Here is a 72,089-nt window from a genome sequence, read left to right as displayed (position 1 = left end):
TTCCTCAGATTCCTGTAAAGGACCTCAAAAGGATAGTACATACCTGTAAAACATGCCAGCCTTTCTTAAAAGTACCCCCGTTACAACCCCCGGGGGTAAATCCCAGAGGCCTTAAACCCAACGTCCTCTGGCAAACGGATGTTACCCATTTCCCGGCCTTTGGTAAGTTTAAATATATCTTTGTCTCTATAGATACCTACTCAGGAGCATGCTGGGCCACAGCACATACTGGAGAAAGAACTAAACATTCACAAGCACATTTTCTTCAATGCTTTGCTACCTTGGGTCTACCAGCACAAGTTAAAACCGATAACGGACCCTGTTTTGTGAGCAAAGCAATGTTAGAGTTTTTTGACAAATGGCATATTAATCATACTACAGGAATTCCCTATAATCCCCAAGGCCAAGCAATTATAGAAAGAAATCATCAATGTCTTAAAGAGCAATTATTAAAACAAAAAATGGGAATTAGCCCCCATGTACAGTTACAGATAGCTCTGTTTACCATTAACATCTTAAATTTTTCAAAAGGGGCAACTGAATCCAGATTTCAGAAGCACTGGGGACAACTAAACCCTAAGCCCCAAGTGAAAGTCAGGTGGAAGGACCCCCTGACACAACAATGGAGAGGACCTGACCCCCTAGTTACTATGGGCAGGGGATTTGGATGCGTTTTCCCCATAGGGGAGTCTGCTCCCATTTGGATCCCTGCCAGGAACCTTAAGTTTTTACCCATTTCCTCTATACAGGAGGATGCCCAAGAATAAGCTAACCAAAGACAAAAGCCAGAAAGACAATTATTAACCATCCCCAAGGGCAACCAGCCCTTGAGAAGCTCTTGTGTTCTCTAACAATTGCAGATGGTGACACTCCAGCTGTTGGCTGTTCTGACTCTCTGAATCCTGTGAACGGCCCTACGGAACCTGCATCAACCTCAACGGGTGACCTGGGCGGTGATCAATGCTGGCAATGCAGAAATCGTCAGGAGCACCACAAGAGAAGCTGTCCCTTCGAGCTGGTGGCCTGACCTTCATTTTGATCACCACCCTATGGACTGTTTAATATTTTTGTAGGAGTTAATTATTTTAATGTTACCTGCTTTAATTGTTCTTCTACTAATTGCTTGTATAGCAGCATTGAATCCATACTTATTGTTAAACAACCACCTTTTGTTATGCTTCCAGCTTAGATTTTGTCCAACCCCACAGGCAAATAGCTGGATTAGAACAATCCCCACCTCTGGACTCTGAAGTGGCAAAGACTGCTATCCCATCCTTCACTAAAGTTAAAGGACTAGTAGTGACACTTCCTGGCCTGGTAATGCTTTTGCTGATGGTTTTTTCTATGCCTTCCTTGCAATATGAGCTTAGCCAGCCAGTTATCAAGCTCCAAATGAATGAATTTCCCCCCACAGAGGAATCGCAGCCAGAGACGGGTAAGAGGGGGTGTCAGTCTGACCAACCTAAGACAGGGCCTTCAGCTTCGCTCTGAAGAAGTTCCCGATGACGGGTAAGGCAGACAAGGCGATCCACCCAACCTAAGACAGGCGGGTTCGCTTCTTTAAGCAAAGACGGGGGGAGATGATGTTGGGAGCAATTGGGAGCTGACAGTAAAGCTCAAAGGTCATCTTGACTCCTGTGCTAGCTTAAAGGCACATACAAGGAACTGGCATACTTAAAAGACACCAGGTGCCCAGGAATTAGTTGAACTGCTTCGGACATTTCTAACTGTGGTGGGACTGATGTTTATTACTGTGCTAGGTGGGTCTGCCATTAAAACAAAAATAAAAGGGGGAATCTGTGGAGCACATGGGCAGCAAAGATGGCGCTGGGAGGGGGTTGAGTGGGCAGAGCCTAATTTACTGGAGCGCACATGGCCAGCCAAGATGGCTCTGGGAGGGGTTGAGTGGGCAGACCCCAATTGATCTTCTGATCAGTGCCTAACCAGCCCGTGAGGGCTCAGGTGAATGATAGGGTGTGACCTTGACAGTGATTGGTTCCTCTTCCTCCCTTACCATACCACCCACCCTTGTTGTCTTTAAAAGGGGCTGCTCTCTGTTAATAAACGAGTTTTTCTACCTGCTGGATTTGGCTCCCCGCTGTGTCTGATTGTCTCCTGGGCTGAGGGAGGCTAGGGAACGGGCGAGCGCCGCACTTACCTTTCCTCGGACCCCGTCCGTCTTTCGTGGGACGGACGAAGACCCAACAGTAAAGTGATAGCCTTTAGAAAAAAAGCCAAGAGAGAGCATGAGGTCTCATTTAGTACAACACACACACACACACACATGCACACACACACTCTCTCTCTCTCTCTCTCTCTCTCTCTCTCTCTCACACACACACACACATACACCCCGATACTTGTATATGTATCACTTAGTGATTTTTGTCTTTAGTTCTCCTGAGGGAAGATAAATTCTGAAATGCAGGTAGACAGAATTTCATAAAACCACTCTCTCCTCAGGAACCACTAAGGAAGGTGTGACAGGCAAGAAAGTAGCCTCTCTTGCTTGTGTGTGTGTGTGTGCGCGTGCGCGCATGCATGTGTGTTCCAATCCTGAGGATTGGACTCAGGGCCTGGGCACTGGTCCCAGAGCTTCTTTTGTTCTTTTGTTCACTTGAACCACAGTGCCACTGCCACTTCTTGTATGTGGTACTGAGGAATTGAGCCCAGGGCTTCATGCATGCTAAGCAAGCACTCTACCACTAAGCCACATTCTCAGCACCCTTTCTCTTGCTTTTGATTAAAGCAGTTTTGTATTTGCTTATTGCATTCAATTTAACCCTAAACTTCTGTATATAAAGAGTGGTAAGATAACAATTGGGGAAGCAAACATTTCTGGTGTCAACTTGAGATGAAATGTTGGTACAGGAAAAAAAATAAAAACACAGCTCATAAAAACTTGAAACCCACTGTTCTGACTATGTTCCAAAATGTAACTGACTTGAAAAAAAGGAAGTGTTCCAGGGCATAGTTATATGATTGAGCAGGCCTTCCTAGATGGTTCTCTCCTGAGATCTCAATGTTGCATTTATTGGTGCTAGTTTGAGTTCAAAGTCCAAGAAGAGTTAGTCACTACATGTTTTTTAAAATTTTATCTCATTATAGTTTAAAATTTTATTTATTTATTAATTTAGTATCAGTACTGGGGTTTGAACTCAGGGCCTGGGCCCTGTCACCTAGCTTTGTCTTTTAAAGCTGGTGCCCTACCACTTGAACCACATCTATACTTCTACCTTTTGGCTGCTTAATTGGAGACAAAAAGTCTGATGGACTTTTCTCTCCAGGATGCGTTTGAACCTTGATTCTTAGATCTCATCTCCTGAGTAGCTATGATCATAGGTGTGAGCTACCAGTGTCCAGTATTGCTACGTTTGACATCTTGACTGAAGATAATAGAGTCTTGGATATTAGTTAGAAGACTTTTAAAAAATATTGCTTTATTGGAGTATAGTTGATATAATAAATTATATATGTAATAAATCATATATATTTAAGTGTATATTTTATAAACTTTGCATATTCATGTATTTATGTATCATCACCGGAATCAATAAAGCAGATACCTCTGTTACCCTTCGAATTTTCTTGTGCTCTTTTATAATGCCTTTTCCTACAACCCCCCCATAGCCTCCCTTTGTGTCTGGCTTACTTCGGTTAATATAATTTTTTAAAGTCTTTCCATTTCCTTAGGAATGGGGCAATATTATTCTTTTTGATGGATGCATAGAATTTCAGTGTGTGTGTGTGTGTGTGTGTGTGTGTGTGTGTGTGTGTGTGTGTGTGTGTGTGTATTACATTTTCTTGATCCATTCATCCATTGAGGGATATCTGGGTTGATTCCATATCTTAGCTATGGTAAACAATCCTGCAATGAACATGGTTGTGCTGGTGTCATTAGTGTAGTATGGTTTGGTCATTTGGGTAAATGCCCAAGAGTGGGATTGCTAAATAATAGAAAATTTCTACATTTAGTTTTTCAGGATCCTCCATATTGCTTTCAAGAGTGGTTGAACAAGTTTACATTCTCACAAGAGTATAGTGGCATTCCTTCTTGGCCTCATCCCCACCAACATCTGTTATTATTAGATTTCTTGAATATAGCCATTCTAACTGGGGTGAGGTGGAATCCCAATGTTGTTTAGATTTGCATTTCTTTTATGGCGAGAGATGTTGAACATTTCTTCATGTATCTATTGTCCATTCTTACTCTTTCTGAGAAGTCTCTCTTGAAGGCATTAGCCCATTTATTAATTGAGTTGTTGAGTTTTTAAGGGTTTATTTTGGGGGGGGGGTTAATTTTTGAGCTCTAAGTGTATTTTAGATATGAGGCTCTTGTCTGATGCATACCAAGTAAAGATCTTCTCCCATTCAGTGGGCTTTCTATTGCTCTTGCTAGCTATGTCCTTTGCCATGCAGAAGCTCTGCCGTTTAATGTGATCCCATTTATTCATTCTGATTTGTTGTGATTCTGTGTATTTACTTTGGAAGATTTGACCCATGCCTAGGAGTCCTAGTGTTTCCCTTATCTATTTCTGTTATATTTCCATGGTATTTGGCCTTACATTGAGGTCTTTGATCCATTTAGAATGGATTGTGGTACAGGGTGATATATAAGGATCTAGCTTCAATTTTCTGCATGTGTATACCCAATTCTGCCAGCTCCATTTGTTTAAGAGGCTGTCTTTTTTCCATCCTGTGGTTTTAATTCCCTTACCAAATATTAGGTGGCTATTGGTCTGTGGGTTCATTTCTGGGTCTTCTCAGGCCTATTTTTGTGTCAGTATCAAGCTATTTTTATTACTATGGCTTTGTAATAGAGTTTGAAGTTTGGTATTGATACCAAACCAGCCCCTTTCTTCCTGCTAAGGATTGTTTTTGCTATTTGGGGGTCTTCTATTGTTCCATATGAATTTTTAGATTGTTTCCTTTATATCATTGAAGAATGTTGTTGGGATTTGGCTAGGTATTACATTGAATTTGTAGATAGCTTTGGGCAGTATTACCATTTTTGCTATATTAATCCTTCCAATCCAGGAGCATAAAAGATTTTTCTGGGGGTAACAATGCTCGACAAGAAATGTACTCATTACTCTACTCATGTAACTATAACCCCTCTGTACAGCATCTTTAAAATAAAAATAAAAATAAGATTTTCTATTTCCTTAAATCTGCCATAGTTTCTTTTTTCAGATTTTTAAAGTTTTTAAAATAGAGATCCTTCCGATGTTTGGTTAATTTCTAGTTTTTTCCCCCTAAGGCTATTACAAATGGAGTTGCTTTCTTGATTTTTGTCTCTCTCTTCTCGTTGTTGGCATACAGAAAAGCTGCTGATTTTTGAGTTAATTTTATATTCTCCTACTTTGCCAAAATTTCAGATCAGCTCAAGTAACTGGGAGAGGATTCTATAGGGTTCTTTAAATACAGGATCATGTCATCTGCAAAGAGGAGAATTTTACTTTTTTTCCCAATTTGCATCCCTTGTATATTTTTTCTGATGTCTTATTGCTCTTGCTAAGAATTCCAGTGCTATACTGAAGAGGAATGGAGAGAATGGAAATCCAGGTCTCTTTCCTGATTTTAAAGGAAATGGTCTGAAATTTTCACCATTAAGTATAATGCTGGCTAGAGTTTTGTAATATACAGCCTTTAGTATATTGAGGAATATTCCATGGATTCTTAGCTTCTTCAGAGCTTTTTATCATAAAGGGCTGTTAGATCTTGTCAAATGCTTTTTCTGCACTAATTGAGATGATCATGTGGTCCTTGTCCTTGCTTCTGTTGATGTGTTCAATTATACTAATTAACTTGTACATATCGAACCAGCTTTGCATCCTTGTAATGAATCATATTTGATCATAGCCTATGATTTTGGGTTAGATGTATGGCCAGAATCTTATTGAGAAGTTTTACATCAATGTTCATCAAAGATATGGGTCTATAGTTTTCTGGTTATCTGTATTTGGGATGAGGGTTACGCTGGCTTCATAGAATGAGTTTGGCAGTGATCTTTCTCTTTCAATTTCATTGAAGAGTTTGAGGAGTATTAGAGTGAGTTCTCCTTTGAAGGAGTTATTGAATTTGGCTGTGAATCAATCTATCTGGTCCTGGGCTTTCCTTGGATGGGAAATATTTTATTGTCATTTCTGTTTCATTATTTATTATAGGTCTATTTGGTTAGCTTAAATCTTTTTAGTTTAGTTTGGGTATATCAATATTCTCTAAAAATTCTTCCATTTGGCATTGTGGTTTTAATTTGCATATTCCTTAATGACTAATGAGTATACAAATATCTTTTTTGGTCGAGTTTGTATGCCAATTTTGGTTTTTTGTTTTTGTCTCTTTCTTTCTTTTTGGCGCTAAACTGGCACTTGTGCTATGCCTCCAACCCCGCTTTTTACTAGTTATTTTGAAGACAGTCTTGTGGACTTTTCTGTTGGCTTTGATCTGTGATCCTTAGGATCTAGCCTCCTGAGTAGCTAGATTACAGATATGAGCCACTGGCAAATCTTTGAGCACTTTAAAACATTGTTTCCTTGAGTTTCGCAAGTATTTCGGATTCATGAACATGAAATATTTCTCTATTTATTCTGATGTTCTGTAATTTCTCTGGGCAGTGTTTTGCAGTTTTCAGTGTTATACATCTTTTGTGAGATTAATTTCTGTGTTTTGGCAGCTATATTGTTCTTTGAAAAATCATTTAATTTTCTGATTTCTTGCTAGTATATGGAATTTTCTGTATTGATTTTGTATTCTAAATTGTGTTAAGCTTGTTTATAGTTCCTCCCATCTTTTGCACAGTTTCTATTGTATTTCGTGCCTAGGTGATTGGTAATAAAGGCCATTTAAATTTCTGCCTTCTTAGTCTGGATTCCTTTTTCCTTTTACCTGGCCTAAGGTAGTTTTCTCTCATGTGTCAGTAGTCAGATGAACATCTTCTGAGAATTTCTAGAGCTTTCCTTTCTAGAAATTTCTAAAAATTTACCTTCTGAGGAGTTCTAGAGATCCAACTCTTTTCTTTCTGGAAATCTCCCCTAGTTTGTGACTTTTTCATACTTCCCAACCATAGGAGTCTGTTGGGCATTACTCTGTTTCTACTTTCCTGGGTCATACCTGAAGACTTTTCCCAAGCACAAAGCTTGGGTTGCCCCAGGACTCAAATGTGCTTTCCCTCTCAGGAATCACTGTCCTTGGTTCCCAAATGCTTTCAGCATTGCTTTAGATACTTGTGTGGTCCTCAAAAGACTCCACATAGAGCTTCCCTATGACCAAGCAATCCCACTTTTGGGCATTTACCCAAAAGATCACAAACAAGGCCATATTAAAGCTACCAGCACAACTATGTTTATTGCAGCATTATTTACCATAGCTAAGATATAGAACCAACCCAGATGCCCCTCAGTAGATGAATGGATCAAGAAAATGTGATATATATATATATATATATATATATATATAAAATATATAAAACGGAATTCTATGTCTCCATCAGAAAGAATGACACTAGCTTATTTGCTAGGAAGTGGACAGACTTGGAAAAAATTATATTAAGTAAGTAATCCAGGCTTAAAGAAACATAGGTCCCATGGTTTCCCTTATTTGCAATAACTAGTATATGTCTAGGACAAGTAGAAAAGGTCAAAAGCTATGTACATATGACCAGATAAGATGATGCTAAGCAAATGAACCCCAAGATAGCGACACAAGAGATTTTATCTTTGTTACTGTTCTTTTTAATGTACTTATAATGTACTGTGTGATTTTTTTGTTTCTTTTGTATGTTCTTTCCCCATGGTATAACCCCTGTTTTCACTGTATATGATTCTGGTGCCCTGTATGTACCCTGTATGTATCTTGTATCCATTTTTCTAATTTGGGGAGGAGAAGGGAAATAACAAAATCGAACACTGTGCCAATGAGATGTACAAGACACTATGTTGAAACAAACTTTACAACTTGGGGAGGGGAGAGAGGAGATGGGAAGGTGGGGAGGGAAGGGATGGTAGAGGAAAACATGGGGGGGTAACAATGCTCCATAAGAAATGTACTCATCACCTTACTCATGTAACTGTAACCCCTCTGTACAGTATCTTTACAATTAAAAAATATATATTAAAAAGATACTTGTGCGTTTTTTGGTTGTTTTAGGAGAAATAATAAAATAAATTACTTTTATTTTATCATTGCCACAATCTGTGTGTCCAAAGGTTTCTATACTGAGGGGAATTTCATTGTTATCTTTCCATACATTTACGAAATATTCCAATCCATCTCACCTCCTACGTCATGCTTCCTTTCCTGTTACCCCATTCCCAAAACAAATTCATCAGGATTCCTGCTCTATTTTTTTCATTTTTTGATGGTTTCCATTGTCTTTCAAAATTTATTAAAGTTATTTATCCTTCCCCCTTCCTTGTCTTCTGCTAAGTTAAAATATTCTTGAGAGGAAAGAAGGATCTGAACAGAGCAAAGGCAGTAGTTACACAACAAAGCATTGTGCCAGTACTGGGCCATGAATTCAGGGCCTTACACTCTTGCCTTGCATTTATGATCAAGGGTGATCAAGGCTGGTGCTCTATCATGGCTCTGGAGCCATGCCTTCACTTCCAGCTTTTTGCTAGTTAGTTAGTCTTAAAGATTTGTCTTCCTGAACTGGCTTGATCCTCGAGCCTCAGATCTCAGCCTCTTGAGTAGCTAGGATTACAGGCACCAGTGCTTGATTCAGCAATGTCATTTTTCTTGGTCTTCTGCCCTCAGGGAAGAGGTGGGTTGAGTAAATGAGTTCCAGGTCATTTGATGGAAATGACCTGGAGGCAGGTGGAAATATGGGTTTGGTATGCAGGAGGGAGATAATGGCTATGGCAATGGATTGCAGAGAAATCCTCTTGAAAAGGCTAGTGCTCAGCTAGAAATAAATGACATGCAAATCAATTAAATGCAAATATATTTATAATGAAAGCAATCATTTTACTTTAAAATAATCTACTGATTATACCATGGGGCTTTCTCACTGGACCATGTATCTATTTCTTCACCTCCCCATAAATTTTAGGTTAACACACATACACAAAAAAATACAAGATCTTTAACTTTAAAGCTAGTACCTTGTGATATGGCATATATACTATAATCTCTAACTCTACCTCAAGAATTATTACAGTTTTTCTGTTTTTCTCTCAGTTCTCCAAAACTTAATGTTTTTACACCAATATAATACATATCAAACATTTTCCAAAAACACTGAAAAAAGTGACAGTTAGTTATATTCTTTGATATCTCATGCAGCTCTTGAAATCACTGACATTTAAATGAATAAATGATACCATTATTAATGTAAGTCTTATAGTATTAGTCAAAACTAGACTCAAGTTGAAACTTTCAGTATTATAAATTTTTAGTTTCAGTATTATGTACTTCTCCAGTTAGTGGTTTGGAAATTGTGTCAAAAAGATGAGAAGACTTGGGGTAAGACTTATTCATCTAAAATAACAGTCCAATCATTTATGCAGAGATTAAATGCATTTAACTCAGATTATGCAAGAACGTGGATGAATATATTTCTATTAGTAGGAGAAAAATTCAGAGCGCAGAGTCATACGGGCTCATGCTACCTGGGATCATCTCACATCAATTCTAACCCTGGACGTATGAAAAATGAGCATTAAAAATTGTTTTATAAATATGTTAGGAACAATATCAAGAAAGAAAAAACCACTTGTGTCCCTATCTTGGGTTTCATTTCACTTAACATCATCTTATCTGGTCATATGTACATAACTTTTGACCTTTGCTGCTTGTCCTAGACATATACTAGTTATTGCAAATAAGGGAAACCATAAGACATGTTTCTTTGGGCCTGGCTTAATATAATTTTTCCAAGTCTTTCCATATCCTAACAAATGGGACAATGTCATTCTTTCTGATAGAGGCATAGAATTAATGTGTGTGTGTGTGTGTGTATAACACATTTTCTTGATTTTTGTTTCTTTGTATGTTCCTCCCCCATGGTGTAACCCCTGTTTTTACTGTATTTGGTGTCGGTGCCCTGCATCTTGTATATACACTTCTCTAGCTTGGGGAGGGGAAGGGAAAAAACAAAATGCTTAAATAGGGATACATATTGACCCATTGTAACAATGGTATCTACAAGATATGAACTTTACAATTTAAGTGGGGAGGGGGGAAGGAGGGGGAGTGTAGTTGTGGAGATGGGAGGGAAGAGATGGTAGGGGAAAAACAAAGGAGGGAGTAACAATGCTTGATAGGAAATGTACTCATTACCTTTCTCATGTAACTGTAATCCCTCTGTACAGTATTTTTACAATAAAAACATATTTAAAAATTGTTTTATATTTTCAGTGATGTAAAAAAATATAGGAGGAAGTGTGATAGTTAATGCTAAATAATATTTTTGCATTTCATTTTATTTGCAATCCAACTGACCTTCATCAGGCCAGTCCCTCCTGCAGTCACAATCGCCTTTGTGCTAATTGGGGGTGTAGTTACTGGAGCATAGACACTTCTATGTTGATCCTTTAGTTCAATGGTATGTTTGGAGCTTATTTTTAAAGGTTAATTATAAAACTTTAACTTTTCTTTCATAAGTAAGTTTATATCTACTGTACAAATATAATAAGCACACTGAAAATAAACCAGATTCACTCAGAGAGAAACTCCATGTGATTTATAAATAACATTGCACATGATGACTTGTAATTTAGAAGGATTTGAATTTCTTTTGCTTACTTTTATTCTTAGAGGGAGTGTCTCTTTAACACTTCAGATTATTAATACATAAGACATAAAATAATTAAATTCCTAGCAACATAATAAAGTTTAATTTTGTCTCCTAAATATTCATTTATAACTGGAAGCTGGACTCACTCCTGTAAACCTAGATACACAGAAGACAGATCTGAAGACCATGGTTCAAAGCCAGCCTGGGAAAGAAAGTCTGTGAGACTTTTATTATCAAATAATCAGCAAAAATCAGAAATGGAACTGTAGTTCAAGTGGTAGAGCACTAACCTTGAGAAAGAAAGCCCATGGACAGTGTCCAGGCCCTGAGGTCAGGCCCCAGGACTGGCACTTCATAGAAAATTCATTTATATATTGGTTAAGGAAATTATGAGTTTATCTGTCACAATTTTGTAGCATAGTAGTATTCCATAGTAGTATTTAATGAAATAATTGTACCTTCCTTTTTTGCTGAAGTTTAAAAAACTTAATTCACTTTGAATACAAGTCAATCTAAAATAAAATCATTTCTTGTCCTTCATGCCATCAGCACACACACACAAAAAGAACAAACATCTGACCCCTGGCTGTATAAAATGATCCTACTTTTATATTTTCTCAGACCTTGGGTCACAGTTGTAAACTTGGAATTATCTTTAAATACAGTTGATATAATTATCTCAGAGTAGTTCCAGGTATTAAATACATTGTTTTATATTAAATAAAAATAATATATTACCTGTATGACACATTTATTGAATAAATAAAAGATGTTAATCTCTGATCTTAGATACAGACATTTGCACAAAATAATATCCTATGAATTATATGTAATTCAGAAACAGAAATACCTTGCCTTTAAATAACTTTCAGAAATAGCTATTCCCTTTATTAATGTTTATTATATGATATGTGTTATATTCAAGGCCAACAAACAATAAGTATAAGTAAAATTTCATACATACATCACCAAAAAAGGAAAGATTCATCTGCATAGTCACATATGGCCCTATTTCCTTACTATGTAAATACTGAATGATGCTTCATATGCATTCATCCCCTAAGGTATCTTTATATTTTTAAAGGATGTCAAGCTAACCTGTAATAGAAAATAGCCCTATGAAGAGGAGGAGGAGGAAGAAGAAGTTGGAAGAAGAGGAGGGGGAAGAGAAGAGGAGGAAGAGGAAGAAGTTGGAAGAGGCGGAGGAAGAGGAGGAGGATGATGACAAGGACAAGAAGCAGCAGAACAGACCCAAGCATAACACTTTTCTTCCTTCTAACCCCATTCCCCACCCCTAAAAAATATTCTTTTAGAAGACTTTTTTTTTTGGGTCCGGTTGTGGACCTGGGCCTGGGCGCTGTCCCTCAGCATTTCAGCTCAAGGCTAGCACTCTACCACTTGAGCCACAGCACCACTTCCGGATTTTCTCTTTTTTCTTATGTGGTGCTGAGGAATTGAACCCAGGGCCTCAGGCATGCAAGGCAAGCACTCTACCACTGAGCTACCTTCCCAGCTACCTCTGATTTTTTTTTTTTATTGTGATTATAAGATTGTAAACTTGATGTATCAAGACTATTTCATACACTTGGTCTTTTGGACAAAAAAGAAATTTTGACAAAATGAGAATTAATTCAAATATATTTAATAAAAAGTATAACCATATGAGTCTGAAATTTAAAAATTAAAATAATATTGTGTGCTTTGTAGAATAGGTGTTCTCTGTAGATATTTTATTTTATTTTATTTATTTATTTATTTTGGGTCCGGTCGTGGGGCCTGAACTCTGGGCCTGAGCGCTGTTCCTCAGCTCTTCAGCTCAAGGCTAGTGCTCTACCATTTGAGCCACAGCACCACTTCCGGCTTTTTTCTTTTTGCTTATGTGGTGCTGAGGAATGGAACCCAGGGCATCAGGCATGCAAGGCAAGCGCTCTACCACTGAGCCACCTTCCCAGCCCTCTCTGTAGATATTTTAGAAAATATAACTAAACTACCGAAATTCATTATTCTTTCATCTCTCTTTCTCAGTCCTTTCTGGTGGTACATTTAAAAGCAAATCCTAGGAAATATATTTTTTCTATAAGAATTAGGACTTGTTTTTCTTGAAGTATTACAAAATTTACTTTTATTGTCCTTTAATAGTTGTACAGACGGGTTTAAATTCAACATGTTAGTTTATGAGTATAATGCATCTTTTTTCCCTCCTGGTCCGACTTGGGGCTTGAACTTAGGGCCTAGTTGCTGCCCTGAGCAATTTTTGCTCAAGGCTAGCACTTTACCACTTTGAGCCACAGTGCCACTTCCGGTTTTTGAGTGGTTAATTGGAAACAAGAGTCTCATGGGGAATTTTCAGCCCTGGTTGGCTTTTTTTTTTTATAACGATTTTTTATTATAAAAATACCGTACAGAGGGGTTACAGTTACATGAGTAAGGGGTTACAGTTACAGTTACTCATGTACTATACATGAGTACAGTTACATGAGTTACATGAGTAAGTTACATGAGGGGTTACAGTTACATGAGTACAGTTAATCGAGCATTGTTACCTCCTCCTTTGTTTACTTCCACCATCCCTTCCCTCCCACTCCCCAACTCCTTCCCCACCAACTTGTAAAGTTCCTGTTCATCATAGTGCCTTGTACGTCTCATTATTACAATGGGTCAACCTGTATCCTTGTTTCACCATTTTATTATTTCCCTTCCCTCTCCAAGTTAGAAAAATGTATATACAAGATGCAGGGCACAGATGTCAAATACAGTGAAAACATAGAAACATAAAAATCACATAGTACATTTTAACATTAAAAACAATAGCAAGAAAGAAAAAAAACCATTGTGTCCCTATCTTAAGGTTCACTTCACTTAACATCATCTTATATGGTACATATGTACATAGCTTTTGATCTTTTCTGCCTATACTAGTTACTGCAAATAAAGGACCTATGTGATTGCAAACCATGGGAACTATGTTTCTTTGAGCATGGCTTATTTCACTTAATATAATTACCCATTTCTTAACAAATGCGGCAATGTAATTCTTTTTTTTTATTGTGAAAATACTGTTCAAAGGGATTACAATTACATGGGCAAGATAATGAGTACATTTCTTATTAAGCATTGTAGCCTCCTCCTTTGTTTCCCCTTCCCATCCCTTCCCATCCTCCCCCCACCCTCCCACCCAATCCTCCCCGCTTACCTCCCTCCCATATTGTAAAGTTCGTTTTCGACATAATGACTTGTATATTTCATTGTTGCAATGGGTCCACCTGTATCCCTATTTAAACGATTTGTTTTTCCCCTTCCCCTCCACAAATTATACTGACATCAAATACAGTGAAAGCAGGGGTTATACTGTGGGGGAGGGACATACAAAGCAACAAAGAAATAGTCTTATAAATGTGTTAGAAACAATCGAATGAAAGAAAAAAAACAATTGAATACATATCTTAGGGCTCATTTTCCTAACATCACATTATCTGACCTTTTCTGCTGGACTCAGACATATACTAGATATTGCAAATAAGGGAAACCATGGGACCTATGTTTCTTTGGGCCTGGCTTACTTCACTTAATATAATTTTTTCCAAGCCTTTCCATTTCCTAACAAATGGGGCAATGTCATTCTTTCTGATGGAGGCATAGAATTCCATTGTGTATATATACCACATTTTCTTGATCCATTCATTTACTGAGGGGCATCTGGGTTGGTTCCATATCTTAGCTGTGGTAAATAATGCTGCAATAAACATAGTCGTGCTGGTAGTTTTAGTGTGGTCTTGTTTGTAAACATTTGGGTAAATGCCCAAAAGTGTGATTGCTGCGTCATAGGGGAGCTCTATGTGGAGTCTTTTGAGGAACCTCCATACTACTTTCCAAAGTGGTTGAACAAGTTTACACTCCCACCAACAATGCAGTTAAGGTTCCCTTTTGTCCACATCCCCTCCAGCATCTGTTGTTTTTAGAGTTCTCGATTTTAGCCATTCTAACTGAGGTGAGGTGGTATCTCAATGTTGTTTTGATTGGCATTTCTTTTATGGCTAAGGAGGCTGAGGGGGGCAATGTAATTCTTTCTGATGGAGGCATAGAATTCCATTGTATATATACACCACATTTTCTTGATCCATTCATCTACTGAGGGGCATCTGGTTTGGGTCCATATCTTAGCTATCGTAAATAATGATGCGATAAACATAGTTGTGCTGGTAGCTTTTACATACTTGTGCTGGTAGCTTTAGTATTGCCTTGTTTGTGATCCTTTGGGTAAATGCCCAAAATTGGGATTGCTTGGTCATAGGGGAGCTTTATGTGGAGTCTTTTGAGGAACCTCCATACTGCTTTCCAAAGTGGTTGAACAAGTTTACACTCCCACCAACAATGTGGTAAGGTTCCCTTTTGGCCACATCCCCTCCAGCATCTGTTGTTATTAGATTTCTTGATTATACCCATTCTAACTGGGATGAGGTAGAATCTCAATGTTGTTTTGATTTGCATTTCTTTTATGGCTTGAGAAGTTGAGCATTTCTTTATGTGTCTATTGGCCATTCTTATTTCCTCTCCAGAGAAGTTTCTCTTTAAGGCTTTAGCATCACGCAATTGTTTCTTTGAGGATTTGTTGTTGGAGGATATAGTTTTTTGAGTTCCAAGTATATTTTAGATATGAGACCCTTGTCCATTGTATGGCTAATAAAGATCTTCTCCTAATCCATAGGCTTTCTATTGATCTTGTTAGCTATGTCCTTTGTCATGTAGAAACTCTGCAGTTTCATGCAATTCCATTTATCCAACCTTTATTTAATTTGTTGAGTTTCTGTATCTTTATTAAGAAAATTTTGGCCTATGCCAAGGAACCCCAGAGTTTCTCTTACTCCTTATTGTAATGTTGTCAGGGTGTCTACTTTGACTTCGAGGTCTTTAATCCATTTGGTGTTGATTCTGGTGCAGGCTGATATATATGAGGATCTATCTTTAGTTTTCTACAGGTATCTAACCAATTTTTCTAGCACCATTTACTGAAGACTCTGTCTTTCTTCCATTCTATTTTTTTAGCTCCCTTATCAAAGATTAGGTGGCTATAGGTCTGTGGGTTCATTTCTGGGTCTTCAGTTCTATTCCATTGGTCCTCAGGTCTATTCTTGTGCCGGTACCCTGGCTGGCTTTGAACCACCATTCTCAGATCTCAGCCTCCTGAGTAACTAGGATTACAGGCGTGAGCCACTGGCACTTGGCAAAACCAGGACTTTTATTTATATTTATTTTTAAATAAGTTTTTTATTGTGAAAATACTGTAGAGAGGGGTTACAGTTACATGAGCAAGATAATGAGTACATTTCTTATCAAGCATTGTTGCCTCTTTCTTTGTTTTCCCCCTATTATCCCTTCCCTACCATCTCCACAACTATACCCTTCTCCCTGCTCCCAGCCTAAAATGGTCCCATGGTTTCCCTTATTTGCAATAACTAATATAAGTCTGAGACAAGCAGAAAAGGTCAGATAAGATGATGTTATATGAAATGAACCACAAGATAAGGACACAAGTGGTTTTTCCTTTCTTGCTATTATAGTCTGATCCTACTACACTGTATGCTCCCTATCAGTGTGCATCCTTAAAACCTGTGAAACTAGATTTGATTTAGATTTTGAAACATCTACTGTCCACCAATGGGCTAGTTGTCATTGTTATTGTGGGTGCACATTGTTTTGACAGTTATTAACAGGAAGATTAAAGAGGAGGGCAATTTGTTCTTAGGCAATCTCATTATCATTTCAAAAGATTCTCATAAACTGATTCAATGTGTTAATCACTTTCAGTATAATCGTAGCTCTCATGATCAGTTGAGGTCTCCCAAAGCTTCACCTCTGACCCCTGTGACAAAATACCTGAAATAGACAGATTAAAAGAGGAGACACTCATTTTGGCTTGTGGTTTCAGAGGTTTCAGTTTATGGTCAGCTGGCACCATCACTTTTAGGTCAGAGGCAAGGCAGAAACATCATGGTAGAAGGATTCCCTCCTCTTTGTGGCACTTTTCTCCATGGAAGAGGAAAGCTGATTACCTCATGGCAGCCAGGAAGCTGAGAGATAGAGACAGGAAGGGGTTGAGAAGGTACATCTTTCAAAATCACATCCACAGTGTTGCATTTCCTTCAAATAGGTTCTATTTCCAGTTTTCATCACCATCAGTAGTCTTATCCAACTATGAGTTCATCAAGGGATTAATCCTTTGATTAAGTCAGAAGTCTCATGATGAACAGGGCTTCCCTAAAGTTCTACCTCTAAAATTACATAGGACAATGGACAAGGGTCTCATATCTAAAATATACTTGGGGAGGCTGGGAAGGTGGCTCAGTGGTAGAGTGCTTGCCTTACATGCATGAGGCCCTGGGTTCGATTTCTCAGCACCACATAAGCAGAAAAAGCCGAAAGTGGGGCTGAGGCTCAAGTGGTAGAACACTAGCCTTTCAGCTGAGGAGCTGAGGGACAGCCCCCAGGCCCAGAGTTCAGGCCCCACGACCGACCAAAAAAAAAAAAAAAAAAAGAATAAAATATACTTGGAACTCAAAAACCTAAATCCCCCAACAACAAATCCTCAAAGAATCAACTGCCCTATAAACAAATGGGCTAAAGAGAAACTTCTCTGGAGAGGAAATAAGAGCGGCCAATAGATACATAAAGAAATGCTGGGAAGGTAGCTCAGTGGTAGAGTGCTTGCCTTGCATGCCTGAAGCCCTGAGTTCGATTCCTCAGCACCACATAAGAAAAAAGAAAAAAGCTGGAAGTGGTGCTGTGGCTCAAGTGGTAGAGCGCTAGCCTTGAGCTTAAGAGCTGGGGGATAGCACCCAGGCCCAGAGTTCAGGCCCCACGATCGGACCTAAAAAAAAAAACCAAAGAACAACAACAACAAAAAAACCCAAAGAAATGCTCAACTTCTCTAGCCATAAAAGAAATGCAAATCAAAACAACATTGAGATTCTACCTCAAACCAGTTAGAATGGGTATAATCAAGAAATCTATTAACAACAGATGATGGAGGGGATGTGGCCAAAAGGGATCCTACCACATTGTTGGTGGGAGTATAAACTTGTTCAATCACTCTGGAAAGCAGTATGGAGGTTCCTCAAAAAACTCCCCAAAAGATCACAAACAAGGCCATACTAAGGCTACCAGCACAGTTTATCGCAGCATTATTTACCATAGCTGAGATATGGAACCAACCCAGGTGCCCCTCAGTAGATGAATGAATCAAGAAAATGTGGTATATATACACAATGGAATTCTATGCCTCCATCAGAAAGAATGACATTGCCCCATTTGTTAGGAAATGGAAAGACTTGGGAAAAACTATATTAAATGAAGTATGCCAGGCCCAAAGAAACATAGATCCCATGGTTTTCCTTATTTGCAATAACTAGTACATGTGTAGGACAAGCAGAAAAGGTCAAAAGCTATGTACATATCACCATATAAGATGATGTTAAGCAAAATGAACCCCAAGATAGGGACACAAATATCTTTTTTCTGTCTTGCTGTTGTTCCTAACATATTTATAATGTATCATGTGATTATTTTTGTTGTTGCTTTGTATGTTCCTCCCCCATTGTATAACCCCTGTTTTTAACGTATTTGACATTGGTGCCTTGCATCTTGTATATACACTTATGTAATTTCGGGAGTGGAGGGGAAAAAACAAAATGCTTAAATAAGGATTCAGATTGACCCATAGTAACAATGAGATGTACAAAACACTATGTTGAAAACAAAGTTTACAACTTTGGTGGAGGGTGGAGGGCTAGTTGTGGAGGTGGGAGGGAAGGGATGGTAGGAGGAAAACAAAGGAGGAGGCAACAATGCTCAATAGGAAATGTACTCATTACCTTACTTATTTAACTGTAACCCCTCTGTACAGCATTTTTTCAATTAAAAAAACATACAATAAATAAATAAAATTGCATAGGAACCAAGCCTTTAATACATGAGCCTTTTAGGGGACATTCCTCAGCCAAACCACAACCGGTAGGTACAGAATTGTAGTCTCTCAGGGAGAAACTGGCAAATGTAGGAACAGATTCAGAGCAGTTGATTATGATCATGAGAAATGAGATTCTGATTCGTTCTAAGAAAAGAGAATGTACTTGGAGCAATCTCAAATATGCACTAAGCATTATCATCTCCTGGTAGTCTCTGTGTTCTAGATTTCCAGATCTACTTAGTATCCAAAAATCTCTGATGGGAGCGGTGCAGGAGAGAACATGCAGCGGAGCCTGTGTAGTATTTTACAGAACCAGAAAAAAAGGAGTACCTTTCCTTCTTTCTTTCTTTCTTTCTTTCTTTCTTTCTTTCTTTCTTTCTTTCTTTCTTTCTTTCTTTCTTTCTTTCTTTCTTTCTTTCTTTCTTTCTTTCTTTCTTTCTTTCTTTCTCTGTCTCTCTTTCTTTCTTTCCTTCCTTATTTCCTTCCTTCCTGACAAGTTCATTACCAAAGTTAGTTAAAGGACTAGATCCCAAGCACAACTTCCTTCAGTCAATTATTTTCCAATAAGCATTATATTCTTGTGCTTGGCCCTGGCTAATGCTAGATATAAGCCCTTGAATAAGACACATTTCTTGCCTTCTAAAAAAGAGTATAAGAAAAATAATTGGAACAAATGAGAATGTTGAAAGCAGAAAAGCAGAAAGAAAGGGGACAGTAACAGTCCTTGTAGGAAGCAATATTTCTCCTGGGTAGCAATGATTCTCATGTTCCTCTAAAATATTCAGTCTCTGCTTTTACTCTGTGGGATATTGGTTAAGTAATTTTATAAAAGGTGACACATATTCCTGTGTCACTTGCACATGCATTAAAAAAAAACCTCTTCCCTCTTTTACCTCATTTTCAGACCAATAGGTAAAATGATTTCTTATAACCAGTCATGGACTCATTCAACATAATGTCTTGGCCTCTGTCTACTTTTTGCTGTAGCCTATAAAATTACTACAGCTGGTCTGATTGGTTAAATGACTCAAGTTAGAAGAGGCATTTTTTAAAGTCAAGAGCCTCTTAAAGTAATAACCCATTGGAAATATGCTAAAGGAAGGTCCTCAGGAAGAAAGATCCCACTACATGTGCATTCAGTCACTGTGTGGAAGCAGGAATGACCCTAAACACAAGTCCTTGGTCTCCTCAGTGCAGTGGAAATGTTACCACCTTTGTGGAATGACTTCCATAAGTGAAAGCAAAGCATATTCCTAAATTGTTGGTCATTCTTGCTTATCTGCAATTGGAATTCAGATACCTATGGGGGGCAGGATCCTCTGTTTTATCTAGATGCCTTCTCTTACCTCAGTTTATGATGGTGCCCAGAAAGGGAAAACTATACCCTTGTGCCCAGCTACAAACTAGATAGGAAGGTTTATAGAAATAAAATGGAAAGCAAAGAAGGGACACAATGCTGTACACTTACTGTTTCACTTTGAAATCACTGCAATTATACAGAGCTTGTAGGACACCTGTGAAGGTTGTTATATATTATCCTGAGGATCTAGAACTCTGTGGTTTTGTACAAGTAGCATGGGCACCCTCATCTCTCTTGTTGGCTTGAGGAAGAAGTTCAGATATTAGTCAGAAGATTGACCTACAATGACCTCTCTATCAAAAGACAGGCAGTAGACTGCTCGGGCTTTGTGCCACAGGAATTGAGAGATGGAAAGTATTCTGTGCAGTGGGTATGTGCTGCATCTATGCCTTTTGAAGCCATTGCTTTGACTTCCTTACATTCTCATCTAAGGTAATTTTGAATCTCTTTGTTAGCACTCTGGGAGGAGAGCTATATCTTTTTTTGTTGTTTTTTTGGTCAGTCATGGGGCTTGAACTCTGGGCTTGGGCTCTGTCCCTGTGCTCTTCAGCTCAAGGTGAGTGCTCTACCGCTTGAGCCCATAGCACCACTTCCGGTTTTCTAGTGGTTTATTGGAGATAAGAGTTTCACAGACTTTCCTGCCCAGGCTGGCTTTGAACCACAATCCTCAGATCTCAGCCTCCTGAGTAGCGAGGATTACAGGCATGAGATACATCTTATACCTGTGTTTGAGGGAACACTAGAAGCTGGGGGAAATGCCCCTCTGAAAACTGACGTACAGTTATGTGTGACCCAGGGGAAATTGTGGTGTCATATTGTACAGTAATATACAAGGGTTGAATTGTGAAGGAGGTTTAATTCTTTAAAACACACAAGAGTAAAAGATGGTCTTATGTACTAAAATTTTAATTTAGTTTTTCAACTCTTGCTGCAGTACTAGACTGAACTCAAGACAGTGTGCTTGCTAAGACATAGCTTTGCTACCTGAGCCATATCTCAGCCATTTTTGCTTTAGTTTAGTTTAGTTTTGGCTTTTTTTTCCTCTGCAACTAGCCTCAGACTTTGATTCCTCCCATCTCTACTTCCCACATAAATGAGATTATAGATGGGGACTACCACATTTGGCATTGATTTCAAATTTTTATTATCAAGTTAAAAAATATATCCTGGTATCTTCCATGGACAGTTAGGCAAGCACTGTAACACTGAGCCACATTCCCAGCCCCCCATGGACAGTTAGGAAAAGCAGAAAGAAGTTTCAATTAGAAAAAGAGTCCAATTATGTGGTTTAATAGAGAGATTTAACATTACTAATATTCTGGAAGAAACAAAAGATAATGAGCTAAACCCAGAGAGTACTAAAATTAGAAGTAACTATCAGACCCTAGGACTAGCAGAGAAGGAGAAAGAGGCAGAGATGCAAGAATCTAGGAGCACAGGCGAGGAGCCACTGGTTCATAGAAGGTCTAGGGATAGACTACTGCTTAGGTGTTGCTGAGTCTGCCCAGAGGACATCATTCAATGGAATGCAGTCAGGGAGAGTACCTTCTCAGATGGTTGAAAACTCAAGGGGTACCTTCCAGCTGTGCTGAGACTGCTAGAAATTCTGAGAGGACAATGCATGGCTTATTCTAGACTCTGAGGGGGTCAAGAATCTGAAGATCACAGAATCTTTGCTGTTCATGCACTGGAGAGATGCCCACAACCACCAAGGCAGGAAAAGCAATCTCTTCTTACTCTTTCCACCTTTATAGTCTTGCCTTAATGCCTGTCACTGGCAGAGTCTAACTGGAAGAAGCTTGTTGATAGAATATTATAAATGTGGTTCTCATATTCCTGGTGTCACAGAAGATGTGTCTAAGGGCAAGGTTACTTAAAATCTCCCTGTGGCAACAAATAACCCCCACATTTCCCCCATACCCAATTCTGATGGTGATCAAACCCATGACCATTATAATGTGACAATCACATAGCTTACCATGGAGATACATCCCCAACCCTGCTTCTACTTATTTTAAAACTTCTTTAATACAACGGTCATCTCAGCTGCATGCTTCTATCTAGCAATTTGTAGTTTCTATTTGTAGAAATGAATTTTCACCTTTTCTCCATAATGGATACATAACTCCCTTAATATTCTACCCATCCATCTCTGGCTGAGGTAGTTATAACTATTTGTATATAAAGATGATATATTGTATAGAGCTTCTATTATGACTGCTTTGTTCCAGTAGGTCTGCAGGAGAAACTTCCACCAGGCCTGTACTGCTACATCACTTTCCCAGGCCACCAACAACCCCACACACATGGTGGGCATGGAAACCAATGCTTGTCCCCAAGATGGCTGTGAAAAGCTGATGTGGGAGAGAGGTTAAGCCTTAGACTATTTACTTAGGCAAGTTCCTTGATCTCACTAGAGAGGCGTTTGTGTCTTGTTCTCAATTGTATAGTTAATTATCATCAATGCAGATTATATAAAATGATAGGGAATTACAAAGATGAAAAAGTATTTAACCAAACCAGGAACAGACTTCATATCTGCTTCATAACTTTATTTCTGAGACTGGTCACGAAGCCACAGTCGATGTTAAGAAATTCATTTTTCTACCACGTCTTCTGTATTCCCCTTCCCTTCAGCCAGCAAGTCAACATTCTGCATCTGATGAAGTGCTGCAAAATTAGTCACTGGACTCACACTCATAATCCTAGCTACTTAAGAAGCTAAGATCTAAGGATCCTGCTTTGAAGCCAGCCTGGATAGGAGACTCTTATTTCCAATTGACTAGTAAAAAGCTGGTAATGGAGATCTCTCCCAAATGGTATGGAAGAAAGTGGCTTGATTGTCCACTTCCTCACCAAATATGCTACAATGAGTTCATATGTGGCCTCTACTTTTGTCAGCCTTGATCACAAAAGCTAAGGGAAAGTACTTGGGCCCTAAGTTCAAGCCCCAGTACTGGCACAGAAAGAAAAACCACAACAACAGCAACTAAGTTTCATTCTTGAAGGTTGTGAGTTCTCATCTAGGTTATATTTATTAACACGAACAAATTACTAAGAGATGTCATATAAAGTACCTTTGGTCCTGAATCTCATCTATTAACATTGTAGAATCCCTGGTGCAGGAAGCTACCACAGTAGCCTGGAGAGTACACTGGCAACTCAGTAACCCCTTCCTTGGCTTGTTGTGTCAGTGACATGAGGATCCCAAATGGCCAGATGGTAATTTTAGCTTGTAGTTTAATAAAACAGTTGTTTCTCTTTAATAACTAAATTCTCTAAGGAGTTGGGTACAAAGCTTGAGAACAGGTAAACATTTTATGTGTGGGTTATTGGGATTAACAGTGAGATGAGCTCATCATTTTTAATTCCTTTTTCCAGAACCATAAATTCTGGCTATGGAGCAAAAATTCCACATTGGCCACTGAGTCCAGGAACATATTCTACTCATTGGAGGATAGTGATCTACCTTACACAGTGTTCTTTCAACTGGACCCATAACGGAATGTTTGCATGGCCAGTCTGTTTTCCACTCAGGCCAACTCTTCTAGGTGTTAGTAAGAAAACCAGTGAGTTCTGTGTTAGTCCATCCTTCTATATTGTGTGTGTGTGTGTGTGTGTGTGTGTGTGTGTGTGTGTGTGTATGTGTATAAAGTGAGAAACTCATACATATATATGAGCCCACTGATAGTGACATGAATATATACACACATATACATATACACGTTTATACATATACGTATACATATAAATGCAGTTACACACATACATACATATGGATTCCATAGTTTGAAGGAATATTGGGTGAGATATCATAAAGGTGAATAATGCAAGCTATAAGTTCATGGAGGATATGTTGGCAGAACAGCACTGCAAGCAGAGAAAACAAATCAATGTTCAGAACTGTGTCGACTTTAGTAAAGATAGTTGCCATTTCTCCACAGTGGACAGGTTCCACTTCCTCACCTAATGTGCTATAATGATTTCATATCTGGCCTCTACTTTTGTCAGCTGGGGCATTTGGCATGGTAAGCACTAAGCAGATAAAATTGGGGTCTTAGTTGTTGGGCCTATTTGTCACATTTGTTGCTGTGCTCGTGGTCATGTGTATATGGAGCTGCTGAGCAGGCACCTGGGTATATGTAAAGCTTCTCTATCTACCTGATTCTCGAGAGAAGATGCCTTTGTGAGCATTTTCATGACACTTAAATACCCTTGTGCTCTGTGAAAAGTTGAGACACATTTACATTTGCAGACAGTCTTTTGATTTTTTTCTTTCCAAATCCTGAGTTGTGTAGCCAAACAATTACTCATGATCCACCCAGCAGTGCAGTTCTATCCGTGTCCTCATTTATTTCTCTGTCTAATCAAAGCAGACAATGAAAACATTCTTCAATTTTGGCCCAATGAGAAGAATGTTCTTCCCTAGTGTCTTGTGCTTATGTGTTTTGTTTTAGCATAATTTTGAGTATGGTTATAGAGGTGTTTCCTGATTTGCTTTATAATTTGGAAAAACCATCTGTTAGCCAGACCTTTCTCATTCATTTATTCAAAGGGAGATCCATCATTGAACAAACAAAAAAAAGGCAATGCCAAAGTGTCCCATAGAACTTTCAGCTATCAACACATGTGACTTTATTATTTCCTTATGATTTTCTTGAGCCTGGTTTTGAATACCATTTCCACTTGGTGATGAAGTGTTGTCATGCATGACTAATCACGTGATCAATGTATCAGACAATACCTACTCAATTATGGGTAGCTCAGGTCACTTGGTCAGGTGCTTAGTTTCTATAATAGTAATACAGATGTTTCTTTGAAGGAGGACATTTATCTGGAAAAGAAGACATGCTTTGACTTCAAACTCTGGGTATGGAACATGGGCATCTTCTTGAGTTTTGCCATAGGGTCTAGATAGTACCCCAATATATCCATCAAATGCTGCTGGATCTCTGAGTAATATGGCCCTGGCTTAATCTACTAGTTGTTCTAGATATTTGACTAGTTGGGCTAAAAAAACAGCATTCTCTTTCTTGGTTACTATTCAAAGTGTTACAGATACTTTGATCAATTCTACAGTTGATCAGAGAATCATACTCAAATATACCCTGTTGTCTCAATATAGATGCCCACGTTGGGGGTGTGGATATGTAGTAGAACCCTGACAAGCAAGCGTAAGGCCCTGAGTTCAAACCTCAATACTGCAATGCACACACACCACAGGCAGTGAAAATCTACTTGGTATAATTGATGCAATGTACGATTATCACTAAAACTTGGTTCTGGAGCCAGAAACTAAGCAAATGAGGACTGGACACATAGCAAGGCTTCTTATTTCAATCCTCACAGGAGATACAGCTCTGACTAAGTGCAAGTCAAGGGTGGCTCCCTGAACACAGGTAAAGAAGTGATCCTATAAAAGTTCCCAGCAAGGTCCTTCATGCAAATAAGGGATTCAAGCTTTCAGAGAGACCTGGCTGGTCCATTTCAGCTTCGTTGGAGGCAGCTCATTGGCCAACTTTGACTCCTTGGATAAGGCAGGTTTTCACTTGCACTTGTGTTAGTGGATTGTTTGTACAATTACTTTGTAGTAGAACATAATTTTAATTTGGGAGCTGTGGGTGAGTCCTGCATCCACATTTATGTCCATTGCCAGAAAGCAAGACTCCAGTGATGCCCCTTTCCAGGTGATCTTTAGATGTCTCACAATAATTTGCCTTTTCACTTTAGAGGGAATATCCTAATATATCAGAACATTGGACCCTTAGATGCCTCATCCATGTGACTGACTCCTAGACTTCATGGGTTGTAGCTTTTAACTTCTCACAAGCTTGTGAGTTAATGAACCATCTGATGTACAGCTACTACTGCTCCTCAGACATGAGAATCACATCCATCAGCCTTCACGCTGTGGTCATTTCACACTAAATTATGATAAGAAATTTGACAGAGCCATAAGAGCCAAAACAGGAAGGTGCCTTTTTATGGTCCTTTTTAAATTGGTATAGAGAAAAAAATATCTTGGATTGATAGCTGCTAGAACATAAGACTAACATAGAGAAGGTTGAGTTTGGCCTAAGAGATAGTGAAACATAATTTAAATAATAGCTTCCTCAATTAATAAAACATGGGTCTACAAGGTGTGTAATGTGGTAGTTAGGTACTGGCATTGAAGAGAAAATATATGAAGAGTGGAGGGAGATGTGAAGGGATGGGAAGGGGAAACAAAGAGGAGGCAACAATGCTTGATAAGAAATGTACTCATTACCTTGCCCATGTAATTGTAACCCCTCTGTACGGTAGTTTCACAATAAAAAACTTATTAATAATAAGAAAAGAAAATATATGAAGAGCTGGGTGCCTGTGGCTCACGTCTGTAATGCTAGCTGTTCAGGAGACTGAGATTTAAGGACTGGGGTTCAAAGCTAGCCCAGGCAGGAAAGTCGATGAGACTCTTATCTCCAACTAAGCACCAAAAAGGAAGCTGAAAGTAGAACTGTGGCTCAAGTGGTAAAGTCCTAACCTTGAGCAAAAAAGCTCAGGGACAGGGCCCAGGCCCTGAGTTCAAGTCTTAGGCCTGGTACACATAGACACATACAGACAATATATCAATCAATCAGTCAACTAGTGTATCAATGTATCTATCCAGGTGCCAGTGGCTCACTCTTGTGATCCCAGCTTACTCAGGTAGCTGACATCTGAGGATACCAATTCTAAGCCAGCCTGAGCAGCAGAAAAGTCCATAAGATTCTTACCTCCAGTTAACTATTAAAAAGCCAGAAGTAGAGGTGTGGCTCAAGTATAGAACACTACCCTTGAGTGGAAATGCTAAGAGACAATACCCAGGTTCCAAGTTCAATCTTCAGTTCTAGTAGGAAATTCATATATATATATATCTATATATAATATATGATATATATCATATATATGTAAATATGACAGCTATCTGTAAATTTATGCCCTTCTTTGCTCATTATAAAACAACCTTTTAATGATTGTATAGATGAGCATATAAATTAATAAATGGAAAGCATATTCTATAACTAGTATAGGTTTAATTTATTTCTTTTTAGATCTTAGACTTATAAATGGCTAATGCCCAGTTCTATTTTGTAGATAGAAAAGTGAGGCATTAGAAATTACATTTAGGAACTTGTCTCCATTCTCACAGATGACAAATAATAGAGTTTCAAGTCAAGACCAGCAATCTTGGTTGACACATTGACATGTGTGGTACTGTCAAGCATGAGTGTCTACACATCTAGATAAGTGAGATACTAATTTAAAATTTCTTGTTTTGTTTTTCCTCTCTTCCTTTTCCACCTTTACAACGTGTATCCCCAAGGTGGACAAATGCTTAGGAAGGAGCAGAAGCACAGAGGAAGGAGTTTGGAAATGCCTGGTGATCTTCGGTCTGTGTGTGATAGTGGAGACCAACACTCCACTTGGGGCCTCCAGGGAAGAACTTAAAGAGGAATGGCTTTGTGGTGTACATAGAAAGGCTAGCTGTTAGACTGGAGCTTTCAGCTCTGGCAAAGATGTCTGTGCCAAGCTTGGCAGGAATCAGCAGAACTGTATGACAAGCACATGTGGTGATTGGTATGACCTGGAGACAAGAGGACTCAGTGCAAGTGGCAAGCTGGGTAAGTTCCCATGGGGCTTTTGCACAACACTGTGGGGCCCTGTTAGACAAGAACTTATCCTCTAATAATTTGCTTTTGGAACAAAATGAAGTATTGTGACATTTTTCATAAATAATTGCAGGGAAAAAGTCATAACTTATGCTTGTATATTTGTTTGGGGACATAGAAAGAAAAATCAGAACAGCAGTGATGATGTAGTGTGATTCTGGGTAACAGAAAGCTTCAAGATTTGCTTCTGAACACAGTGGATGAATAGGAAAAAGAATGGTCTTTCATGTTCTTTACCAACTCAGTGTGTTTTCAGTTTATTATTGCTGTGTACTAGCGGCTGAATTCCTTAGCTGTTTGTATGAAAATGCTAATGAGGCCAAGGTCAAGGTTCTTATTTCCATACAGTCAAATGCACTTAGTGAGAGAGACCTTCAGCTCCAGTTCCACAGGTTAAATCCCTACCTCACACCAACTGCTTCACAAATCCGTGTGTTAGGTGAGGGAGGCCAGGGGAGAGGGTGCAGATGAGTCAGCGCAAAGCTGTCTCATCTCTAGGGCAAAAGCTCAAAGCAAATGCTCTATTGATACCCAGAGAATCTATGAGTGCTCAGCAAGAAGAGAGCTCAAAGCTGTCCTGTGGGGGGAAAAAAAATCACAAAATAGAAATAGATCCAACCAGTCATTTTCAAAGAGTGTCTGACAGGATGAAGGGCTTTATCGTTGGCTAGTCTAGTGCCATATCTGTTCTAGACATCTTGTAATTTACTCATATTATGATATAATTTACAAAAGTAATGCAGTCTTTTTCTGCAGTGCTGAGGGTCAAACCCAGGTACTTGTATAAGTACCACTGAGCTATACTCCCAACTCCATACTCTACAGATCTTCAATGTTAAAATATTAAATAAATGTCCAACTATGTAGGAGGATGCGATCTGAGGATGGGCATTTAGAGCCAACCTAGGAAGACAAATTTGTGAGACTCCTATCTTTAAATAACCACCAAAATGCAGGAATTGGAGGCATGGCTTAAGTGATAGAGCACCAAACACTAGTGAAAAAGCTAAGCAAAAGCTCAAGGTCTGAGCTAGGAGCTCGTGGCTCAAGCCTGTAATCCTAGGTACTCAGGAGGTTGAGATCTGAGGATCAAAGTTTGAAGGCAGCCCAGGCAGGAAAGGCCACGAGACTCTTATCTCCAATTATGCATCACAAAGCTAGAAGTGGAGCTGTGGCTCAAGTGATAGAGCACTAGCTTTGAGCAAAAAGCTCAGGGAAAATATTGAGACAGCAAGTGTAAGCCATAGGACTGGCACACACACACACACACACACACACACACACACACACACACACACACACACACACAAAACCTTGCTTAAACTGTGAATTTAATCTGTGGAGTATTTTGGTGTAACAATTGTTTTCACTTGTAGAAGCTTCCTAATTGGTATTCCTGAATCAGCATCATGATTTTGAATCTTCTCTCTCTTTGTCCCATACTGGACTTGAAGCTAGGGAGCTTTTTAAGCTCATGAATGGAGCTTGACCACTTGAGCCATTACTCTACTTCTTGCTTTTTGGTAGTTAATTAGAACTAACAGTCTTTCAGACTTTTTTGGTCAGGCTGGCTTTGAACCTCAATACTTAGATTTCCGTTTCCTGTATAACTAGGATAACAGGCATGAGCCCAGTGGAAATTTCATTTTAAGTTAATTTTTTAAAAGCTTTTACTTTGTTACATACCCACACAGCAAAAGAGTCCTGAGTCAAGGGTTATTTTTTTTTCTTACAAATGATTATGTTCTTGACATTTCTTCAAACAATTACTTCACTGAATGCTTTAAATACAAAAGAAAAAAATGTGACAAAAATGAAATGTCGCCTGGCATTTCAACAAAGGTTCTTATCCTGAATAGAAGGAATAAAAGGAATTGTTATGATTTTTGTCATTCCAGGTAGAATTAGCTATTTTTTCAAATAATTAAAATAATTAAATGGTTTTTTTCCCTCATGATTGATAATCAAATCCAATTTCATTTTTTATATGTATTCCAACTGATGTGTTGAATTGAAACCTCTCTGAAGATAATAAAAAAATGTATTCTTGAAGATAATAAAAAATGTATTCCACTGGTTAACAATGAAATTAGAATTTTTGTGTGTGTGCCAGTACTAGGACTTGAAATTGGGGACTTGTGCTCTTGTTTGGCTTTTTTACTCAAGGTCAGTGCTCTACCATATGAGCCAAACTTCCACTTCCAGCTTTTTGGTGGTTAATTGGAGGTCACAGTCTCTGCCTAGGCTGGCTTCAAATGGGGCCTCAGCCTCCTCAGTAGCTAGGATTACAGGTAAACCACCAGCACCCAGCCTTGGGTGCTGCCCTTGAGCTCTTTTGTTTAAGGCTAGCTCTTCACCAGTATGAGCTATAGCACAACTTCCAGATTTCTGGTGGTTTATTGAAGACTCATGAACTTTTCTGCCTGGGCTGGCTTTGAACCATTATCTGCAGATCTTAGCCTCTTGAGCAGCTAGGATTACAGGTGTGAGCCACAAGCGCCTGGCATGAATACATTTCTTTTTTTCCCTCTTTTTTCCCCCCAGTTTTCCCTCCTGTTCCTACCAAAAGTTGTATAGTTCAATTCAGTGTAAGGTCTAGTGAGTAGGACCAGTGCTGCATTTGTTCATCCTTTGTCCCCCCATTTCTGTGGCCCTTCATCCTCCCAAAGATTGATAAACAAACTAGATAAAAAGAAAACCAAGACAGCAACAAATAAAAACCTCTTGTATCCACTTCCAGGAGTGGATATAAGATACAATAAGTATTACTTTGTATGTTCAGAGGAACATAGGCATGGCACCTTTGTGTTCCTCCCCGAAGAGTATTCTCCTTTGGTTTCACTGTGTGTGAATGCCTAAAGCCCTTGTATCATCTGTCATGTCCCAGTGTAATGTAAGTCTAGCTTCTGTATATGACAGAAAACATGCACCATTTGTGTTTCTGAGCTTGGCTTACTTCACCTAACGTGATTTGTTCTAGGTCCATCTATTTCTCTGTAAATGACATAATATTATTCTTTCTGATGGCTGTGTAAAATCCCACTGTGTATAGGTACCACATTTTTTTGATCCACTTACCTATTGTAGGGCATCTGGGCTGTTTTCATATCTTGGCTATTGTAAATAGTGCAGCAATATACATGGATGTGCAAGTGTTTTTATGGTATCCTGCCTTGGGATGCTCTGGTAGATGCCCAGGAGTGGTATGGCTGGGTTGTAGGGAAGATCTATATTTAGTTTGCTGTCCAGAGTAGTTGTACCACTTTACCTTCCCACCAACAGTATTGTACACTTCTTATACAAGTGGAAGTTTTAAATAAGGATTTGGAAATAGAGTGTTTTAGTGTAACTCCCCGCCTTTACATTCACAGGCTTTGAGTAAGTTGCACAGAAATTTCTGCTTAATGTTGGAGGTCATCTTTTGGTAAGGGAGGCACACATCTTTTCAGAGAATGAGGAATTCTAGGTTGTAAATTATGGGAACTCTAGAAATCAGAGTGGATTCTCCCAGATAACGCTAATTCTTGCCTTCCCTATTTTTAAAGCAGAATTTTATATAAAAGGTATCTCATATTCTTTGTAAATAAAATTTGGAAGGCTAATATTAAAATATTTTTTTGCATTGCCTTTAATAAGAGGGTAAAACATTTTAAAAGTATTGATAGCACTGATGGCTCATGCTTGTAATCCTAGCTACTCACAAGGCTGAGATCTGATGAAGATTTCAAAGCTAGCCTGGGCAGAAAAGTCTGTGAGATTCTTTTTTCTTTTTTTTGGGTCCAGTCGTGGGGCCTGAACTCTGGGCCTGAGTGCTGTCCCTCAGCTCTTCAGCTCAAGGCTATCACTCTAGCACTTGAGCCACAGCGCCACTTCCAGCTTTTTTCTTTTTGCTTATGTGGTGCTGAGGAATCGAACCCAGGGCCTCATGCACGCAAGGCAAGCACAACTTCCTAGCCCGAGATTCTTATCTTCAATAAAGTACCAAAAAATAAAATAAAACAAAAACTCCAGGACCAATACACACACATACACACACACACACACACATACACACACAAGCAATAGTAAAACTTTACGAAGTAACTTAAGATGACTTTAATTCAAAAGAATATTCATGATGTCTACACTCAACTTTCAATTATCATTGGTCGCAACAGCACAAAGGCACAGGTAATGTAAACTACAAATAATACCCAGAGCATTTCTACTCAAAGAACAATGGGCAGATAGTTTTTAAAATGTAGCTAGCTGGGCACTGAGCTAGGCTCAGGCCTATAATTCTTGCTATTCAGGAGACTGAGAGCTGAAGATCGAGGTTTGAAAACAACCTGGGCATAACAATCTGTGAGACTTTATCTTCAATTAAATAGCAAAAAGTTGGAAGTGGAAGTGCGGCTCAAATGGTAGAGTGTGAAGCCATGAGTGATAAAGCTAAGTAAGAGTTTATATAAGGCAGGTGCTGGTGACTCATGCTTGTAATCTTAGCTACTCAAGAGGCTGAAATCTGAGGATTATGGTTCAAAGCCATGCCTGGTAGGAAAGTCTGTGAGATTCTTATCTCCAGCTAACCACGAGAAAACCAGAAGTAGCACTGTGGCTCAAGTGGTAGAGCAATCACCTTGATCTAAAGAGCTAAGGGACAGTGCCCAGGCCGAGTAAAAGCCCCATCACCAAAAAAAAAAAATTATATAAGGCCTGAGTCAAGCCTGAGTACCAACGCAAAAATAAATAGATATAAAATAAAATGCAGTCTGTTCAACATGCTTTATATATGATTTTACAATATATTATATAATTTTTTTTTTGGTCATGGGGCTTGAACTCTGGACCTGGGCTCGATCTCTGAGCTCTTCAGCTCAAGGCAAGCACTCTACCACTTGAGCCACAGAGCCACTTCTGGTTTTCTGGTAGTTAATTGAAGATGAGTCTCACGGACTTTCCTGCCAGAGCTGGCTTTGAACCTCGATCCTAAGATCTCAGCCTCCTGAGTAGCTAGGATGACAGGTGTGAGCCACCAGTGCCCGGCTATTACGTAATTTTTAAGTGAGTATTTACTATCATACTTATGCTTTACTTAAATGTTAACTCTAATGAGTTAAATCTGTGTGTGTGTGTGTGTGTGTGTGTGTGTGTGTTGATTACAGAAAGGGAGAAATATATAAAATCATGGGCTAGGTAGTCTAGACATATAAACTTATAATCCGTAAAATGAAATCATCTATAAGGTTGAATTTCATAGAAGTTTTAATATGGCATAATTCCTCTAAGTAAACAAATCAGCCTAGCTCATTCAGTAGGTAACAAATTGGCCTACTATTGTGACAAATGACCTGCGAGGGCTGGTTAAGACAAAATTATTTGTAATAAAACTGAAATAGAGAGAGAGAGAATGTTAAATTTTCCTCACCTGAACATTTGATTAAATTATGGCCCATCAACTTTATGCCATTCAATTGTCATTAACAAAGAAAAAATAAATAGGTAACAACAGCCTCAAATGATTCAGCTTTCCTTGTAGCCTAGGTCCTTATCACCCATATGTGGGTTAGATGCCCCTCAGGCCTTTTGCTTTTGAGATTGATATACCCCATTGTAATCACATACTTAATTGTATTTTCTCTGTGAGGTTCTAAGCTCTCTGAGGGCTAAGTTTGTGGCAATATTATTTATCATTCCATTTCCAGATCTTAGCCAAGTGCCTGGCTCATGATTATCATTCATTAAATATTAATCTCAGTAGAACAGAATGTTATTAATACAAAAAGAAAAAAAAATCAAGAAAACAGTATCTACTGCCACAGTTTATTCTCAGGCCAAGCCACCCCTTACACATTTAACCCTGCCCTTTCCTATGGGCCCTCCTGCTTGTCAACTTAGAGCTGGTGGCCTAGATAGCAAATGCTGGATTGTCACAGATAATGCACAAAGTGTACTTGTTAGTAGTTTTGGTAGACAAGTGACATTTTGATACAGCCTTGGAAGAAAATTCTTGAACTTTCAGTATTTATAAAAGAACCAATATGTTCAACAGACCCAGTTAACCCCCAGCTGAGCAAACCGAACTTCAATGATCTTCAGAAATGAAGGCAAGTTTGGGAGATGAGCCAGGTCAGCTCCCAGACATGCCAAGTAGTGTGTCTTACTGTCTCATGACTTGTAGCAAAAAGAGGAGCAGAAAGGGGGAACCAACCACTGACCTACCTCAAGACGTGTCTTCCCTCAAACAGTTCTATTCCAATTACACCAGCTTAGGATTGATTTTGCTTTGAATTTATTTCTTTGGAAAACATCTTTCCTTATATTAGAGTTGGTTGCCAGAGCCCCAGTGTCAGAATGTCATAGTTGAATTCAGTGGAGGCAAGTTGGTTTGACCACATCGTGTTTTGGTTGAGCTGGAGCGTCTGTAAGGAAGTTGGGCTGGAATTTTGGTGTAGTAGTAGCTCAGTGTCCATTCTAGGAGGGGGGGTGGGTCTGGTAAAGATTCTGTAGTAGGTGGACTTTCCATCAGTGTGTCAAATCACCTGACTTAAACAGTTTAAGAAGGGTTAGAATTTATGGTAGCTCTTAGTTTCAGAGTTTTCAGTCCATCATGGCAAGGAAGGATTAGTGGAGCAGAACTGTTCAAGTCATGGCAACCAGGAAGCAGAGTAGAGCAGAAACTGAATGGACCTGGGGGAAGATAAGACATACTTTTAAGACACACTTGCTTCAACTATATCTAGTCTTCCAGTGTCTACCACCTCCCAATAGTGTATTCAAAATTTGAATCCGCAAATGGATTAGGTCAGAGTCCTAAGGAGCTAATTGGCTCTGCAACTGTCCTCACAGCTACATAATGAGGTATAATTTACTAATTTCCTAGGGGTTTCACAATTCAATCATGTTAATTAAAATTAATCATCAACCAGGCGTCCGTGGCTAATGCCTGTAATCCTACCTACTCAGGAGGCTGAGATCTGAGGATCGAGGTTCAAAGCCAGCCCAGGCAGGAAAGTCAATGAGACTCTTATCTCCAATAAATCACTCGGAAAACCAGAAGTGGTGCTGTGGCTCAAGTGGTAGAGTACTGGCCGAGAGCTGAAGAGCTGAAGGACAGAGCCCAGGCCCAGAGTTCATGCCCCACAACCAACAAAAAACAAACAAACAAAAAATGAATCATCACAAATTCCTCAGGAAAGGCAGATCTGGGCATGGAAGTATGAGGTAGACAACATTAAGAAGTCCAAAACAACAGAGACTGACATTCAGAATACTCACCTTCAGATATTAGCTGCTGTACCACCTGACTATGGCCCAGTGCTCTGACAGTTTCCTGTCTTCTCTTTTCCAGCACATACCAAATGTTCTTACTATATGCCTGTTTGTGAAATTTATTTATTTTTATGCCCTGTTTCCTATTAAGCAATTAATATGTGTTTGTGTGTGTGTGTGTGTGCCAGTACTGGGACTTGAACTCAGGGCATGTACAATGGTTCTTAGACTGACACTCTACTACTTGAATCGTAGGTCTACTTCTGGCTTTTTGGTAGTTAATTGGAAAGAAGACTATCACAGACTTTTCAGCTCCAGCTGGCTTTGAACCATGATTCACATATCTCAACCTCTTGAGTAGCTAGGATTACAGGCATTGCAGTGTCTGGTACTTGGTTTTATTGCTGCTACTATATCCACAAATTGAGCACAATGCTTGGCCCATATTAAGCAGGTGTGTATATCTATTGTTTTTCAATGATTTAGGTATTTCTCAAATGGATAAATGATAGAATACAGGAATTAAATGATAAATGATAGAATACAGGCTGAGTTAGCAGATTCATATGTGGCCTTGGTGATGGTGAAGAAGGCTGATAGCTATCAAATAAAGAGGGTAGGGACCGGGAAAGTAAGCTGTAGTTGGTGAGATTGAGAATCAGGGCCAACATTTGTCTTTCCTGGTAATGGTGATGGTGGGTCATAGAGTTTTAGAATAGAATTAAGCATAGGAATTCATAGAAACTCTGAACAGTAGGAAGGGGGCCTGAGCCTATGCAGGGCTTGCCCAAAGTTTTCATGCCTTTAAACTTAGAAGCTATTACAAATCTTTCTCACAGTGAATATTTGTGTGTGTGTGTGTGTTCCCCTTCATAAATTTTTGAGTTTTGAGCTTTTGGGTTTTTTTGGGGGGGTCAGTCATGGGGCTTGAACTTGGGGCCTGGGCACTGTCATTGAGCTTTTTTGCTCAAGGCTAGCACTCTACCACTTTAAATCATAGCATCACTTATGGTTTCTTGGCATTTCAGGTAAGAGTTTCATGACTTTGTTACCTTAGCTAACTTCAAACCGCTGTCCTCAGATCTTAGCCTACTGAGTAGCTAGGATTACAGGTGTGAGCCATTTGGTGCCTGATCTAAATTCTTTTTTCTAGCATGGACTGTGGTATGTGAAGTTAAAGAACATTAGTGATCATCTGGAAACATGATCATCTCTACTCCATCTTTCCTTTTTCAAACAGGGTGGTGTTCTTTTGACCTGTTGCACACACATACCTATACCCACACCCACATCCCCCCCTCCACACATACACAAACAACCTATGGGTTTGTGCACAGACCAGAAGCATGCTTGGAAAGCAATCGATGTTCAAGGTTGTTCTTTCCTTGGTTAAAACCTCTCAAGTGGCTTTTGTTCCCATGGCAGAAGGTTGTAGAGAAAGGTCCAGTAGAATTGTTCTGTAATTTTCCCTGCTGTGGTGTTATTGTCATGTCAACCTTAGAGTCAGTGAGAGAGGGGATCCCATACCATAGTCTGGACTCAGCTCTGCTGATGCATGGCCCTTGTGTTCACCATCCCTCATTCAGAGAAAGGTCAGCTCCAGTCACGTTCTCTCGCCAAGAAACCACACTGCTTAGGGCTCACCCTTGTGTGATAAAACTGTGTCTGGGCTAATAATAGCAACCACAAATCCTGCCTGCCAATCCTGCATTCTAACCTCTAAGCTACTTGTAGCAAGGACAAATGTTTTCAGGAAAATAAAATGACACTGCATCGAACACGGAGACAATTGTTACCAGAACTTCTACAACAAATACTGGATATCAGAGGGTGAATTCTACCATCCATACTTTAGTCACATGCCCATAGTTTCAACCTTCTAATTTCAAATACAACCTGGACTACAAAAGCAGTGGGGAAAAAACCCACGAAAATAAAATACAAGGAGGGAGGGAAAAAGAAACAAATTTAATCATTTTCACAGCTTGCTTAATGATGTGAATATTTTTGTGTTTTCAGAACAATGCAAAGGAATCAACAGAAGTTCAACATGATGTTAATAGGACCCTCATATTGTCCAATGAAAAGTTGGCTGAGTGATTTTTTTTTTTAATCAAATGACTGAATTGGGATAAAGGCAACTGCTCAGTGACACTTGAGTATGTGCACTCAACTGGCCCCTCACATCTGGTTCACAGGGGGCCAATCTTTCTTCTTCTGGAGCTTCTAGTTCTTATTTCTAAAATAACCTGAAAAATTACAGCCCTGTTTGAACACCATGTAGAAGGCCAGTGAGAGTTATGAGAAATGCTGTATAAGTTGTAAGTCACCTATACCTGAGAAATTGTTACTGGATACAAATCAATGTGTTATTCTTGATTGGATGTACACATAATTCACATTCTTTAGAAGAGACCTCAGCCCTTCCTTTCCAGCTGTGTGGTATGCAGCTTGTAAACATTTTTTTTTTTTTTTTACTGTAACCTGGCCTTTCGTCTGGAGTCTACCACAGGCCCTCAAATGAGCTGTCATTTCCTCAGGTGTTGGTGAGCAGGAATTTCTGGTTTGATTTGTGTTTTACCCAGCCTAGCCATTCTGTGTCTTGGTCATAGACATGCTTTCCCCAAAACAAATGAGGTGCCAGGTGGGCTCTGGGAGGAATCTGGGTTAACAAATGAGATTTGAAAACATAGCTCAGGAAACTGTCTTCAGGCATCTCCTATGAGGCTTTAACTTTCTCAGGTTTGAAATGCCCTTTGCTTTGCTGTGTGATACATATAAATTGACAGTGTACACTGGGATTCCTTAGCTAGTGCTGTGATAAAATTTAAGATAGCATTTCTGTTTGGTATCATTTTGGAATGTTCATGCTCAAGTGAAACAGGAAAAACAACCTGCTCTTGGCAAGGATGATGGTATTTCCAGCCTTAATTTTTGGGTAGGTCAGTCTTTCCTAACTTAATGCATGCCAATAGATTTATTATTGAAGAAATTAGGAGGTCAGGTTAAAGATCAACTTATCATGGCAAGACATTGATAAACTGATCTCTCCTTCCCTCCCTCTCTCCTTCTCTCTCTCCTTCCCTTTCTCCTGTCCTTCCTTCCTCCTTTCCTTCCTTCCTTCCTTCCTTCCTTCCTTCCTTCCTTCCTTCCTTCCTTCCTTCCTTCCTTCCTTCCTTCCTTCCTTCCTTCCTTCCTTCCTCTCTCTTATTCCTTTCCTTCCTCTTTCCTTTCCTTACCCCTTTCCTTCCTCCTTTCACTTCCATAGTCCAGGCTGGCCTTGAGCCTGTGATCCTCTCTTGTCTCTGCCTACTGAGTGCTGGAATTACTAATGTGTGCCTACATGCCTGGCTCATCTACTCTTCTGTTAGAAGTCTTACAGCTGTGCTTAAGTGATAATAAAAGAAAGATCTAAGACTGTAGATGTTTTAGGCCTGGCTTTTTACAATTGAGTCACATGTGAATGTGAGTCATCAGAGTTCTAGCCCCATGGCTTGCTTGAGGTAGTTGCTAGTCAGTTTCTCCTTGATGCTCATAGGCTACCAGATAATGCACCATTGGTATGCAGTTAGAATAAAATGAGAAGAGATGTGAAGTCTGAAATGGAACACGTAGTTGGGAAATTGCTATATTTTTACTCAAAGAAAAGGAAAGAAGGAAGGAAGGAAGAAAGAAAGAGTAAGGAAGGAGAAGAAAGGAAGGAAAGAAGAAAGGGAGGGAGGGAGGGAGGAAGGAAGAAGGAAGAAGAAAGAAAGAAAGAAAGAAATGGGATGGATGGAGAAATTGTAAAGTAAGATGAATGGAATTTTGCATACATCCAGTATGAGTAAAACTAAATAGAGTTAATGTTTACTGTCTTAGTGGGTCTTGGGTCCTGGCTATGCATGTGAACCCTTGGGCATCCGCCCGCATTTTTGTACAGTCTTTGCACAACATCAAGAATGTCTGAGTCCTTAGTGCCTAGCTCTGTTCCCAAGGTGTTTTGTGTTTTTTTTGTCATCATAGAGTATTTACAGGTTGAGTGTTTTATACAAAATAAAATTAGTTGACAGTTTTAAAAGAAACAAACTCCTTCAGCACAGAAAAAAGAAGAAATGTCTTCTTCTTTATTTCCAAGCAGATTTAATTTGGAAGCATAGACGAAGAGAAATTACAACATTGCGGTGTGGTCAGCTTGCCTCAGATAATGGTTTGTGTGACCAATGGAAGTTAGGAGGAAGGGAACTTCAGGGAGCAATGAGGAACTTCGCTGTCGTCTCAGAGTTTCACAATACACACAGGAAACATTTGTAGCTGGCCCTCGGCTAGCCTGAGAGGTTAGCTAATCTCATGTTTCACCATAAAATGGATTTTTAGCTCTAGGTGTTGACCTGTAAGCAAAGATCCAGTGTGGCAGGCTCACCCTCTTCCTGAATTACAGTTGAGATATACATTGGATTTTCCATGTTGATTTGAGCAATCAGGAAGCTGATGGTTCTTGACACTGAGCTGGAGTGAGCTGACAACACAGACCTCTCCAACTCCACCAATGGAGCAAGCCAATTTCTCAAGTCCAGAATGTTTTATAAGTTCTGCAACAGCATTCTTGGGGATGTATCAAGTTCCTGAACCAGGGTGTGGACTAATAACTGGACGCTCCATCCAACTTCCAACCCATGTACTCTATCTGTACAACCCTCCACTTTCACAGGGTAACACTCTGGCCTGTTGTTCAAAGTAGAAAGATAAGCAGTCCAGTTAACTTGGGGGTTTTAGAATACCTTTAATAACCAGGCTAACTTGGTTTTCCCACTTTGATTATCTTCTAGAGATTTTTCTCACACAATCACAAAGATAAATATCTCTAAAAAGGCTTGTCGGATTTTGTGCAGTTATAACAATTTTCATTTGTATGAAACACTCATCACAAGTTTATAGTGTTGGAAGAGATTAGCTAGTTCAGTAGTGCCATGCCTTTTTTTTTTTTTTTTTTTGTTACATACTAGATAAAAAGGGACCAGAAAGGCTAAGCATCTTACTCAAGGTCACTCAGCTAGATAGCCCCAGAAGACATGGTTCATTGCTAAAATGATTCCCACAAGTCCTATGTGTCCTTAGCTCCTCCTTAAACAATTCTCTTACTGAAAGAACAGTTTATCACTCATAATATACAAAGCACTTTCTACCTCTAAGACTTTGTTATCCTACTGCCAAGAATATCATAGACCTGAGATTAGCTTGGAGGGTCAGCTGCTCTTGGGGTTTCCTGTGCACGGAGACAGTATGACAGCTGGAGAGTATCTGTCACATTTGTCCTTCTGCGTAACCCTTATAACTGAGCTGGAATGCAGCATCGATTCCAAGTCACAAGTATGATCACACTCATATGCAGCACTCCATGAAACATGGTATTATTTACTATTATTTATGCTACAGGGTTTTGTGATTTACTCTATAGAAAATTTAAAAATACAATAAATATCAGAAACAACATGAGGACAAAATCATTTTGTTCTGATAGGAAAATAATAAAGATAGTAAACATCTGTATGCAGAAATTCTTTTTGTATGTGCCAATACTGGGGCTTGAATTCAGGCCTGAGTGCTGGCCTTTAGCTTTTTTGCTCTTGGCTGTTGCTCTACCACTTGAGGTTTTTGCTCATTAACTGGAGATAAGAGTTTTATGGACTTTCCCTGTTCTGGCAGGCTTTTCTGAGATCCTCAGATCTCAGCCTCCTAAGTAACTAGGATTACAAATGTGAACCACTGGCTAGAGATAAATGTTTTAAAATCCTGCTTTATGGATAAAAATGTCAGTTTTCCCTAAACAAAGTGAGAAATATAACGGACTTGAGTAATTTGGTAACATTCTCTCTGTAGATTTCACAGTGAAGGTCATGCAGCTGTGTCTCGCTGTCTTGCTTAATGCAAGTCAAAGGCACAGCTAATGCAAATCAAGAAGGGTATTTCCAGGATACTGGGCATGAGAGCAAAACAATGCATCAAAATGTACAGTGCAATGCTTAGAAATGAATAAATTATGTATCGTTCAAGAAATGGTTACACATTCTTCCTTAAAACTGTTTTTAAAAAAAGTAAAAAATGCTGAACAATAGGGAAGTAAGGAACCATATAAGTCCAACGAAGATTTGATTCGTGAAGCAGAAGATACCAATGGTCCCAAATATCTGTGTCTTCTGGCTCTTTTAGGCCACTGCTAAGTATCATTTCTGTCAGCATATGACTGAACTTGGACCAATGGAATGTGTTAGATCTGATACATCAAATCCTGTGTACCTTTTTCCTTCCCTTCCTGCCAATCCTCTGAATTTAAAAGACTTTAGGGACCTGAGGGTAGGGGTCAGGGGTCTGCCCTAAAAGTAGACACCTGAGCCTCTGAAGGACTATGAAGAGCAAAGTTCCCCACTGATCTATAATACATTGTTACATGAATGAGGAGTAAACTTGGTGTTTCCTGAGGTTTGGAAGTTTGTTTTAGCAGCTAGGACTGTAATACATAAGATAATCTTCTGACTTTTTCAACTAGAAGTCACATTAATGGAGTAAATGTCCTTAGTGGCTACATAGGCCAATTTCTACCTTGGAAAAAAATCACTCCAAATGACAACTTTTCCAAGACCATATTCCTGTGGTTTGCACTAGTCTCTGGGAGGCTGGCGATCAGATGCACTGGGCTTTTATCTTAACTCTACCATTCAGTGTCTGGGTAAATTACCTCCCTTCACTAACCTTGGAGCCTTCATTGCTAAAATGGGAAACATATTAGGACTTGTTCTCTGGAAGGAGAGAAAAGGTATTTTATTGACTTGCTCAGACTAGGATTGGCATGTAGCCAAGCACATGCTAAACATTAGCTTGTAATGTTCATAATTCTTTTTTTCTTTCTTTTCTGTTCTGGGGACTAAACCTAAGACTTTGTGCATGTTAATGCTCTACTACTTAGTTTCATCCTCCACCTCAATGCTAATAACTCTTCACAAATGTGTCCTGTTTCTGGCTCCATGTCCCTGAAGGCCCAAGGCAGGAAAGCTGAATCTGCAAAGCTGGGTGAGTTTCCACCCCCATCCTTTCCCCTTCCTTCTTTTGTTAATTCAAGTTACAGTGCAGACTTTGGGCCCAGGCCAAGGTCATCTGAGACCTACGCACTCTACTTGGAAATTTTGAATAACTGACACATGATCCTTCTGAAGAAAGAGGTAAAAGAAGAGCACCAAGAATAATTTCTAATATGCATAGTGCTTTTAAGTTTACAAAGAGTTTTGTGGTTGTTTTGTCTTTGTGTGTGTGTGTGTGTGTGTGTGCCGATATTGAAGCTTAAACTGAGGTCCTGGGTTCTCTTCCTTAGCTTTTTTTTTTCAAGGCTAGTACTTTACCATTTGAACCACAGCTCCATTTCTAGCTTTTTTGTTGGTGGATTGGCAATAAGAATCTCATGAACTTTTTTGCCTTGGCTGACTTTGAATTCTGCTACTCAGATTTCAGCCTCCTGAATAACTAGGAGTACAGGTGTGAATCACCAGTGCTTAACCACTGTTTCATTTTGTTTTGTTCCTGTGATGATCATACAAGGACATTAATTGGTATTGGGAATGCTTACACCATTTCCTGATAAGGCATGTTTCTTTCTTTTTTTCCTTCCTTCCTTCCATCTTTCTTTCTTTCTTTTTTCTTATCTTTTGTTTTTTTCTTTTTTTCTTTTTTTTCTTTTTGGTTGTGGGGCTTGAACTCTGGGCCTGTGCACTGTCCCTCTTCTCTTCAGCTCAAGGCTAGTGCTCTATCACTTGAGCCACAGTGCCACTTCCAGTTTTCTGGTGGATTATTAGAGATAACAGTCTCAAGGACTTTTTGCCTGGGCTGGCTTTGAACCTTGATCCTCAGATCTCAGCCTCCTGAGTAGCTAGGATTTCAGGTGTGAGCCACTGGAGCCAAGCCAAGGCATGTTTCTTGAAAGATCATGTCTCACTAAACACAATTTTACATGGAAACAGGAAATAACTCAATATCTGAGTAGAAGACTATGAACTAGTTAAATTTTTCATGAAGAGTTTTAGTATCTTTTTTCCTTGTTTCCAGTCCCTGACTGGAGAGAATAAACACAAAAAGATTCTTGGATAATAATAACTTCACAAGGTGTACAGCCCTGGAATTCCTCAGTGCTTTAAGGAGTTGTATCATAAAGGATTTTACCATAAACATCATCATAAGATACACCCTTGAATTTCCCAATATATAAACTTCCCAATCTCATTTACAGTAACAGGGCTTGAAAATAGATCCTTAATCTATATGTAAGTATCTTATAATTTGTTAAGATAGATAAAAGCTAGATGCAGCAGTGACTATAGCCACAGCCTCCCCAATTCTAGAAAGCTAGTATGAGTTCTGTAGCTTTTTTTTTCTGTTTGTGACTCAGTTTCTATTGGTGAAAATTGAGTTTGCTTCTCTGAGTATCTTTTCAATACACATATGATTGATAGACTCTCATGGGTTCAAGCATTTTAGTCTAGTTTATAATACTAAACAGTATTGTTTGTTCCAATACTCTTGTAAAGATACATGATTCAAGACAGACCAGGGCTAACCATAGGACTTTCCTGGATTTTATTGACACAAAGAGAGATCTGCCAGTTTCCTTGGCAGTAATCACCAATTCTGTCAAATGTTCTCATGGTGACAAATTGTACTGGAATTTACTTTCTTTCTTCCCAGTCTGTTCCTTTATTTCTTTGCTTTCACATTTAAATCCCACAACACCAAAGAAACTTCTCTTCTGAGAATGTCTATTAAGCAATTAGAGAGCTAACCAAATGACTAAAAACAGTTCAAGTCCTAGATTTACTTGAGTTTATAACCAGTTAGCATCTCGTTAGACTTTTTGAATCACTTTATAATCAAGCTCATTAGATTTATCTGCCAGCTTGACAACTGACTTAGGAATAGTTATCTGTGTTATAACACGGTCTCTCTTATCCACTAAACGTTCTGAGTATCATTGAAGGAAATGGACACTAGCTAGGGGTTCAGAGAACCTCTGGTACTTTCAAATATGCAATATGGTAACAAGAAGAACATGAATTTAATAGTAATGTAGAAAGCTGCATTTCAAATTTTATGTGTGTGGTTGGGGGGGCATGTGTGCACAAGTATGTGTGTGCATGCATGTGCCTCTGTTGGGCCTTGAACTTTATGTTCTCATTGGGCTTTTTCCCTTGTCAAGGCTGCTATCCAACCACTTCAACCATACCTCCACTTCTTTCTTTTTGCTGGCTAATGGAAGATAAGAGTCTCACAGACTTCTCTAGGCTAGCTTTGAATGCTGATCCTTGGATAGATCTCAGCTTCCTATGTTGCCAGGATTATAGGTGAGAGCCATCCGTACCCAGCAAAGCTGCATTTTTTTCTACTTAAAAAGAAAAGAGGCTTTACTAAGCAAAGTGGAAGGGTGGAGCTGTTTCCTGTTAAAGCACAGGGTGAACAGCACAGTAGATGTGCCATGTGAGAACAGGTTTCACAACAGCAGGATGCCTGCCATGTACTGCAACACTGACCTACCCCATAACGTAAGATACCCCATCGATTTGAACTCAGGTGTAGCAAAATCGTAGTGATAACACTGGCTCCTAAGATACTGCATCATTAAATAATGTGATTTGACAGTTGCCGATTTTATTATCTTTTAGAGAAAAGTAAGTAAACAGACTGATAAATAAACCTTACCTTGCCATTCAGCTTGGTGTGAACTGGGACATTATTGGGGTGGTGAGGAAGCAACAAACAAACCAGGCTGTGATTCTTAAAATGTCCTTGTACTCTAGGTTTTTGTACTGCTCTTGTTATTGTTGCTGTCCTTATTTCCTTTCTGCCATCAGTGGTGCTGGTTACTGGAGAGGTCTTGGCCAGCTCTTCAGGGCTGTTCCTTTGCCCAGTGACTGTATTTTTCCTGTTAGCATGCTGATCATACTTGGAAATTATGAGTCAGTGAAATGTAGCCACAGGCAGTGGGGGAGGGTAAATTACCAGGGAAAGTGCAGCCAGGACTTCCTGTATCATCTAGGGTCATTATCTTAGAGGGAGATAGGAAATCACCATGGCAATAGGAATGCCTATCCTCACCTGCAATACTGATTTAGGGAAGGCATAGGGGCCTAAATTTAAAAAGGAAGTAGAATGAAACCTTCTTTTGTACACACCGGGGAGGAGCTTTGCAAGTCAAAGTAATATAACCCTATTATTGACACTTTCAAACTTGCTATTAGTTGGTGAGACTCATTAACTATTCACATTTGTCTGCCCTCTTTTAATGCCTAGCAACTGCAGTTACAGTCCTATTTAAAATAATAGGGTGAGATTGGTAACATTACTGATTTAACAGGAAATTAGAAGACTTACATTCACAGAGCTTAGGTAAGTGACACCAACAGCACTTTTCTTGTAATTTATGCACTATGATTGATTTCATTCCCCGGCTAGTCCTAAAAGAATCTCTGAAGCATATTCAGCTATCAGATTATGGTGCAAAGAAATTAAATGAGTTTTACCCTGCTATCTATTCTAGAACTGGCAAAAAGTTTCTAAGTAGTATTCAGCTCAAGAGTTAGACTAAAATTATAATACTAATAATGAAAGAGTTTAGCCTTAGAGCATTTCTTTTGTCATGACAATTGTGAATTCACATAAAGATGCCTTGTTATTGACAGGACAAAATTACAAATTCATCATTTGTTGACAGTTTTTAAAAGTATATTTTATAAACTATGTGTGGGTATTTATTCCTTGGAATTCTCAGAAAACACTCACTTACCTATAATAGTGCTGTTATAAATGATCCATTTCCAGATGGTTATTCAGGGTTGTATTTGTATCATAATATATTACCATGCTTCATGCTCCCAGTCTCCACAATATAATTAACAATGCTGAGCACAGGAAGTTTGATAAATGAGGGTGAAATAGATTACTGAATCCATGCATTCTACTCTAGAAACCTTAAGAAAGCACAGCAAAGAAGCAGCAATAAATCTATGGTGTTCTGGTAAGTCATTATTATGATGTTTGGCTCTGTCTTTAGCAGAGTAGGCACCGGCTGGAACTTACCTTTTCTTTAGATTCCTATGACTTTCATTCAACCATTTAGAACAGTGCAGAGTGCTTCCCACTTCCTACCCTACTTCATGCCCTTGGGCTGCTTGTTTGCCCTAGAATGCTTGTCTTCTGTTACTTTACCTAGTCATGGCCACTCATTCTTCAAAACTCAGCTTCAAGCTGCATGTGATGACACACACTTGAAATCTTAATAGCTGAGAGTCTGGGGCAGGAGGATCAGGAGTTTGAACCCATTCAGTCCTGCTTACTATTGTTCACCCATTCTTCTCCTGAAACACTGCTTTCTTGCTGAGGACTAGAAGGCCCCAAACCACATTTCTTGTAGTCTCTTGCAGCTAAGGTTCTACCATCCAGATAAAGACTTTGTGGGATGTAGCTTTTTAGTGGAAATAGTACAGTTCTGCAGCCTGCGGGGAACTATGATTTCCCCTCTAGGAAGGAGGCTCTCTGACTCAGTGGCTTTTGCTCTAATGCTGTACCATGCAAGGGCAGAGAGTGTGGTTTCAGGGTCAGAAGGTTGAGCCTAAGAGGCCAGCACAGAGTGGTGTTTCTCAAACAGCATGTAATAAAATATACTTAGAGCATTGTGACAAGCTCGGGGGATAAAAATGAAATAGACTAAAATGGAATAGAAAAAAAATATCTGAGAATTCTGCATCTAGGCAGGGTTTACTTGCCTTTAACCACCCATCCCCCACTGAAATAAAAGGTGCCCATGTGTGCATGTCTGTTCTCTGTGTGTTAAATGTTTACACACCTTTAATTTCAGTTGTGTGTGTGTGGGAACAGGCATTTATGTATGTGTATTCTGAGTCACAATGAACCACACATTTCTAGCTAGGGGTTTCAATCACGAAAGTTCAAGAACATCTGGCTTCCAGCCTTACCACCAACATTTTCAATAATCTCCTTAATCCTTCCTGTTAGTGGGGTACAGAGCAGTCTTTATCTGCAGAACATCTGTTTTGCTGCCTATCAAGAGGCATAAAGTTTATAGATTTTTCTTTTTAAAGCTGTGAGTTGAGGAAAAAGGGACATGCCATTTTCCTTCACTTGCTAGCCTACCCCTGTGGTTTTCTGTCACTTCCCAATATTTTCTTTCTTTTTTTTTTTTTTTGAGGTCCAGTCATAGGCCTGAACTCTGGGCCTGGGTGCTATCCCTCAGCTCTTCAGCTCAAGGCTAACGCTCTACCACTTGAGCCACAGTGCCACTTCTGGCTTTTTTCTTTTTTCTTATGTGGTGCTGAAGAATTGAACTCAGGGCCTCAGGCATGCAAGGCAAGCGCTCTACCACTGAGCTACCTTCCCAGCCCCATACTTTCCAATATTTTCTCTAGTAAGGGACAAGGTAAAAATCTAAGATATGTGTATGTTTGGGGTTCCTGATTTTTGTTTTTGTTTTTTGTAATTCCACAAGATTTTGAGTAGCATGAGGGGAATTTGTCCTAATGAACTCCTGTGAGCTCTTCTCTTTTCTATTGACTTTCTTTGATGACAGGGCCCAGAGCTCAGCCTGTGACAGTCTGTAGCTATGTGCCTCTTGGATTCCAGAGCTCCCTGTACAAAGCCCAGAAGTGAATATGTTCTCAAGTAGCTGAGTTTAGGACATCTTAAAAGGGACAGACCAAAAAGGAAGTAGTAGGTATAGGCCAAAGTGGTCTCCCCAAATTATCTTTAACATTACAAAGAAGTAAATAGTTATGAAAGCCATTTGGGGAAAAGTACGACAAGGACAGGTTTAAACACACTCATGTAATGAGTGCTCTGAGCAAAAAGTAAGTTGCTTGTGCAGGAGAAAAAAAAAATTAGGTATCCCCAAAATGGTTTTGATTTGACTAAGTTAACTTAATGTTTTCTTCATTCTGGCTTTCCACCCAAAGGCCTCCTCACAGAGGCAGCAGAGATCTTACTTTCTGTCCTAGCACACCATTTAGACTTCACACCATACACACATATTATCTGCTCAGAAACCAATGGCACTCACACTTATTCGCTAACATATATATTCTTAGGAGAAAACCTTGTCTTCAATGGGAAAAGTGAAATAATCAAGTCAATGTGGATAAGTCTGGATTTATCTGGAGGATAAATCTGTATGTTCGTAGACCTAGAGACCTGTATGCTATGCTATAAGCCACACAGAAAAAAATAAATACAAAATTCAGATGTATGGGGAATCTTCAAAAATCAAATACACAGAGAAGATAGAAGATGAGGAAAGTCTAAAGGTATAAAGCTAAATGAGTTCAGATATGTAAGGACTGCAGTTCTTTAGATATCAAAACTATACATAGTTACAAGATTGCATTGCATACTGAAAACTTGCTGAGAGTGGATTTTCAGTGTTGTTAGTGTGTGTGTGTGTGTGTGTGTGTGTGTGTATGATAAGTACGCAAGAAAGTGGATATGTTGATTTGCTTGACCAGTAAACCAAAATTATGTCAGAATATCACATATACCTTAAATATATACATTCTAATGCAGATTCTAAGAGCAGTGCCTCAAATGAAGCCAAGTCCCTAAAATGCACGCTTAATGACAAGCAGGTTTACTGCAGTCTCTCAGTAAATATCCTTAGTGTTAGATATTTGCATTCAGTCTCTATTAGTAATGACCTGACTATGCATGGTCCATTTCTACTGCTGGAGTCTTGTGTCCTTGCTGGACATAGTCTTCTCCAACTGTAGCCATCTATGTCTTAACTATTCTTTTTTTTTTTTTTTTTTTGGGTCCAGTCCTGGGGCCTGAACTCTGGGCCTGGGCACTGTCCCTCAGCTCTTCAGCTCAAGGCTAGCGCTCCACCACTTGAGCACAGCACCACTCCTGGCTTTTTTCTTTTTGCTTATGTGGTGCTGAGGAATTGAACACAGGGCCTCAGGCATGCAACGCAAGTGCTCTACCACTGAGCCACCTTCCCAGCCCTTAACTATTCTTTAATCAGCATCATCTCTCCCTATTTTTCTGTCCCTTCCAACTCCTTAGTCATTTCTTGCCCTCTTCATAGGTAGATCTCATTTAGGATCTTTAGTGATCCCACTAACATGTATGAAAGTCCGCATTTTGATTCACAATAGAATATTTGTAAATTCAAGTTGAATATTACTGAACATCTCCACTGTGCCTAGGTATAGCAGATGCATAATATGTATCTTTCAACTGGCTGAGGACATCTTTATAAGTTCATGTAAAATTCAGCAACTGGGAATATGTTGAGAGCAGTGGGGCCTTAAGTCCCCCTTTTCTAATTACCCCCATGGAAATCTGAATTCTTTAAGTGAAATTTAAGAGAGCCCCAGGCTGACACTGCCTATTTCTGCCAAGTGTTAATTATGTGTAGACTCTAAGGGGACTTCCACATGTGGATTATGAGGGACATCGAGACAGCTGTACAGCAGGAAGATGCTCTGGGTTCAACTTTCAAGACCTTCACTTCTCTAATTTGCTTTTGGGGAAGAGATTTTCCTTCCATACATTTACATTTGTGCTTATTGATAAAGAAGACAACATTCAACTTCCAAGAAAAATCCTTAGACTATAGCATTAGAATAAAAAAGGAATTCTTTATTTTTATTTTTTATTGTTATTATGAAGGTGATGTACAGAGGGGTTACAGTTATGTAAGTCAGGTAATGAGTACATTTGTTGTTGTCTTTAGTGCTTTCTTTTTTCAATTCAATTTTTATTGTTATTATAAAAGACATTTTAGTCATATAAATCAGATAAAGAGTATATTTCTTTTTGGATAATGTCACCTCCTCTTTCACTTTCTCCCAATTTTTCCCTTCCATCCCTGCCCACAATTTGTACCACTGCTGCATTTGTTCACCTTCTGACACTCCTTTTCTGTGCCCTTCCTTATCTTCCTAAAGACAAATGAATAAACAAGACAAAAAGTAAAGAAAACAAAAAACAAAGAAAAAACCCTCTTGTTTCCAGTTCCTGGAGTTCATTTAGATAAATATTATTTTATATGATCAGAGGCACATAGGCATTGCGCCTTCATGTTTCTCCCTGCGTATCTTCCTTTAGTCTCACTGTGTGTGAATGCCTAGAGACCTGTATAATTTATCATGTCCTGCTGTATTTTAGATCTAGCTTCTTAATCATCTTCTCTGAACTACAAGGGTTAGATATTCTTGTCTGGATGCTTGTCTGGCCAAAATGAAATAGTGAGGATGTCAGAGTAACTCATTCCACATCATACATACACATGTATATGCATATACATGCGTGTATATGTACATATACACACACATATGTCTATATGCATATGTACGTACATACACAAATGTTGAATAATTTTAAACAACTTTTACATATGGAATAACCTTAAGCAAAAGGACAGACAGATGGCTCATTGTCCAGCCAGTACAGTCAACTTGAGAAACTTTCTCCATCTTGAGCACTTGTTCAGACTCTGCTGTCATTGTTCAAAGTGAGACTGGGTAACCCCTGAAGCCGCTTTCCCATTGATGTTGAGAGAATCATTCATTCTCATAGTCTCACCTCATTTTTCTCTTAATCTGAGTCGTATTAGCATGGTAAAGTGCCTCCTCCATCCAACTGGGCTCCAGATGACTTGGGGCTGTTTCCCCAAAATCACATCAAATAATGAACATTTGCTGACATTTAAAACTACTTTGGAAAAGCAAGTGTTAGAGGCCCTGAAGGCAAGCTGAAAAGAGGAGCCACAGAAGTTTTGAGTGATGGAGTAAGTATATCATTGCCTGCGGGAGACTGACATTTTACTTATTTTTGATATGGGAGAGTTTGTGTGTTAAAAAAAATCAGTTTCCTCATTTTATATTGACACCTCATATATGAAAAAAATCAGTCTCAGCTAATCAGCTAGAGGTAAAATTTGAATGAGTAAGCCATTCCAATATTTGGGAATCCAGTTTCCAATGAGGAAATGGAATAAATGGAGGAAGATTCTGGGGAAAAAATTATTCTTTTAATTTTGGGAGAAATTACATCTTGCCAAGCCAAAAGAGGAATAACAGAAACTATATAAAATTGGCAGATTTGTCAGGTACCAGTGTCTCAAGCCTGTAAACCTAACTACTGAGGAGGCTGAGATCTGAAGATCAAGCTCAAAGCCAGTCCAGAAAGACAAATCCCAGAGACTCTTACCTCTGATTAACTAACAGAAGGTTGGCTGTGGAGATGTGACTCAAATGGTTTGAGCACCAGCTTTGAGAGGAAAAAAACCTAAGGAAGAGAAGAAGGACCTGGTTCAATCATAGTACAGTCATGAAAAATAAAAAAAAGGCAGATGGTGGTATGTATTTGAACCACAAAAACCTAGATCAGATCTTAGCATTTATTTGTTACCTTAGGCTTGTTATTGAACACTTTCAAGTTTCTAATTTCCTTGCCTATATAGTGGTAATCTGTTAAATAGCACTAATGTAAATGATTTATCACAGAGCCTGTAAGATATTAGGATACCAGACACTCAAAAATGTTTATTTTCTTGGAGAAAAAAAATCGTGGGTTAGTAGAAAATAGATAATTTGGAATGTAAAAGCTCCAGGTGTCAGTCTCAGCTCATCAGCAAGGACTAAAATTAGAATGAATAAGTCATTCAAATATTCTGGTACCAGTTTTCAAAGTATATTAGTAAAGTTTTGATATTATCTACTGTGATAACTTTATGTCTCAACTTGGCCCAACAGTAATCAGATATTTGGTAAAACAGGACTGGGTATTTCTTTTTTTTTTTTTTTTTCTGGGTCCAGTCATGGGGCCTGAACTCTGGGCCTGGGTGCTGTCTCTCAGCTGTTCAGCTCAAGGCTAGTGCTCTACCACTTGAGCCACAGCGCCACTTCCGGCTTTTTTCTTTTTGCTTATGTGGTGCTTAGGAATCAAACCCAGGGCTTCATGCATGCAAGGCAAGTGTTCTACCACTGAGCCACCTTCCCAGCCCAGGACTGGTATTTCTAAGAAGGTGAGATTACTATTTAAATGAGTAGATTCATTTGCTTACTTGCTTTGCTTATTTGGCAGTGCTGGGGCTTGAAACAGGCCCTCAAGCACTCTATCACTGAGGACTGTCCCCAGTCCTAAATACATTACGGGGGTGTTGAGTAAAGCAAATTGTTGTGGGAGGACCTCATCCAATCAGTTGACCGCCAGGCTTTTAACAAAGATTGACCTCTCCCTGTGTTAGTAGGAATTCTGTTATCAGATGGTCTTTGGACTTGAATTGCAACATTGGCTTTGGCTCACCACCTCCCCCACTCTCTAGCTTAATGACTAACATGCAGATTTTGGACTTTCCAGCTTTATAATGACAGGGATAATTCTTTAAAATGAATCTTTATCCACACACACACACACACATATATATTTATATATATACGTTTATATCATATATATATATATATATATATATATATATATATATGTTTATATATCCTTTTGGTTTCTGTTCCGGTAGAGAATCCCAATACATGTACTTCAAAGTCTGTTTTCACCCCAGAGAATAGAGGAAGTCCCATATAGCAGGAATGCTGCCTGACACCAACATGAATGAAGACAGTAGTTTAGTGAGCATCTATTTTCTTCTCTTTTTCCTTCCTTGTGCTTCCTGTGCCTCAGCTTTCTCATATAGCAAATGAAGAGGTTAAAGGTACTAGGTAATTTCTGAAGTATTTCCATCTGTGGAAGTCTTTGTATCTCTGTGAAATGAATTGTTTGGACTTTGTAACATTCAGATATTGGCGTGACCATATTGGGTGCCTGTCAAGGAAGAACTACAGGTGGGGTGTGTAAGGACTATTTATATAGAAACAGACATTCTGAGGGGGTATGTAAAGGGTTAGGGGGACTAACGGGGAACTCCTGGTGGCCTTATAAATATTCTTCCAAGCCTGAATACTTTCTTGGTGGTTGGGGTAAACAAAATACCATCTCTCACTCAGTGCAGAAGTCACAGGGGAAAGCACCTGATTTATCCTCTGGTGTTTTTATGTGTGTCTGGGCACATACTTAAGTGAGTAAACTGGGGAGAGATGAGTCATTTGATCAGTTCTAGAGAATCCCTGGAACCAGGCTGAATAACACCAGGACCCTTTGATCTCTGAAAAGTTAAGATCCAGTATCATGTTTGTTAGAAGGAGAAAAGCAGAGCCCCAGATTGTATTTTAACTATATTCTCAAGAGTTCACTAGAAAAGTTGCCTAGTGTTATTTCAAGATATAAGTGTTATTTCCTTTTTAACCAGTGAAGTGGTAGGCCCTTCAGCATACTAGAGTATTTTGCATCTTTGAGTCCATAGATGACATAGTTCCTTGGGAAAATCCTGTCGAATCTCTGTGGCTTCTGCAAGGGTGACTATCATTCTTACAATATACACTCAAGTGAAAACCACAGCTTGAATGAAGGAAGGCTGGAGGGCCTCCTTTCCCTCCTCCTTTCAGAGTCTGTCTTTCCTTTCTTCCTTCTGGCACACACCAGGAGCCTTTGTCAGGTAGGCCAATGAGCAAAGTTAGCAACTGCTCACACAGCTTGAATTGAGAGGCTCAGGCAGAGAGAGTCTTGCTTATCAAGCCAACTGCCCATGTTCTGCCACCTGGGCTCTGGCTGTACTAGGCTGTACCCCAATCTATTCCACTATGTTCTGAGAGCCATTTTAAGTACATTCACATTCAAAAAAGGATGATCACTGCTGAACAGATTCAGTGCTATTCTATTTGCCTGTAGGATCAAATCCGAACACCTTAGTGTAACATGCACAGAATTTGAAAACGTTATGACTTTGACTTGTTTCTCCAGTTCTGCCGCTGCTATTAACTAGTGCCCAACCCTCTGTAGCAAAATTTGAGACTCCTGTCTATAAACTTTGTTTCTCAACTCAACTATTTGTTCAGCATGTATGTTACATTATCTGCATGACAAAGTGGTAAGACCTATAGGAAAATTCCAAATGAGTCAGGAGTTATTTGGGTAATGACAGTGGGGGCTGCATTTTGTACACTGAAGTTTCTCTGAGGAGGAAAAGGAATGCTTCAGGTCTACAGCTTTACTTCATCAGCAGCTGCAGGATACAGGGAGCCAGGTTTGCCAGCTCCTTGGAGAGCTTTCCAAGCGGAAGCACTGGATCCCTTAAAGGTCTTGCAACAGGAAGTGGCTATTTTGTTTACAGATGAGGGACAGAATCAGGCACTGGTTTTGTGACCATAGCTACTCAGAGGCTGGGATCTGAGGGTTGAGGTTCAAAGCCAGTCTAGGCAGTTTCCTGTCCATGAGATTCTTATCTCCAGTAAACAGCAAAAATCCATAAGTGGAGCTGTGGTTCAAGTGGTAAAGTTCCAGCCTTGAGTGAGAGAGCTAATAGGCAGCACTCAGGTCAGGTCAAGCCCCAGTAATACCTCTCCCTACCTTTCAAAAAAAGGAAAAATGCTAGTGTGTTTGAGTACACTGAGAAAGCTAAAAAAAGTACAGGATATTGAAATGAGGGTGAGCAGCGGAACTGAGTATGGGAGGGTCCTGAATATCACTGCAGGGCCTGTGGGCAGCAGTGGAGGCTTTTGTGCAGAGGAGTAGCATGTCTTTAGCTTATACTTTGGAAAGATCACTGTGCCTGCAGTGCTGTGGACAGAATGATCCATGCAAGTGGGGGTGTCAGTTGGGAAGTCCTGCCTTCATCACGAGAGAGGACTGTGGTTTAGATCAGCAGCAGTGGCAGAGTTGGGAGGGATAGCCAGATGAAGGAGTAAGAAGTGTCCCAGTCTTCAAAATCAAAGAGGGGGACAGCAAAGACCTCAGCAAGGAAACTGGGAAGCTAGTTAGGAAGTACTGGGTGAGAAAACAGAGAAGCCACATTTTGAGAGGTTCAATCAGCAGCGTTTATTAAAAGGCCAGAATCTGCCGATGGATTCTTGTCCCAAAGATCTGCAGCCTTGCAAATACACTTAACACTGCCAGAAAACAGCCATGAGAATGGAGAGGAAAGAAAAAGCAGACAAACAATACTAACGAGCCATATCAGCTCCAATGGAAAGCTGACGTGGGACGTCATAGTGACCAGAGAAGAGAGAGGAAACGGGACACAGGACATGAGGCATGGCATAATGAGTTGGTTTGGGCCTAACTAGGGTCAGGTCAGGGGGCAGGGTCACAAGAAGCTTGAGAGTTCACGACCCAAGACTGGCAGGTCCAGTAACCCATTGTCCAAGTCTCTGCCCCTGCCTCTAGGAATTGAGGCACACCCATCGCCTGGGAGGTAGGGCTTTCCTGTCTCCAGCATGAAGACAAGATGGCACCAGTTGAACCCAATACCCTATCATCCACCATGTGGCCAACATGGTGCTCATCAGATTCAGCATACCTACTTCCGAAGAAGGAGAAAACTTTGTAGAGGGCAGTTTTCTAGGTTTCTAGCAATCTTCTGCTCATACATGTACTAAGGTGAGTCTAAAAACTGACTGTTGGACTTAATGATACAGAAGGTCATTGGTAACCTTAAAAAAATGCCAGTTTTGATGGAGAGTTTTAGGGCAAATGCCTGATGGTAATCAAAAGGAGAAAATGAAAGGGAGGCATGACAATATTGTCTAGATAACCCTGCAAAGAAGCATTGTTGTGCTATGAGAAATGCAGAGGGTTAAGAAAATGGCTGGAGGCCCACATGGGGTCAAGAGAGTATGCAACATTAACATTCACTTTCTTTTTTCAGAAGACGTATCTCCTAGTCCACCAGGAAAACTACTTTCCCTCGAAGAGCAAACTTAGTTATGCCTATCCTGAATCTTCTCTATTGTCTGTACCAGTTCATTAGAAAGGACTTATTATGGACCTGTTATTAAATGGTTATGAATCAAGGCACTCATCTATGAGCAATGAACAGGCCCCATAAGATGTGCACCATCCAGGAAGTTATGTTCTAAGGGAATAAAGGAGTCAACTGATAAAGAACTAGGGCAATCATTCAGTAGGTGATGAGAAGTTGTGTAGACAGGTCATAAACTTGGTGGTATGAAAGATGAGGGATGCAGAGGTCCCGAACTGCCTCTCTAAAGAGTTGGCCATGGAACAGAAACCAAACAGTCCATTGCTGTGGACTGAATATCATAGTGAAGGTAAGTAGGTCACAAGGGAATAGGATTAACCTGTATAAGAAGAGGAGAAGGGAGGGATAAAAGCAATCAAGAATTGTATATCCTACAAAATTAAGATCGTGAGAGAAGGGGTATGTTGGAATGTTGAAAAGAGTGACATTGTATCCACGAACTGCCTTATTAAATGGCAAATCTTTTTACAAAAAAGAAAAAGTAAAGACAGGGACAAGAAAACCAATGGTTTCTTTTTCTGCCATGCATGAAATGTCCACCTATAAACTAGCAGATGGCCCTTACCAGGAAACAAATGAATTGATCCTCTGATCTTGGCCTTTTGAACCTCCAGAATGGTGAGAAATACTTGTCTGATGTTTAAGTCACTGACTCTATGGTATTCTTTTTGTTATAGCAGATAGAAAACACTAAGGCAGATATGGAAGAACCTGTCTGAAGAAATACCAGAAGAATCTTCTGGCTAATCCTCTAACTTCAAAGGCCAGAAGAGAGGAAGGTGGAAGGAGAAGGCAGTTTCCTGTGGCTGCAGGGGCTTGGGCTGGGAGAGGCAGAGTGAGCAGAATGCACACAGCCAGCAGATGGTGTCAGGCTTAGGAGGTGGGGGAGGGGGGAAATGAGTGTGAGTTGTACTTGGTGCCATGGAGTTCCAGCAGGGGTTACTGCCCCAGGGGCAGTGGGGAAATGAGGGCAGATGGGGAACAGTGCAGAGCTGGGTAAGTTTTAAGGAAAACGTGCTGATGTCTTGACACAGTGAATGCTTCTTGGGGGTGACATTGTACTCTGATTGAACCTCCTTTGCACAACTACTTAAGGATAATAATGATAATGATACAAATAAAGAATTACTTCTCTGGCAGAATAGCAAGATGGATGGGATACCATTATCTAGAAAGCTAAGATCTTCGGGAGAGGAAGGAGAGTTGGGGAATAGAGAAATGGTTGGAAAATAAGAGAAGAGAGTGGATCAGACCTTGAATAAAGCGTTTCAAGTAATTGGGAACAGCGTGGCACTGATGGTAATCTTAGTTACTCAAGAGGCTGAGATCTGAGGATCACAGTTCCAAGCCAGCTAGGATAAGAAAGTCTGTGAGGCTCTTACCATTACCTAACCACCAAAAGAAGACAGAAGTGGAGCTGTGGCTCAAGTGGCAGAGCACCAGTTAAAAAAAAGTTAAGGGACAGTGCCCAGGCCCTAAGTTCAAGCCCACAATACTGATGGATAAACACAATTAAATTAAAATTTGAAAAATCCACAAGCTCATCAGGTGAAATGTTGCTGACAAAAAACTTACCTACAAGGTGGCTTGCCAAGATCATGAAGTTTTTCCACTGGGTGAGGTTGACCCATTTCATTCTATGTGTGATGACCCCTGACATTCCCCAAATACAGGGAAGCAGAAACTCAAACAGCATAAGTTGTGGCAGTAGGGAACAGTCTTCAGGCTCTCCTCTGCTAGCAAACGAAAAAAAAATTCTAGTGAGATATATTAAAGTATGGAGACAGGAAAATCTGTCTTAATATTTCCTCCTTTAGGCCTCAAAGTTTATCTAATAGTGATTCTCTCTTCTTTATTATTTGGTAGTGTGCTAGAGGGTTGGGACTCCCTTGTATTCACCCTTACTTCCCTGAGTTTAACAGGGTGCTTTAGGAACATGGTGGATTGTACCCACAGTTCCTGACTGAAAATGGCACTGGAGGGAAACGCCCCAAGGTGTTATCGCATTGATCCGCTGCCAGGTGCCAGAAGTACAGGGAGGGCCCCACTGGCCTGGCCAGGGAGCCTACCCGATGCTGAAACAGGTTCCACTTGAGTGCCTGGTAATCTGGAAACCTCTCTGCCTTCTTGGAGCTAGAAGGGTGTGCATGATAAGGCAGGGTGGGAAACTGACTCAGGGACATACAATTAGCCTGCTTTTGTCTTTGAATCTAACTGGAAGTGACTCATGGACTAAAAAAAGAGTGGAAAAAAGAACCTTTTGGAAACAAATGAGAGAGTAAGTAAAAAGGAGGTTAAGCCATTACTGCATTTTATTTTCAGATAAAATGTGGATCTGCTGTCCCATAAATGTTGAATAGTGTACATTACTTCAGCCTCCCTCCTACCAAACCCACAGGGTTTAAGTCTTGACAGTTCACTCATTTTCTCCAAGATTTTTATTAAATGCAATGTAGAGAGGGTAAAATTTCTTTCTCTTTTTGTTTCTATTCACTCGAATAAACCCTCATTATTACTAAGGCAGAACAGAAAAGGCTTCTAGAAGTCTACAGCAATACGTAATGTTTCCTTTTTACATTAACCGGTCTCCTGTTTGAACAGGCACCAGGCCACTTCCTGTGTACTCAAACCAAGCTGTAAGGATACAGCTTTGCCCTCTGCAGGTTTCCACACGGTCCTGGGAGTTACAAAGCCACAGAGATGCTGTGAATGTGTCTTCCCCTAAGGCTTTGAGTTCCTCCTCAAATGTTTCTTCTTCCCATAATGCCCTGGGTTCCCATGTAAACAATGAAAAGAAGTGGGGGGCACAGGCGCAAGCTTTCAAGCAGCCCAAAGCCCAAGGAGGGAGCTACGGAGGAGCCCTGTGGTATGACAACAGCCCTCCAAGAGGACTCCATTGGACTCCTCTTTGGGCCTATCTCCAGATGGAGAGTTTGGCAAGAAATGTGGGGCGGTGAGGGCTTTATCAGGGACATAAGAACCATTGTTGTCAATCATCTCAAGACCCCCTCCTGGCCTGTCGGCTCTGCTCTCCTACAGAGTCTCAGGCTGTGCCTGTCATCTCTTTGTCTTATGCCTACCTCTGGTTTTGTATTAGTAGCCTCTTCCCCACGTGATGGGAAATGGGTCTCCACTTTATAAAAGCCTTGAGGCTTCTTCCCTGGGGAGACATTGTCTTCTATTATTATTATTATCAATTTCAAAAGTCCCCAAGGCTTCTGATTGGACTAAAGTGTGTCAGAGCATCACTCCTGGACCAATCTCCTGTGGCAGGATGGGGGGAGGGGTGGGACTTACTGCGGTGAATGGCCCAGCTAAGGTTCCGGGCACTGCTCCCTGCCCTCAACCCCCAGCTCTTTGACAAAGTAGCTCTATCCAGCTGCCCTTTGGGCCTGGGTGTTGGCCCTGCAAGGATCCCCAAAGCCAGGCTGGTAGCGGGGGAAGGGCTGAGGTTAGGAAATGGTGGGCCTGGCCCTTCAGTCAACTGTGCTTCAGAAAGAACCATGGAAGCGCTGACCTGAGAAAGGGGATGCCACCAACACACAACACGCAGCCTCCCTGGGCAAGATCTAGATTCCCCTCCCCCTCCCCCTCTGCCCCTCCCCCCCCTCAGTCCTTCACAATTACTGAGAGCACAGCGGTGACTTCACAGGGTGAAGCCCCTGGGCCATGCTCACAAAGCAGTGTGCGTGTTTCCAGGCTGCAGTCAGTGACACCATCTACCCACCCAGTTCTCCCGGGGAGGAGAGACTGGCCTGGCAGCCCTTCCCAGCGGGTGGGTCCCCACTCCTGCTAGCATTTCCCCAGGCTGGAGCCCACTGAAAAGGGACCCCAGCACCACAAGCCCCAGCCAAGCAGAGGGGGGGCAGCAGCTAGGCCCGGGCCTGCGGGGCAGCAGGGGGGGAGAGGCCCCGCCTGTTTGGAGCTGGCCTGGGGATCCAGGCCTTTCAAGGCAATTCCATATATGGGCAAGGCGGCCAGGTCCACACCCAGCCTTTGAAGACGACTGACCGCAGGCTGGTCAGTTTCCCCCCCCCCTCCAGGGCACCTGCACCACCAGCCCCTGACCAGCAAGGCACCTGCACCACCAGCCCCCCGACCAGCAAGGCACAAGCCTGGCTTGGGAAGGTCACCGCTGCTGACAAGTTTCCCAGGTTTCCAGTGGAGGAGGGGACCCTGGGCTGTGCCCGGCTCCACTGCCCGCAGGGAGCAGTGGGGGGGGGGGCAGGGGCCTTTCTGCCCCGCTCCCTTCGGGCCTCAGTCCTCCCCTCCCCCTGCTTTGTAGCCCTGCTCTGCCACGTGGTGGAGCGTGGTGGGGGAGGGGAAGTGGGAACTGGGGCCGCAGCTATTTCTGCCCTGGGCGTTTTTGATCACAAACAGCAGCATCGGAGGGTGTGGAGAGGCTGGAGCCCGCCTGGGACCCGCAGCAGCGACCCCGCGCCCGCGGCGGCCGAGCCCCGCGCCCGCGGCCGCAGCGGCGGCGGCGGCGGCGGCGGCGGCGGCGGCGGCGGCGAGCGCCCCTCCCCCGCCTGCGAGCTCATTTTCGCTCGGCCGGTCCTCGCCGCGCGGATCGCGCCCCACCCCCGCTCCGCTGCTCAGTCATTCAGACTTGGAAAGTCAATAACACGCTGACATCACCGGGGCTGTGTGTTCTTACACGGCTGCTTCCAGAGTACCTGGCACCACCTAAGAGAGGAGCACTCACTCGGGAGGCCCGGGAAGGGCCTGCGCCGGGCCCGAGGCCGCGGGGAGGGGCGCTGCCCGGAGCCTGGGCCTTTGCCCCTGGGCCCAGCGTCTTGGGGCACCAATTAGAAGCAGATGGTGGGCTTCGGCCGCTCTGAGTGTGGATGCACTTTAAGATATCGGTACACGCTTGGTTTTGGCTTGGGGGTGCACTTATAAATCATCCTTAAGTGACCTCTGTTTCCACCAAAGACATTCACTTGGTTTTTAAGAAGCATTTTTTAAAGTGATCTTCACAAAGGAGAGAGAGAGAGAGAGAGAGAGAGAGAGAGAGACAGAGAGGGGGGGAGGGGGGAATGGAGGAAGAAAGAAAGAAATGCAGGCAGGCAGCAGGCATCTTCTATGTCAAGAAGCCAAATGCTGACTCCTTGGAGACTTGGGGTTGGTGTCCGCCATTCCCAATTATGTAATTGCCAGCACGGGTGATTAGGTCTCTCTCAGCAAGGCTGAACTGGAGAGTGTGGTTGCTGTGTTTTTCTTTAAGCTCCAAGCAGGGCAAGCAGGCACATAAAAACATGTCCTAGATTTATGTGCAAAATTGCCTTAGGAGACCCGTCTCCGTGTTGGAAGGAGAGAAATAAATAGATGAATTTGTTATTAAGATGTCTTTATCTTACTACTCTGGCATTTCCTTTTCCTAGAATGATCTAAAAAATAATTTTATGTATTTTGAATGTTCTCTTCTCTTCCTCTTGCAGTAATGGTACTTGAAATTGTGTAACTAATTGCATAGATACTACATTTGCTCATTTACACTGAAAAAATACAAAATTCCATTACACAACTATCTGATACCTTTTCTGTTTGGCTAAATAGCCTCTCTGTACCTCTCCCAGCCCATCTCTTTCCCCCTCCTCTCCCCACTCCCCTCCCTGCCTCTCCCCCTTTTTCTTTCACCGACTCTGGGCTGATGTCATTCTTTAAAAAAAAAAGAAAGAAAAAAAGTATCAGCCCAGCCTAAACTGGCTACTTGGAGAATTCAAGGGGGAGAGTTCTTATTATCTCTCCAGTAGCTCAGGCAGGGAGTGAGTGACCTTCCATTGATAGGAAAGTCTTTAGAGCTACCCGGGAACAACAAAGCAGATATATTTGTTAACAATGTGACACTTTTCTTCTGCATTTGTAGTAGATCATGACCACTTCCTTCCAGTTGGTCTGCAGGAGAAACTCCCATCAGGCCTGCACTTCCGGAACACTACTCCAGTCCCCCACCTCCACCCCACTGCCTGGAGAAACTTCCCCTGGGGTGAGGGTGGAAGCCAGTGTGTACAGCTAGCTCAGCCTGGGCTGGGGGGGGGGGGGGGGGGACGAGGGGGGGAGGAGGAGAGCCGATGTGGGAAAAGTTGGGCCTTAAGACTACAAGAGAGTTTCCCTGAGCCCATTAGAGAGGAGTGTTAAGACCAGTGTGTTTGAGCAGATTCTTAGACCTATAAACAAGGATGTTTCTTAACCCAGCCTGACCCTCTAGACTGTACTCAAACTTCCACGGCTTGCCAAGACAGGCTCCATGCGATCTTTGGATGCCAGCCACCTAATTCTTGTTGCTGAACTTTGGTACCTGGGAGCCACTTTCCCAGTCCGGAGTTTATGCTCCAGAAGCAGAGGCTAGCAGAATGGCTAGTGCTTAGCCAGGGCACTAGCTCCAGGATTACTAAGGAAGTTAGTGTGGGGTTCTTTCAACTCTCAGAACTGGTGGCTGATGATCTTTGCCTTCTCTTTGGCAGCAGGAGAGAATTCAGTGAAGAGGGGAGATGGGAAGCTGGAGAATTCATCTTGGAGGAGCTTAGAGTATTGGGATAGGCAGACATGCAAACATACAGAGAGGATGTCCTCTGTCCCTTGGCCAGGGCCTTGTTGGGGTAGAAACTCTAGATGACCCATGGCCTCAGGCCACCCTTCTCTCTGCTGGCCCTGGAGGAACCTTGGTGACTTGATAGGCCAACAACAGTCCTGCAAGAGTGACACTGATATTTCTCCCATTCCTCTAGAGAAAAGAGGCCACCTCTGTGACTTTACTGCCAGACATTCCTCACTTAGAACTGTGTGTACTTCGGGTTCACTGTTCACAGGCTAGTCTCTTTTAGACAGCTAGTTCACAATTCCAGAGACTGACATTCAGTTATGAACCAATTATTTTGATTCAGAAAGAGAGTACCTTCAAATAGACCCCTAGCTTGGATGGATGAAGACTTGACAATGCTGCATTGCTTTTTTGTTTTTGTTTTTTCTCTTGAAATAGAGTCTCACTATGGTACCCAGGTTGTTCTCAAACATCTGGGCCCAAGGACCAATCTCCTGAGCTGAGATTATAGGCATGTACCCCTGTGCCCAGCTGCATCGCAATATTTTAAAAACTATCTTTGGGAAAGCTTTTCAATCCATTGCCAATGGCAATGGATTTTCAATAAATTGAAAAACAAGCTGGGTATGATGGCTCAACCTGTAATCCCAGCACTTAGAAGGCTGAGGCAAGAGAATCACAAATTCTAGGCCCTTTGTAGCAGGCTACATACCTAGAGTCTGTCTCATGAAAAACACAGTAACTAAAAAGCATATGAAAAATACAAGGCATTGTGTGTGTGTGTGTGTGTGAGTGTGTGTGTGTGAGAGAGAGAGAGAGAGTGTGAGTACTGGACTTTGAACTCAGGACTTCAAACTCTTGTTTAGCTTTCTTCTACCACTTGAGCCACATCTCTACTTCCAGCTTTTTTTTTGTCCTTGGCTCATTAATCGGTGAGAAGATTCTCAGACTTTTCTTCCTAAGCTAGCTTTGAACCTTGATACTCAGATCTCAGCTTTCTGAGGAGGGAGGACTATAGCCATGAGACACCAGTGCTTAGCTCAATTTTTTTCTTATTAGATTTAGAAAATTAGATTAAAAATTACTCTGTCAAGCTGCCATGGTTATTTGGAAATGTTATTCTCAGTTGCTATGTGGATCTCATTACAGAAAATGTAACAGGCACTTCTTGAACTTGGGTCCTTACTTGGAGTAGTTCTGATGCAGATATTGCAAACAAGAGGTAACTAAATTTAGGCCCAGTTGTGTTTAGGTTGGCTTGATCAGTTTTGTTTTGTTTTGTTTTTTCTTTTTAAAACTGGAATAAACACCAGAGTTTTCACAAAGAAAAAAAGATGTCCAGCTTTTCCTGAAAAGGAAAAAGCTTTATTTATATAATGGAAGTCATGTCCCCAGTTAGGTGGTGTTTAAATGTAACTGTCCCTTTCAGGCCCAGTACACAGACTGCTGTGGATTCTGATCTAGCCTCTCACTCTTCACTCATTTAAGCTCCCAGTTTGGTTGGAGAAAACGTGCAACCCTGTGTACTTCTTTGTGGAGTGGGCCCTGCCAGGGCTTGTTGGATACTTTCTGGTTTTCCTACAGGAAAGACTTCTTTGCAAAGAGGTCCAAGGAGGCTCTCTAGTGCAGTGTGGTTCGGAGGCCAGACATTGTGCATGAGCATAGAGCTTCTGGAAATTGCTGGACCCCAAGTCCTCTCTAGATGAATAGATCATACTCTTCAATTCTGTGTGGGTATGTATGTATGTATGTATGATATATGTATGTATGCATGCATGCATAAATGTATATATTGTGTCAGTACTGAGGCTTGATCCCTGGGCCTCATGTTCTTGCTTGGCATTTCATTCAAGGCTGGTGCTACACTACTTGAGCCATATTTCCACTTCTGGATTTTTTTGCTGGTTAATTATAGAGATGAGAGCCTCTCAGATTTGTCTGCTTTGGCTGGCTTTGAACTGTGATCCTCATATCTCAGCCTCCTGAGTAGCTAGGATTACAAGCATGAGCTACAAGTGCCCAGTTTGTAAGATGCTATTTTGATGAATATTTTGGTTTATTTAGTAATTTACAGATGTTACTCTGAATACCCACTAGTTTTTTTCTTATTTTTTGTTTGCTTCTGCTTTTTTTTTTGCTTTTTTTTGGAGAGGGGGAGTATAAGATAAAATAAAACTACTGTTGTCTTAAAAAAAAAAAAGGTCCATAGGTCCATAGATGACTTTCCTTGTGAAAAGGTTAGGAGCTGTTATTCTGCGATGGTTGTCATTTTTAAAGATTCCTGGGTGCATGGACCCCCTAGGAAAATGTTGAAAAACAATGTATCTCAAATTCTTTTTAGAAATGACAGCTTTGTTTGGCATCATAATTAGAAGTGGTTTCAAAGGACAGTCTAGCCCATGAATTGCGAAAATTGACCTTTCAAGATAAATCTGTTGCATCACTTTTTAAAAAATATATCTCAGGCGACCTGAATAGCACGGCAATTGGGTAGCAGCCATCACTCGCTTTAAAAATTCATGAGTAGGTGCTCTCTCACGGGCAGCATCATTTCGTTTCCTCCTGGAATTCACGTAGCCATGCTTAAATCTCACCCACAAAATAAGAATGAATTCTTATTTAGATTAGATAGTTCTAATTTTTATTGAATACATACATTTTAATGAGATGAATAGCCCATTTCCAAATTAGTGCATGTATCCAGGAGCACCTGTTCAGCCTATTGCTCCACAGACATCTGACATCAATTCCATTGTTTTTGTTCTCATAGGCAGCTGAGAATACACATGCATGCTTGTGCGTGTGCATGTGCACACACGCACACACACACACACACACACACACACACAGTATGTCATGGAATGTAGGTATTCCTATATTCTTCACACTGCTGAATCTTTTGCTAAAGAATCTCTTGACTTACTAAAAAGATCAGTTGTGGCCAGTGGTTTATCCTGTAATCCTAGCTACGCGGGAGACTGAGATTGAGGATCACTGTTCGAAACCAGCCTTGACAGGAAAGTCCATGAGACTCTTTTTCTAAGTAATTACCAAAAAAAGCTAGAAGATGAGCTGTTAGAATGCTAGCCTTAAGTAAAAGAAGCTCAGGGACAGCACCCAGGGCCAGGCTGTGAGTTCGAGCCCAAGGACTAGTACCCACAAACAAAAATCAGTTGTAATTAGATTCTACTTTGTTCAGTCTTATAGGGGTCAAAGTGTAAGAAGATACTTGATTAGCAAAATGTCTTTATTTCAAGTCTTTAGAGCTTTGCACTTGCTCACCATTTTTTCTTAGACTGAGTTTATTCTTTGGCAGTGCTTTGCTGATACCTAGGACTTGGCCAGTTTGTTTCAGTAAGGTCTGGAATAAATCTGAAGTCTGTATTTCTTCAATGTAGTAGGAGATAGGAGATAAAGGGGCCACTCTGACCTCAAGCTCTTTTTTCTAGATAGATAGTGCTTGCAGAAGTTGAGGAAATCGGCTTCCTTAAAACTACACTTTCCGAGCCAGGCACCTGTGGCTCACACACACCTGTAATCCTCATGTCTCAAGGCTGGATCTGAGGATCAATATTCAAAGCCAGCCCAGGCAGGAAACTCCACAAGACACTGCTGTAATTATGCAAAAAACATCAAGAAGAGCCGGGCGCTGGTGGCTCACGCCTGTAATCCTAGCTACTCAGGAGGCTGAGATCTGAGGATCGCAGTTCCAAGCCAGCCCGGGCAGGAGAGGCCGTGAGACTCCTATCTCCAATAAACCACCAGAAAACCGGAAGTGGCGCTGTAGCTCAAGTGGTAGAGTGCTCGCCTTGAGCTGAAGAGCTGAGGGACAGCGCCCAGGCCCAGAGTTCAAGCCCCACGACCGACAAAAAAAACAACAACAAACCATCAAGAAGTAGAGCTGTAGAGCAGAAAAGCTCAGAGACAGCACCTAGGACCTGAGTTCAAGACCCCAGGACTAGCACACACACAAAAGAACAACAAACAAAAACTGCTTTTTGTACCCCTTAAAAAGTCTTCTGCATCCACAGAAATATATGTGTACCCAGCTTGAAAGCAAGTCCAGGCTAGGCTTTGTGGTTGTGGTTGTTGGTGGTGGTTGTGGGGCTTGAATTCAGGGCCTGCGTGTTTTTTTGCTCAAGGATAACACTCTCCCACTTCGAGCCATAGGTCAAACTTCTGGTTTTCTGGTGGTTAATTGGAGATCAGAGTCTCATGAACTTTTCTGAGTAAAGGGGAAATATGTAGTGGTCAACTCAGCCAATGTTTACAAAATCAATTGTTCACTGTGTTTAAATTGAAGACCACTATATTTTGTGGCACATTGTCTGGGAGCTCACTGTCAGAACTACATACAGGGAAGTGTGAAAGGGAGAGGAGGGTAGTAGGTGTAGGGGGGAATATGGGGATTGGGCAACTTGGCTCCTTGCAAAGCTAGGTGTTGGTAGCTATATCAGCACCTGTAATGTGGGCTGTTCTCAGGGCTCTAACTTGACTCCACTCCAGATGTCTTGGATTTCCCTTTTCCACTGCGATTCCAGTGAGAATCATGTGGATCTGACTCTGTTCTCTTCCGGCTTGCACTTCAACTACTCAGCCACATCCTGAGTGGAAGAACAATTCCCACGCATTTCTAGGGATGGTCAGTTCCCCTGCCCATTCTCAATTACACCAGCCATCCCTTTGTTGTTGTTTGGAAGAAGGTAGCTCAAAGTATTTCAAGAGGAGACAGCCAATAATGTTCAAAGAATCTCTTTTGTTTTCTATGCTCTTTCTCTTCTCTTTAGTTTTGAAGATTTGCAATAGTTTCAAAGGAGGAGACTGTGGAGAAAGAGCTTGAAGATATGAAGAATATTAGGATCCATAGAGATGAAACAGGAAACAGTGTCAAAATGATTACACTCTGGAAGGCAATAAAATTTGCAAGATGTTGAAGGTCTCTCCCTTTCCTTTTTTACTAGTTGGTAAGTAGAGATTAGTCTCCCTCACTGCCTTCCAAAGGTCCTGGTCTGTCTAGTGCCTCACAGTTTCAGAACTGCTACACGATGGCAGTACACACAGTTAGCTTTGTATTTCCACCTCTTAACACATTTCTGCACTCAGTAGGGATTATGATGAGCTAGTGAAAATTTAATGCTTCCTTATGCAGTCACAATGTTGCTTTTTAAATAAGAAGGTAGAATATTTGGCTCTATTTCTAACCAAAGCCAGAAAAACAGAAAGCATCCTCTGAATCAGCCAACTAAGGAATACAGGATGAAGGGAAATAGTTGTTACCAAGTTTCAAGCTTGGTTATTAATTTACCCAGATGCACGACAGTCAAATCAGTCAGTTGGGAAACCACAAGAGTACATCATTAGTGAGCTGTGCAATGTTGGATCCACACACACAATTTCAAATTTCTTATTTCCTCAGAGAAATTCAGAGATCAACCATTTGTGTATTCAGACTTGCTATATTATATACACAACTAAAAATATACTGTGAGATAGGATTGAGAAATAGAAGCTCACAAGAGCAGCAAGCAATATATAGATGTCCTTCCCCAAATTTCTTGGTTTGGTCCTCCTCCACAGTGGGAAGGAGTTAGCAGGCAGTGCCAGAAACATGATCCAGAACAGCAATTGTGTCCACACAACACAATCCACTTACTGATCTCTCATCAGCATGTGTTATTATATATAGAAGAATATTAATACTTATCCATATCTAGAAAATTTATGATTTTGGTATTGAAAGAAGTTGGCAGAAGAACTTGCTGGTAGAATCCTACTCATAATATTTGGTTGGAGTCATATAACAACTTATAGGATGCATTCATCTGGAATGATCTGTATGTGGGGGGGGATGAGGCGAGGTACTGGGGCTTGAACTCGGAGCTTTGATGATGTCCCTTAGCTTTTTCACTTAAGACTAGTGCTCTAGCACTTGAGCCATAGCTCCAATTCAGATTTTGGGTGTCTAATTGTAGAGAAGAGTCTCACAGAGTTTCCTGCCTGGGCTGTTTCCTAATCACAGTTCTGAGACCTCAGCTTCCTGAGTAGCCTCCTGAATAGTCACACAGATATGAGCCATCAACACCCATCTCTGATGGATTTTACTGGTCAACTTTTCAGATGAGAACTGTGGGAAAGTTGCCAAAGGAAGACTTAACAAATCAGGGTCTGTTTCAACATGTAGTTTCTGAGTATCCTGATTAACCATCAGTCAGTGTTTGAGGGGCAGCTAATGAATCTGCAAGGTCAGCTCTATTTTAAAGCAGCTTGTCTCTTTCTCTGTGTCTTCTGTAATCACTTGGTCCAAGCCTAGCCGTTTCTGCAGCAGCTCCCATCTGGGCCCTCTGCTCTCAGTCCCTCCAGATTTTCTTATGCTATGTCAAGGGGACACTTTTTGTTGTTGTTTTGTGGGTCCTGGGCTTGAACTTGGGGCTGCACAATGTCCCTGAGCTCTTTTGCTCAAGGCCAGCACTCTACCACTTTGAGCTACAGGGCCACTCCTGGTTTTCTGGTAATTAACTAGAAATCAGAGTCTCATAGATTTTCCTGCCTGGGCTGGCTTGGAACTGTGATCCTCAGATCTCAGACCCCTGAGTAGCTAGGATTATAGGCACAAGCCACCAGCCCGTAGCTGTTTCTGTTTTTTTTTTTTTTTTGAGAGAAGATAGCTCAAGAAAGCAAAAACAATGATATGAAAAGATATCTCAGTAATAAAGAGAGGATATCTCATTTTTAACATAGGCTGGACTTGACTTAGAATCTTCCCTGCTCAGCCTCCCCAGTGCTGGGATTACATGTGTCCAATCATGTGCCCTATGCCTAGTTTAAGGGAGTGCTTTGTAAACCACTCCTACCCTCACTCCCCAGGTTATTTACCTGTATAAAAATCTAAGTGTTCTAATATTACTTAATGGAAGAAATAGGGATTTGTTTCTGTTTGTTTTTAGTTACTTTTCTCACTTTTTATTTGCATAAATTAATTGTACAAATAGGTTTCATTGAAATATTTCCACATGTACATATATTTAAGAAAAAAATTTGAGACACAGCTTTGCTGTGTAACCCAGGTTGGCTTTGAACTGGTAATCTTTCTGCCTTAGCCTTCCAGGTTTAAAGTAGTGGTATACAAAGCTAAAGCCTATATGATTTGGAGGGGAGTCCTCTTTAAGAGGAACAGTAGGAAGCATATAAATCCAAAATCCAAAATCCACAATAGTTTCCTTTTATTCCTAGGGGATAAGTTCCAAAACTCTCTGTGGATACTACTATGCTACCACTAAGCTGTGTGTGTGTGTGTGTGTGTTTTCTATATGGCCTGCAGCTTTTTTCACCCTTATCAGAGCTGATCAGTCCCTCACAGTGTATGCTCTGGTATCTTCCTTGAATCACTACTCTTGAGTTTGAGGGCCATTTTTCCCCCCAGTAAAATAAGCATTAAATAAGGTTAAATAAGAGCATTGTGTAATAGTTGATCTGATGCCAATTAAGGGACAGGCAGTTAGGATGTGCAGTGTGGCTATGCGGGGCAAAGGGTAGGATGGTGTGAAGTGTATAATATTATTCAGAATAGTGTTTAATTCAGAACTAAAATTATTTATTTCTACTATATGTGTTTAGACCACAGTTGACTCTGAGTAACTGAAACTATGAAAAGTAAAATCTTTAGACAAGAAGGAATTACCCACAGTCCTGGCCCAGATTACCATAACAGAATCAGAGTAAATCTATACCCAGGTCAAATAAGCTTGCCCTAATCACTGAGTGTATTTGTCTCATGTTCATATTTAGATCAAAGCAATATCAACTCACCTGGAGTAAGAGAAACTTGGGGTAAAGAGCACCATTCTCTAGTCTCCAATCCTCCCATCTTAATACTTTTCTGATATTTACCTTAAAATACTGAATAATGTATGTTTATACTTTAAAAAAAGGTTAACCAAAACTGAATAGAAAACATCAGATGATTTCTTTTGTTATGCTACCCTCTCTCAATGTTTAATAGTACTTATTGTTTTTAGTCTCAGTCCTTCATAGCTTAGATAAGTAATTAACATTACTTTGGGTCTTGTGTAATTTGGAAGCTTACCATAATCTAATTCCACTATCATTCAGTGAGGAGCATCTTTACTTTGCTGGTCTCTTTGTTGTCTCCTTTGTAGAAGGTTCTCAGGCCCTCCCTAGCTAACCCTGCCCCTTTTTGCCTATTGAAGTCGTTTCCATCCTTCAAAGCCCAGATCAATTCTTACCTCATCCATAAATCTCAGCTGTTCCAATATACTTTGGTATCTCTCTTTAAATGCTTCTCACTTGACTTCTGCAACACACAATTTAGCACTTCATTATAAAGCTTATTGTTTGTTTTGGAGCCCACCCCCCTCCTTGTACCCAGAGCCAATCTCTATCTCTTGCAAGGTTGGTTCTCAGTAAATGTTTATTGAACTGACTCATTCTACTCTCTAATTGCTTCAGATTCCTGCAACTTTCCTGTTCACTGGATTATAATACCACATGCTTTTGTATTTTTCCCATAATGTAAAACACAGAGTAAGCGTTCAATACTAAATCATTATTGATTAATTCTGATCTTGGGCTTTATTCCTGTTGTCTGGCAGCATTTTGTCTGTATTTATTGGGAGGGACAAGGAGTGGAGAAAGCATGCTATTTTAGGTTAACTCTCAGTCATATAATATATATACACTTTCCCTGCCTTTCTTTGTGAGAATGAATCATTCTCTTCTTACGCCCTCATGGATGTCATTGACTGTGGCCTTCATAACTATTCATTTAAAAATGTTTATTATCTTTAGGTTATTGTAAAAAGGGGTTTCAACTCAACATGTTAACTATTCATTTTAAAGGAAGTTTTTCTGTGAAGAAAAGATACCTCACTTAAAAAAATATCAAAAGTAATCAATTACTGTTATGACCCAGAAAAATTTCATTTTTAAAGCTTTTAAAATTCAGTTTAAGAATCTTACTTTTCTAATATAAAGCCAGTAAATTTCAGTAATTATCTTTAAGGAGATATCGAGTAATATGTAATATGTGGTCATTTTTACGAATGTTCCAAATAGTTTGGAACATTTAAAATTTCATTTATTATTTAACTATACTTGATCTTCCTTTGATAGACATATTCTTTGTCAACTAATAAAGCCTTTTGTTAGCATTTCAATACCTGTTTAAAATCTATTAGCCAAAGTTACAGACACAGGAACACTAAAAAATCTCTTAATCCTCTAAATGTTATATTTAAGAAAATACATGTCTTAAATCAGTTACTGGATGGTATATTTTGAATTAGAATCACAAGATTGAACTGTCAGTTGGAAGCCAAATTCCCATATTAATACATACAATAAAAAGCACATATCCTTTTTACACAAAATTGCAAATATTACAGGTTTGAATTTATTAAATATTAATATTTACAAACTTTAAAAGTACAAGTTTCTAAGAATAAGAGATTATTTTACACAAATAGAGAAATATGTTACCTCATAAGTTTTGTAGCTAGCAAAGATAGCAATAGAAGCCACCTCCAGGGGCTGGGAAGGTGGCTCAGTGGTAGAGTGCTTGCCTTGCATGCCTGAGGCCCCGGGTTCGATTCCTCAGCACCACATAAGCAAAAAGAAAAAAGCCAGA

General features: G+C 40.4%; 1 long non-coding RNA gene and 1 other non-coding gene across 2 annotated transcripts; one reads left to right on the top strand and one right to left on the bottom strand.

Moving 5' to 3' along the window:
- Positions 1 to 34,006: 34,006 nt before the first annotated feature.
- Positions 34,007 to 45,102, bottom strand: LOC122107302. The gene is made up of 2 exons (XR_006147328.1): positions 44,721 to 45,102; positions 34,007 to 34,421 (listed from the first exon to the last, which is right to left on the bottom strand). It is a non-coding gene; the product is annotated as an uncharacterized LOC122107302 (long non-coding RNA).
- Positions 45,103 to 57,469: 12,367 nt separating this feature from the next.
- Positions 57,470 to 57,638, top strand: LOC122107318. The gene has a single exon (XR_006147339.1). It is a non-coding gene; the product is annotated as a U1 spliceosomal RNA (small nuclear RNA).
- Positions 57,639 to 72,089: the final 14,451 nt, after the last annotated feature.

Source organism: Dipodomys spectabilis, unplaced genomic scaffold (genome assembly GCF_019054845.1).
Source record: "Dipodomys spectabilis isolate Male_0828 unplaced genomic scaffold, ASM1905484v1 ptg000050l, whole genome shotgun sequence".
Taxonomy (NCBI): domain Eukaryota; kingdom Metazoa; phylum Chordata; class Mammalia; order Rodentia; family Heteromyidae; genus Dipodomys; species Dipodomys spectabilis.
This window is presented reverse-complemented; position numbering and strand designations above follow the sequence as displayed.